This window comes from Ammodytes marinus, assembly GCF_949987685.1.
Source record: "Ammodytes marinus genome assembly, chromosome: 9".
NCBI lineage: Eukaryota > Metazoa > Chordata > Actinopteri > Uranoscopiformes > Ammodytidae > Ammodytes > Ammodytes marinus.
In genome coordinates, this window is record NC_137213.1 from 32,580,623 (window position 1) to 32,640,622 (window position 60,000).

Below are 60,000 nucleotides of genomic sequence, written 5' to 3' on the forward strand. Positions count from 1 at the left end.
GAAAACAGATGGAGTGGAAGTGGGCTGAGGTGTATTTATGGATCACACACACACACACACACACACACACACACACACACACACACACACACACACACACACACACACACACAGACACACACACACACACACACACACACACACACACACACACACACACACAGCTGTGAGTAAGGCTATGTGGTTTCCATTCAGTCTGGTTGCTTAACTCACATTCAAACCAACATGTTTCCATTATTACATCCTCCAGGTCTCACAGCGACCTGCGTTTATGAGTCAAATGTCAGAACGATGAGAAAAGAAATGTACAGTATGACTGTGAAAGATGTGAACCAGCTCATTAACATGCACAGTGGACAGCTTTTTAAATGCAGTTCATCACCCATTGTCTACTTATTTTAAATTGTTTTTAATTATATTTGTGAACCTGCTTTGCTTTTATACATGTATATGTTTTTAAATGTACGGCGTCCTTTAGAGCCTTGAAAGGCGCCTCAGAATAAAATCTATTATTATTATTATTATTATTAGTTTTCTTTTATATGCTGTATATTTATGTATCCATTTATTTATATCCTTCATGGCCAGTGTGCCAGGCAGCTGTGTGGAAGCTGCATGTGTTGAGTGGCCGTGCTTTATTTTTAAGTGAACCAGTGAACCATCCAGTTATTTAATGTTTTGTTTGTTTCTTTAACAACTAACTCTATAGTTTAGTTTTGTGTCAAAGGTGGAGGCAGTGATTCTGGAGAATGCTTGTTGTCAAAATCACTTTTTGTCAAAGTCATCAATCATCTCATCACAATCACACTGTGTGTGCACTGAATATTTCTTAGTGTTAATACACAGCCGAAGCTCTGTAAACGGGCATGTTAATAGCTATGGTACCCTTTTGTTTACATACCAGTTTACAGCGCCTAGGCTGTGTATTAACACTGGAGTTTTTTTTTCAGCAACAAAGTAGGCCTACGGACAGGTAGCAGAGTGTGAGGAGATTTTCACTTATTCTGACAAAAAGTGATTTTGACAACAAGCGTTCTCCAGAATCACTGACTGCACCTTTGATGGAGTGTCTTCAGTTTAGTAGAGATTACTTTCAGTTGTTTTTGGTTTTCTGTTTAATTTGTAAATGTTCAAAATAATCTTTGCACACCGGAATAAAGACATGTGCAAATTATGTTTTTGCAATCAAGCTTTATGAAGGTCTGATGACCAAAACGTTGCTTTTCTTGGAATACTCTACTTTTTATTTGGGATGGGTTTACAACAGGGGTTCTCAAACTTTTGATAGCTGAGGGCCAATTTAGGAACCCAACATTGGACCGAGGGCCGCCGAAGGAAAAAAAATTATAAAACTGAAATAATTTCAATGGCCAGCGTCTTTACAGTTTACATGTATTGGTCAGCATCCAATACTGTGTAATTAACACATTTAAAGTAATAAATGAAGGGCTAGGTCTCATTTCAACATTGGGGAACACACATTAAAAGCGGGGGTCTGGGGGTTGTCCCCCAGAAAAATTTGAGGTTCGAACACTTCATTTTGTGCATTTTGGTTAATTTTTATGCAGTAATTTGTGTCTTTTGTATTTATTTATGGTGGAAATGTTAAGGAAAAGACAACTCGCTCCCATTGACACACATCTAATGGAATATAAATCAAGGCACTGAGGCATTCTGTATTGCATTCAAATATTTATTCTACTTTATTGTTCAAAACTTTCTACACATTGAAAACGTATCACCTTTTGGAGTGTTTTTTTGTAGGACTCACTACTCATGATGCAGCAGCAGTGTTAACTATTATGACACTATACATTGGAAATAAACAGGGTGGGCTATCAGCAGTCAACTAGGCAGATAGTTCCATGGCTATCAGCAGCTAGCTAACGTTAGTTTGTTAGCTAAACTTTAGGCAAAAGAGTTAGAAACCAGATAATGTTAGCATCCATCCTTAGACACTTGACCTAATCTAATTCACCTTGAATGTGAGAAAGTGCATCGTATTGGGCTTGACAAGCTCACTATCTAACAACTTACATTGGGACCACTACACTGCCTGCTGCACTGCGGGAGGCTGACCAGCCGTCTGCAACGAGAGGCAGAGGCCAGCCGAACTTCGCAAGTTTAATAAGTGGGGAATGAATACAAACAATTAGGAGGGATATTTAAGTGTTTCGACCCCTGTACTGTTTTTACTGTTACGGGGGACGCATCCCCTCCGTGCGTTTCAATAAAAAAAAAAAAAAAAAAAAAAAAATTAAAAAAAATGATAATTTTTTTTTTTTTTTTATATAATTCATAATTCAATGCGGGCCGCGGGCCGCCAGATATGCTTCCGCGGGCCAAGGCCGCACTTTGAGAACCACTGGTTTACAACAATCAACAAACTGTACACAGAATGTCTGTTTATCCCGGTTTATCCCTTCCCTCCACCATAAACACATGCATACATAGGCCTACATGCGTGCATTTAAACAACACACTCAGTATATACACAAAAAATTAATTTTAGGCGAGAAAATGCGACTGTGTGCAGGAGTTTTAAGTTAATTTTGTCAATAAAGTACTTAATTAATCTTTAATCCTTCAGCCAGTTCCTTATCTTCTGTTAGTTCTTACCCTCCTAGACATCTCAGGGGCATAATGATATATACTTTACACAACAGATTATTCTAACATGTTCCATAAATTGATTTTAAAATCAAAATACAAGTTAAGTTATTTTGGCCATGTGCAATTCTACATTTCATTTTCTATATGCATGTTTAGGGTAAAATGATGTCACTTTCAAGGTCTAAAAGTTAAATTGGTCCTCACAAAGACAGGAGAATGACAGTGCACGCTCTCACTCTCACACACTCTCACACACACACACACACACACAGCAGCAGAACAACAGGAAACCACGTGGAGAATATACATATAACATATAAAATAACTATTATCTCTGTATATCTGTTATTGAGATGCTGTTACAATCTTTGTTACTTTAATAAAATAAGTGTATTTTTGTGTGACTAATTGTAAAAAATGTAAATTAAGATAAAGGCATGATATGTTTTGGCAGTTTTTCCTTCAGATTTTCTTTAAAGATGGAAGCAAAAAGCAACAATTTGAAGCAGTCATCGAGCTCATTCCAGATCACACAAGCTTGAGCCTTCGTTTTTGTAATGTCATAGCAGTGCTGATGTCAAGCCAATAACAAGATACCAGAGGTAAAGCAGCAAACCAGTCGTTATGTCTGTTTTTTACAGTTTTTTATTGTAACAGAAGAAAACATCACAGATACATTTGAATATAATTTTTCAAGTTTCTTACTGAAAGCAGAAAGATTAAATCAGTCTGTCAGAATGAGATATTTACATCAGCAAATAACAAAGAAAAACGTTAACTTGTCGAACATAATAAGGATTTCATGTCATGTCTGTACCAAGTATGAGGATATTAACTAGGGGCTGGACAGAGTAATCAAAATATTCTACTATCCAGTCATTTGTCTGCCTGTATTTGCTCATTCTTTTTATGTCTCAAATACAATTTCAATATTTTAAATGTTTAATCTTGATGTATTTTATGCCCATGTTAAGCACGTTTATTTCTATTAAACAATTAAGACACAAGTCCATTCAAAGTGACCAAACTCTTTGTGAAAAGTATCTTAAACTACAATACATTTTGTCAGGAAATTACTATTTTTTAGACATAGCAGTTATGAATATAAAGAACATTTGTAAAATAAAAATTCCGTCAGACAGAAATATTTACATCACTAACTAACAAATACAAACTCTATCTTGTCCAACATTATAAGGATTACATGTCATATATGTGGCGATATGTTGATATTAACAGATTAATAGTTAATGATATTTAAACATGTTTTTGTACATGATTCACACGTATGAGACGCAGAAGAGAGAAGAGATGCATAGCGATGAGACAATCTTTAATCCGTCGACTTGCAGTTTCTTTCCCCCATTGAAGGTCTGCCGAGTTCCTACAAGACAAAACATGAAATATATCATAAGTTAAAGTGGTTTGACACTGGTTTTATAGGGAGATTTTAAAGGTGGAGTTAGTCATTTTCATTTAGCAAATGCAAAGTCCTTTAGTCAAGCAGTTGCCTCTTGATCTACTGTATGAAGGGTGACAAGTCCTCCTTTAACTCTTTGTAGAGGGCTTCAATTATGCGTTGCATTGTTTGCTGCTCTCCACAAGCACACGTGAATTTGGGCTGCTGTGGAGTCAGTGATCCTGGAGAACGCTTGTTGAAAAATTTACTCTGTCAAAATCAGTGAATATCTCCTCATGATCCACTACCTGTCTGTACTGTGTATGCACTGACATAGTCACTGATAAAGACAAGTGTGATTTTGACAACAAGCTTCCTCCAGAATCGCTGACTCCACCTTTAAAATGGAGCATCTTCAGTTTTGTTGAGATTGCTTTCAGTTGTTTTTGGTTTTCTGTTTAATTTGTAAATTTTGAAAAATTATAAATTATATATATAGGGGAGAGCGGGGGAATCTGAGGCATCGGGTAATGTGAGCCACCCCCTGTATCTAGGCAACGGAAAACATTTGTGGTCATGTGAGATATATGTTTTCAAGACCCTCTCATTTCCCCATGGCCCTGAAAGAGAGGACCTCATGGTGCTGTGGTAAGCATGTTTTTTTCACCAAAATAGGTATTTTGCATGTAAAAGTAAATTTTCTTGCTGTCAACTTAATCAACTGTTGTGCCAAAGCAAATGTATTCACGTAGAAAAACTTCTATCATACGTGTTGATGAACTACCAACATATAAAAACCATGTGATGATATTAGCTAAAGATTAACCTGAAATGCTAAGAGAGGTAGTTTTTTCTCAAATTGTGGTGGTGGGGGAAAGTGAGCCAAATGTTGTGGGGGAAAGTGAGCCACTGTCTCACTTCCCTCCACCATGAGGCACAAGTTAAGTTTAGTCTTAAATATATTTTAATGTAATATTACATAACAAATGTTTTATTTTAATGTCATATACATTGTAGAAAAGCCATCATGCCAAGGAAATACACCGGGAAGACGACCTGGGGCAACCACACTGAAAGATCACCTTCTCATCTTTCCCTGTAACCTTCAGGGCTGGAATGTAGAGTAGGCCTAGTTATGACAGGCTGATATTATAATCAAATTGGGTCTTCTCCTGTGTTCTGAGTCCCAGGCTGTTCAGATCAGATTGATTCAGATCAGATTCTGGTTCTGATTTTCCTATGCTTTGACCCCCAGACACTAGCTGGCTCTAAGGGTCCTGTGTTCTGACCCCCAGACTGTGTTCTAATCTAACTGGTTCTATCTTTCATTTGAATCTTATTAAAACCTTTTGAATTATACTATGTTGTATTTGATTTTGTTCATAGTTACTTTCAAGTGTTTAGAAAATTTGCTTTGCCTAATTGACCAAACCCCATCATTCTTTTACTAATCTGACATTAGTTCTGGAATGTGTGGCTAGCTTTCAGGATTCTAACTGTTACAATATATGTTGTTATGGTAGTTTCAGAGTGGAAAAAGTAAGTGGTTCACTTTACCCCCTTGATTTTTCTGGTCTGGCTCAGTTTACCCCACAGCTGGGGTAAACTGAGCCAGACCATATATATATATAAAATATTATAAATTATCTTTACACACCTGAAAACAGACATGTGTAATTTGGGCAATTTATGTTTTAAGATGCAATCATGTCTTATGAAGCTCTGTCGACCAAAACGTTACTTTTCTTGGAATACATTTTTATTTATTTATTTTCATCATCTTTTTATTTGAGATGGGTTTACAAGAATGCACAAACTGTACCCAGAATGTCCGTATATCCCTTCCCTTCAATAATAATGATAATGTAAAGTGTGTTTATACTCACAGCGACTGATCCAAAGTCTAAACGTCATCAGCACGTTGAACACGATGGTCTTGAGGAACAGCAGTCGGAGGCCGAGGACGGTCAGGGATATGAGGTTCACTTTAGGATCTGGAAATTACAAAAAACACGAACATTAAAACCAAAGAAATACACAAACAGCTTTTTTATCTGACGGTTGAGTTAGTTTAAATACAAACCTGGTTTCAAAGAATCTGCACAGGTACCAGAGTCTTCACCACCTGAGAGAAAACAGAAAATCATTACTTTTAATTGGAATGATAAATAGCCACCATTGTTGAGAAATTAAAGCTCTTTCTACAGGCAAAATGGTACATTCTATTATTATTATTACTATTCATTTTAATTTTCAATCATTCGTTGTGATACTTTAAATTTCCAATTTTCCCATGTTTCCAATTTTGATTAGGGCGGTCAAAACGATCATGTTTTATTTTAGTCGTGATTAATGGTCATCAGGGGGAAGGAAGCAGCTGCGACACGATCTTTAAATCAATCTAGATTAACACGTTGACAGTGACAGCCCTAGAATAGAATAAACACATTTTTCCAATTCACGTACCTTGCTGGCATTTTGATTCATCCCCTTTTTTAATCCATGCGACCTGGTTGTACAGCGAGTCGCCTTCTATCCGAACGGCCTCTGTCTCGTTGGTGAAGAGATCGTTTGTCTGAACTGCTTTCTGTTGTTTGCTGAAGCCGGTGGCCAGACAGGCTTTGGTGTCTCCATCTCCCACTGTGTAGAAGGACGGCTCGTAGTTTTCATCTGAAACACACACAGAAGAAAAAACTCATCAGAAAAGTCATTCGTACAACGTTTAAAGAGCTTTTCAAGCACTTTTTTAGCAGTTTCAAGTAAAAAGAAAAAACTGGGTCACATTACATGGAAAGTATATATTTTTCATTATAATATATGTTTTAAAAAGGGGGACGCTAGTGGCGTAGTGGTTAAAGAGTCCTCCTTGAGGTTCAGTCCTATTCACAGCAGACCAGGGTTCGAATCCGACCCATGGTCAGTTCTTTGCATTCTTCCCCTCTTTGCCCCATTTCAACTCTGTATATCCAGTCTATTGGTTTTTACCTTAATTAGAGGTTTTTCGTTAACTAGACAGTATTTTATAAATCAAGCATTTTCCAAACTTCCGAGACTCCGTGTGAACCCCTGATAGGAACACAGAAATAATGTTCGAATATCAGAAACGTAATGTCTCTCCTACTCTGAAGGTTTTCTAATAAAGAAAAATAAACAAAAGCAAATCAAAACAAAGATTCAGAGAAAAACCGACGTCACTCACAGACACACCGTGATTCAAAAGCACTCTGAAACATCTCAACGCTTCTCAAGACGGGAAAACAAAATACGTAATTCATTTTTCAAAGGGATTCTCCGGTGTCATTCATTTATTGTTAAAGAAGCATCGGGTGTAAAGAGGACTTGTAAACTTGAGTAAGAGAAGATACAACGTATTAGTTAAAAGTTACAAATCACAATACAATACCAAAAAGTACCTGATTTTAAAAGTGTTTAAGTATCAATAGTGTTTAGCCGTAGGGGATTGCAAATACAGTACTATATACTCATTATGAATTTAAGTGTTTATAAATAAACTCTCGATATGTTTCATGTGCAAAAATCTTAATTGGTAAAGTAACTAGTAACTGAAGTTATCAGATAACTGTAGTGGAGTATAAAGTAGCATGAAAGGATAAGAAAAGTTAAGTTATTTTTTGACATATTTCAGTAAAGAGCACTTTAAATGTAGATGTAAAATGCTGCTTGGTAAAATTGAATCATGTTATTCAGAATAGTGTGTCGATTTGTTTGTCCATAGGTAATAAATCAACATGTCATGACAAAAAGAACACTTTTGATTTGGGCTTGATATCAAACGTTTTACTCACGTGTTTCAATTTTAAACCGAATTCCCGAAGCAAAGACTATTTTCACGTTGTTGCTATTCACACTCTGCATGAAAGCTCAACAATAACCTGAAGACGGGAGGCGTTCTAACAACCACTTAGGAATTATATTTAGATTAAAAATAATGGGTAAATTGGCATCTCTTTAAAAAACTAAAATCTAGATGTTGGATAAAGCCTGAGTTAAAATATTTTTGAAATTTGTGCAACATATTAGTTTCCAAAGTTTTTATAGAACAGATTTTGGTTATTGTTGTTTGTTTTTTAAATTAGCATGTTGATTTGTTCGTCCATAGCTAATAAATGAACATGTTAAGACAAAAAGCCAATTTTATATTTGCGCTTGGAAAACTAATGTTGAGTTGTCTGTTAAAGATGGTCGTATAGGAGAAATACAGACGCAAACAGACAAGGTTTAGTCAAATAAACACCTGAATGTACATTTTGGACCTTTAAATTATACTAGTATGACAAAATGGAAGCAAAATACTTCAAATTGACCGATGCATTTAAAAAAAATATATTATTTTTACGTAAACACACTTTTACTTTATGTTTCTTAATTATACGCAGTGACTTTTTTAAAGTTTAACGCCATTTTAATATGTGTTAGACAAATTGATCTTTTTTTAATGCTTTGCTTTAGATAATACCTACTAACAAAGTTATTCTCAGTCTCAAGCATATTTTGGAGTAATTCTTACGGGATTGTACGAAGAGTTTGGTTCCTTTCCCAAAGATGATCTTGCGTGTAGCGTCATTCACACTCTACATATCATCAGCGCAAAAACTCTGAGCTAAAACCAGGTTTTAAAATTTGTTGGAAATGATCTGCAATGATTTTACTTGCAAAAGGCTTCTTTATCAATGGAAACTTGATTATGCATTTGATAATTATGACAATTTAATATGAGTGTTGATAAACTTTAACAAAAATGAATGTCCATGTAAGACACTTCACTCACTGAAGTCCAGATTTATAATCACATATTAGTTTGAAATGAATGAGTTGAATCGTTGTTAACTTACTGGTGTTAACCGTCAGCTTTGTGCCGGATCCAAAAATCAGTTTGTCGTTTGCATAATTCACACTGTGCCGCAGCCTAGTGCAAATACACCGAGGGTAGTAGTTTTAGCTGCCGACACTTATACCTTTCAACATATAATTAAAATGTGAATGAAAAATGCTGTATTAAGCTTTATTCTACTTTTATTTTATTATATTTATCTCTATCGAGCAAAGTAGTCTTTGTATATACTGTGTGTACAATTGTTTTTTTCTGTTTTGCCTTCAATCCAATGTTTTTTCTAAATTGCTTGTGTTGGCCATCTATACTTTTAAACATATTTTTTTAATGAATGTAACATAAACATCGTCTCACACAAAATAGAACATGTTACAGTATATAAAGTAAAACTGAAATTATTGTATCTATTGCAATAAATATACCTGATTTTGTTTACATCACAATTTGTTAAAACAGGAGTAGTAATTAAGTATTTCTCTCTTTTTTTCCCTTCATTTTATCAACTCTTATTTTACTTTTGCAATACATACTTTGAGCGTAACAGGCGTAATTTCATGTTGTTAAAGGGTTAGAGGTTAGGGTTAAAATTTAAAGCAAAGCAAATCTATTCATGACATATTTTTTTAGTTTTAATAAACTGTTTTTTAACTCACTGTCCTGGATGATGACTTTAATTCCAGATCCAAACCGGAGTTTTTGTAAACCAGTTCCAGTCACACAGTGCAGAAAGGTGGTTCAATAACTCGTCACAACAACAAGTTATTAAGATAAATAAAATAAACAAAATATCAACTATTTTGTGGTCAAAAACCATTGACATTTTTTGTTATAAGAAATAACATGAAATTATACTGAATTGTTTTGTGAGGGTTGCAATCATTTTGGTTCCTGTTTAAACTACAATTCATGTTTTTTACTTGATAAACTTACTTGTTTGTTTCTTGTAGTATTAAGCGTTGTAACCATTCAGCAGAGATCACGACAGACAATCCCAAAAGCCAATGGTCAGTGGACAATTATAAATGATTTCATATAGTAACGTGTGTAGTGCATCTCTTCTTATTCACTCACAGCAGTGAAACTTAAGTAACTTCGTATTTTTCGAGTATCTATTGATCAGTAATTAAATGGCTCAGGTATTTTTTGGATAATGAATAATTTGTCTTACTGATTTGTATTTTCAGCTCAGTTCCTCGACCAAACTTCAGCCTCCCAGTCCCGTCATTCACACACTGAAATACTTCATAACATAAACTCCTAGTGTGGTTTAAAGGTGCAGTATGTAGAATTTAGTGGCATTTTTCAAAACGGATTTGGTAGAAATTAAATATGATATTCATTAGTATGTTTTAATCAGTGTATAATCTCTTGTTTTTATGAGCTTAGAATGAGCCTTTTAAATCTACATAGGAGCAGGGCGCTGAGGCTGCCATGTCGCACCGCCATGTTTCTACAGTAGCACAGAACAGACAAACTTAATGTCGAGGAAGAAATAATAAATGTCCTGGATCAATATGTTTTTGTAGAAAAAAAAGAAATTAAAGCTCATAAACTGTAAATTCAAACCGATTGATATCACTGAATTAATGATACTGTAATGGGAGAGATAAAATTAATTTCTATCATAAATGTGTGTTCAGAAGAGAGTTCAACATGAAAACGATAAGTGATAAGAAAATAATCCATAGGATATATTGTCTAAGCACATTAAAGCATCTGTGCCTTGAAATCGAGGTGCAGATTTGAAAGGAATGTTTGAATTAGTATTAGCATATTACATAAATTAGATTTTACTCACTGGTTTCGACAATTAGTTTAGTTCCTTGTCCAAAGGAGAGTTTTCTGAGTCCAGATTCAGTCACACAGTACTCAACCGCAAACCAAAAACTATAGCTTCAGATTCGGTTTAGAGATCACTAGTTGTCCACCTACAAGTTAGTTAATAATCAAGTATTGACCATTTTACTGATCGAGTCCCATTCAACTTTATACATTTGAAAGGTTGTGTTTATTTCCTCCAATTTTGACCGTGTGGATTTTTGGGTGTTTACATGTTTGCTGATAAAGTTTGCCTCGGTTTTAATTTTCCTAGGATACCTAATGCATTTTTAAGGCCCATACATAAAACATTTAGATTTATAAAATTAAAAAGGGCTGTATCCAAAATCTGTTCTGTAAACTTTTGACACTAATATGTTGTAAAATTGAAAATTCTATCCAGCATTTAGATTTTTTTTTAAATACGAAACTGAACCGAAATTGTTTTAATGTAGGTATGAACTGGCAAAGTTTCATGATGATATCTATAAGTTACACATTTTACCTACTTCACTTGCAGTGCCTTATCTTCAATTAACAACAGAATAAGATAGCAGGTAAACCATCGATCTTTAGGAGATTAAATGATTAAAACAAACTTACTGGATTCTACCGTCAGTTTAGTACCAGGACCGAAGATGATCTTATAAACTCCAGAGCCAGTCACACCGTAACAACAACAACTACAGAAACTCTGGCCTCAGCTCAGCACTCACACTGAAATAAATTAGTTTTTGTAAGTGTAAAATTACTTTTTTTTATGTTTCATCACTATAAAAAGGCGAGATATTGTTTAAGGTTAAAATATTTGATATTTCCTTCAAGGTTATGAGTCTAGTTGTGATGGTTCAGCAGAATAAGATTAATAATTTGTCTATCAGCTTCTATTTTTCCATATTTTTCTCACTGCTATAAAATAAACTTGATAAACTAATTACAGAATTACAAAACTGAACAGACTGATTAACTGGTAACACTTAACCAAATGGGTCAAATAAATAACTGTTAGCTAATGCTTAGTAAATGCTTAATAAACATTAGCTTAATATTAACTAACTGGTATGCTTAGTTAATGCTTAACTTATCATTAGTTTAACAACCATAGTTAATGTCTAACCAAGCCTTCACTTACCATTAACAACTAAGCATTAACAGATTGTTAATGCTTGATTAGTAACTAACCGTTAATAGCATTAAATAAGCATTAATTAACAGTTTATTAATATACACTCATTGCAAAGTGTTACTAATAAACTAAAAACACTTACTGGTCTCAACAGTCAGTCTAATTCCTTCACCAAACGTTAACTTCCAGTTGTTTGTCACACAGTGTTTCTGTCTTAAGCAATAAGTGCTGTGGGATGTTTCTCAATTAACTTAATCACATTGTCTGCAAATAGTTTGATTTTTCCATTTTAACAATTCTTACCCGTAGGTTTGATAGTTTATTAATAAGAAATATTAAGTATCAAGACATATCATTGACTACAAAATTATTAACAGCTATTATTTTGGTGATGGACATAATGTTTTTGAACGTGTAGATCGTTTTGTAACCTATGGCCTAAATGTACATTTTGGACCTTTGCTTTATACTAGTAGTTTATACTAGTGAAAGAAGACATGTTATGGAAGCAAAAACGCCAAAAATATCAAAATTGACCAGCTCTTAAAAAAGTAATGCTTTTGCCTATTGTGTCTTTCCAGAAATTAGATTTTCTTGAGGGGATAGCTGTTATAACTTGATTAGTGTAAACATTAACACAACTAAATTCTATGTATGAAATCAACGCCTTAAGGTACGAATTATACTTTTACTTTAAAGTAAAATAAAACACCAAAACAAACTTATTTACTTCATTAAATATTTGGTTTCTACTCACTGCTCTCTACAATCAGTTTGGTTCCTTTTCCAAAGATTAGTTTCCAGTCTGACGCAGTCACACAGTGGATCTGATCTGAGCAATAACTACAAACTGTCTTCCATCCTCATCAAACTTCTAAAACACGAACAATACAATTTAAAACTTCAGGGTCAAGAGAAATAGTTAATGATCCTTCTTTAAAATGTAGTCCATCAAACAAACACGCTGTATTATACTGTAGATGCTGTTACAGCGTTTCTAATGTTTAAAAACAGTCATGGACTAAATCACATAATCCGCAAGCAACTGTACATGAAGACTTGATTTTATTTTTATTATTAGGAGTATTTTCTATTGAAATAATGTTATAATGGCCCCTGATTGTTCAGCATAAATCTTAAATATCATACACTGTCAATTTGAACAGATAATCACTTAATTGCATGCCAGAAACTGTTCACACATAATTAAATATAGTAAATGAATGAATAGATATTGCAAATCTGTGTTAAGACGCAAGTAAGAGAGTTAAAAAATATATAATTAGTGGTAATACAGTGATTAAGATGATTTTTTTGATCGGTCTGAGCTTTGAAATTGAGGTGCAGGTTTGAAAGAAACAATTTATTTTAAATGTAAATTTAAGTAAATTAGATTTTACTCACTGGTTTCGATAATTAGTTTGGTTCCTCGTCCAAAATAGAGTTTTCCGACTCCAGAGTCAGTCACACTGTACTCAACCACAAACCAAAAACTAAAGCTTCATATTTGTATGTAGTTTTTTACCTACAAATTTGTTAATAAATAGATATTAAAAGTATATTTTCTTATGTGGAATTTTAATCACATTTAGTCATTTACTCTATTGACTATTTAAAAAGTGTATGATAATTAAAGTATAATTATTTGGATTTAATAAAAGTTGTGTATGTGTCTGAAGCAAAGGAAGCAAATTTCAAAGTGTGTGTGTGTTTTATTTGTGCATCTGTATAACCAAGTTAAAGCCTTAGCTCAAACATTAGTAAAAAAAAAATGTCTTGCAAATTATTAAAGTAACTTACTCGATTCAACGTTCAGTTTTATGCCCGCACCAAAGATTAGCTTTGAATTGGAGTAGCCAGTCACACAGTACGAAACACGACTACACAAACCCGGCGATCAAGGACATGGACCATTTCCACATGCCGATTTATATCTAACAAGGATTCTCACGTGGCTGAAAATCAACTGGGTTTTTTCACAAGAATCACGACATATAACATTTTAGACTCCTACCTCAAGAGAAAGGGTAGTATTGAATAAAAACAACTGATTACAGAGTTGGACAGGAGTTTTAAAGCTATATTTTTGGGTTAAACTATTGTTTTGTTTTTTAAATTTGTATGAGAGCTAAAGTATACCAAGTGAAAAATGCCGAATGTAACGATAGATAGAGATGAATTCAGTTACTTACCTAAATCAACAGTCAGTTTTGTGCCAGGACCAAATATGAGTTTGATATTTGAAGAGCTAGTCACACAATGAGTAAGCCAACTACATAAACCATGAGGTCAAACACATGGACTCTATTAAAATCATGATACACGTGATAAATAAAACTATATTCCCAGTCCACAGAGAAAATTGTACTTCAGAAATAAATTATTAAAAAATGTAAGTGTTATTTAATGTGTTTTTTTATTTGCTGACGCTGCTGGTTGACAACTTAAAATTGAGATACGAAAATAACAATTTATAGTCGTATTTTATTGACACATGCATTGATTAGTATTATATTGTTTTAAAGTGATTTTGAAATATCCATGTAATGTTTTTCTTTTGTATTGTTTTATCTGTTACCCAGGGACTACATATGCAAATGACTTGGTTGCTATCTCTGGTACAATTGTTTTTAGATGATGTGCCGTCCCTGTAAAAATAAACAAATAAATGCTGGATTCAGTTGTGTTAGATAAACCAACATTTTCTGTAAATTAAGAACGTATCTTACCTGATCCAACTATGAGTTTGGTGCCAGAACCAAAGATGAGTTTTGAAATCGAGTTGCCAGTCACACAACAATAAATGCAACTACACTAACCCTGAGATCAATGATAGAAATGTTCATTGGCATAATTTTTTTTTAATAATTTTTCTTTAACTGTAGGTAAACCATAACTTAACAGAATTTATACATTTTTTCTATAGATACGTCATATAACAGAAAATTTCCTTTCCTTTTTTTTTTTTTTTTTACTTTCGAAAGACATTTGCCAGAACTTTGTTATTTCTAGAAACAATTTATTCAATCTATCAATCTAACTATCTAAAAAAAAGGAACAACTACCGATGTTAAAAGGTAATTTGAAAGCAGCCCAGTTTCTGTCCAAACTTAAATGTCAATCCACCATTTTTTTAAGTAAACAAGTGGCTGGATTCAGTGAGTATTATATATTAAATCCAACATCATTCCTTACAAATCAATGAAGCAACTTACTCAATTCAACGTTCAGTTTTGTGCCAGAACCAAAGATGATCTTGTCACCATAGCCATTCACACATTCAGAAACCCAATGACATAAACTCTGAGTCAACTCTAAAGGTGCATGACAATTTTCTTTTAACGCTAACAAACTATCAACTTAGGAACACAAATAAATGTTTTCAAAACGTATATGTTCTTTGTTTCGCGATCTAAAAAAATAGCCATGGTAAAAACAAAATTTGATAATAATGCATCGTGTTAACTTTTTTTGAGATCATTTACAATAATGATAAGAACTTACTGTCATCCACGGTCAATTTGATGCCCTCACCAAAAATCATTTTCCAGTTCCCTGTCCCAGTCACACAATGTTTTTCCTCTTAACTAAAACCTGACTAACAATGTAACATCGTCTGCAAACAGCTGTTCTTTCACACATGTACTATTGATGACTTTATGGATATTGGGTTCTGTTAAATATTAATTAATTATGAAACATTTTTTAAATACTTTTGAGTTTGTGTTGAATTCCTTAAACCTAAAGCCGACTGTACAAGCTGCAACTTAAACCTTAATTGTTCTTTAATAAATCTCTCATAAGTGTTTTTGCATATTTGCATTTATATAAAGTAATGGCACAATGGTATGAACAACCTGAAATAAATGTCAGTCATTCTCAAGTATTTAAATTCTTACTACGTACCGCTTTCTACTGTTAGTTTGGTCCCTTTGCCAAAAATCAGTCTTCTGTTTCCTCCAGCAGTCACACAGTAGATCTAATGTTAACAATAACTATGTGGACCGTTAAACTCACAAGCTACACTCATCATAAGTTATTACTTTTTAAGTTATTACAGTTTATAAGAATTTTTTCTGTATTCTGGCAAACTTTTGAATGAATCACTAATGAGTAAATACATTTTTAGGAATCTTAAAAAAATTAAGGATTCATACATAGTCTCAATACTATATTTTTCAAGTCAGGTTAAAATTTATGCATCTCATGAATGCACTTTTGGTGAGCCACGTAAAAACTGCAAGTACCACTCGAGATATAAGTTTTTTTTAACTCCAATGTTATGCTTTTTTGAAGTTTTAGTACAATTGGGAGAATGTTTAATTTTTACTTACTCAAGGCAATTCTCAGTTTAATGCCGGAACCAAAGATGAGTTTGGACGCTCCAGAGTACGTCACACTCTGAGAAATCCAACCACATAAACCCAGAGATGGGTAACTCAAACTAAATTCTGTATACAGGAGGTAAATTTAAAAAAATTCTGTATAAGTTTTAAATCGTAATAACTTAAAAAGGGTTAAATACATCTTAAGTATTACAAAATGTACATGAATCAAGGACTATGCTGACAACTAAAATTATGAATAACTATACTTGACTATTTAAAGTTGGACCTATTTAAGGGACATTTATCATTTTTGATTCAGGGAACTATGAATAATATAGTAAGAACAGACTTTACTTGACATTAATCTGTCATGATATTATTGTTATAGATGGGTTTTCTAAATACGTAATGAAACTTTGGGTTTGTTATGCTGCTGAAGGCAATTACATTTTTGCAGTCTGTTAAAATAATTTCTCCTTTAAAACCTTATCTTTACACTATGCTTATAAAGATATCCATGTAAAAATCTGCAATGCATTTTTTTGTTGAGTTTTTTCATGCAACAATCCAACTTACATCGTATACATATGCGACAAAAGCAACTAAACTACTACTATGCAACACTTTAAATGAACTTTAAAATATTACAATACTCACTGGCCTCGACAGCTAGTTTGACTCCTTTTCCAAATAATATTTTCCAGGCTGCCGCCCCAGAAGCAGTCACACAATGTTTAAGTTCAGAACAAAAACTGGTGTGCAACAAACGAGTTAACGATTTAAGCTCATCACCTGTAAACACTGTTTATAATTTAACATAAATTGTCAATTAATATGTGTTTTTATGTTCCAAATGGGAAAAAAAGACTAATATAAAATTGCCTTTGGGGAGCCTTTTTTTATAATAATATTGTCATCAAAATGCATCATGAAATTTGGCATTCATAATGTTTTCTGTCAAAATAGGCGGTATTTTCACTTGTGTTAATACCATATAATACCTTTGATTTATATAACAGCCAACTAAAAAAGGTTTTACTTTAATCTGACGAGTTTGTGAATAAATGATACTCACTGGTTTCTACAGTCAGTTTGATTCCGTTTCCAAAGACAAGTTTCCAGTTCCCTCCAGTATTCACACAGTGGATCTGATGTGGACAATAACTACATGCACCGCTGTGGTTGATATTTAGATGTAATTATTAGTCGGCAACTGTGGGTCTGTTATTTTTGCACATTTGTCAACATTTTTTACATTACATTTATTGAGGCTGTCAAACAATAAATTTTTTTAAAATTGCGATTAATCAATTTTTTTAACGCATGTTTAAAATTCTATTCCTTTTTTTTGTTTTTCAGTCCATTTTACAAATTGAAAAAAATTAACATGCTACCGCTGACAGCCAAAATATCAGTATATTGTCAAGGTGCGTTATACAATTAGGGTGTCATAACATGAACTTGTGTCGTTTGCATGAACAACAAACATTGGTATTAATTTTATATTTAGAATATAATAATTATTGATACTCACTGGTTTCTACAGTTAGTTTAATTCCTTTTCCAAACATCAGTTTAAAGTTCCCTCCGCCAGCATTCACACAGTGGATCTGATGTGGACAATAACTTCATACACTGCATACACTTTAAGCAATATTATAACGTAAAAGCAATAAAATATTTTGAACTCAAAATAAATAAAAGGCCTAGTGCCAAAATGCATAGGTCAAATAATTAGTCAGCTTGTGTAAGATTGAGGTATTTTTCGCACATTTATTTAAAAAAATTCTGAATCATATATTAGCATTAACCAACAACTTTCTATTAATTTAATGTTTTGAATAGATTCATTATTGATACTCACTGGTTTCTACAGTTAACTTGATTTCTTTTCCAAAAATCAGTTTCAAGTTCCCTGATCCAGAAGTCACACAGTAGATTTCAGCTCAACAATAACCACACGGACTATGACTGCTTAAATAACAACAAATAAATACAATTGCCACTTAAATAAAATTAAAGGTAGAAAGGGTTTTACATTTGTTCTACTAAGAACGAACGCAGTTTATTAGGTTTCCTAATGTAAGGAAAGCTGGATTTAAGTTTAAAACAAAAATAAAAAAATAAATACTTATGTTGATTTTTCCAGTCTTCATCATGTTCATACAGATTAATTCAGTTTTTTTTTCATCTGGCTGGTTTTATATTTCATGGTTGTCTGGTTTATGACAACATGATGTACAAGAAAAGCACAAAAACTGAAGGATGTAAAAATTAGAAATTCAAAATAAGATAACATTTGTTGAGGTCAAATACATAAACTGTAACTCACTTGAGCCAACAGTCAGTTTTGTCACCGAACCAAAGACGAGTTTGGCCAAAGAGTCAGTCACACAATGACAAACACAGCGACATAAACAGATTACAAGCTGCTGCTGCGCTTTCACTAAATCCAGCAAGTTTAAAACACTATCACATAAAACTCTAACGGCTTCAATGCAAAGTGTTTTAATACCGTGAATTCTGTGATTATCTCTTGACTTAAAACAATTTACCGTTTGCTTTTAGATACGCCGTGTATAAATATTGATTATGATCTGAATTTCTACTTACTGGGTTCGACGGTTAATCTTGTTCCACTTCCAAATATTATTTTATTGGCATTCACACAACATGAAGCTCCATAACACAAACTCAGCAGAGACAAACTGAACTAAACTTCATTTAGAAAGACATCATTTCTACATTTGAGACTTCTGCTGAAAGAATTTTACATTTTAAATTCAAAATTCAAAATAAAATGTAAATCATAATATCTCCTGTACAATGGACGCTATTTATGAGTTGATAGCTTTATTAATTTTTATTTGACTTCATGATGTTATATTTTTAATTTCAATTATATTTTCTATATTAGGCCAATTTTTAGCTAAAAGGTTTTATACTCTTGTTTATAATAATGGTTTTGTGTTCATTTAAATAGAAGACAAACATTGCTTTTGAAGATGCCGCGTATAAAGATTTATCATGATCTTTAATTAGTAAATTCATTCATTCTAAAAAAACATTGTCTTCTATTATTTGTTGTAGTTTCTTGTAAAATGTTTTATATAAATATTTTGATCCACATTTCTACTCACTGGGTTCGATGGTTAATCTGGTTCCACTTCCAAAGATTATTTTATATCCAGCAGTCACACAACATGAGGCTCCATAACACAAACTCAGATTTTTTTTTTTTTACATTTGTGACCGTTTCGACTAGTGTCAAGTCATACAGACGCACATTAGTGACACTGAAAACAGTTTCTGTCCTTCATAACGTGATTTAAAACTACTTTTTCCAAATGCTAAAGCAGTAATATAGTGAATCACGTCATCTGCTAATTTTCGAAGTTTAATAGAAAAAAATTGAATAGAATTGTTATAATTCATTCCTTTTTCACTTTATAACCATTTCGGTCATTGCAGTCGTTAAAGTTATATTTACTTTGCAGGGACCCAAAAAAACGGAAAAGAATAATATTTGCAATAAGTGTTTTGGATACTCACTGCTCTCTATTGTAACTTTGATTCCTTTTCCAAAAATAATTTTCCAGTTTCCAGACGATGTCACACAGTGAGTCTGATCTGAACAATAACTAGAACAGCTATTTCCTCATGCAGATAACAAATTATATACATTCCAAAAATAAAATCACTATGGATTGAATTATGGTCACAAAAAATATGTCTGAGGACTTTTACACTTAATATAAAAGATGTTTGAATTTTTCTAAACATTTTGTAAAAATAAATATAATTCATAATTTTTAGATTTGTTGATGAGCATCCTTTTTAGCAGCTATCAAACACATTTTAAAGTGACAAATAAATGATTTGAGCAACTGCCAAGACACAGGTTAGAACATAAACTACTGCCCAGACAACACGCAGTAACAATCCCATAATAAAAAAAACTAAATGGGTAGATTTAAATGGTTCATTAACAGAGCCTAAATACTTGTGAGTTGAATTTTAAGACATTATATACATCTAGACATGAAAATGTACTTTGTGTTCTGGCAGATATAAGATGTTAAATATTGTCGCTCCTAAAACTAGTTAACATATAAATATATCAGATAGTTTAAGAAATTAAATTATACTCACTGGACTCAACAGTCAACTTTATCCCTTTACCAAAAAGTAATTTTCGGTTTCCCGATACAGTCTCACAGTGTTTCTGCTCTCAACAAAAACTACAAAGCTCACACAGAGGTATATGATCACATCATCGGCAAATAAATGTCTGTTTTTTAAGGTTAAATTAGCTTTTTGCTTATTCTCTGGTTGACATTTTTAAATAAAAAGACAAATTAATTCTTTAGTTGGCATCTTTAGAAAATCCAAAATCTTCACTAGAATATACAATGAAGTAATGTGAAATTTAACAATGCTGAAATACACAGCCTGCAATTGCAGAGATGGAGCGACTCATTGGTTAAGGTTTGTTTAAGTTAAGTAAATTACCCTTAAATTTAAACCATTATAATGTTTCTTAACTTGGGAGGTAAAAGTGGCCAATTCAGGGGATTTTTTCCTTTTTGTTAATTTAGTTAAATGATGACTTGCTATCCTTTAGGTTAAGTCCATTTAACAAAAAAAATGTACATTAAATGACTTTGAAATACTAAAGTTATCCAGATAAAATGATTCCCTTTCCCAAGACAACCTTACTTGACTGAGTCACTCCTAAAAGTGTTCAAGTTAGCTGAATTTGTGTGATTTTTACTGGCATTAAAAATTTGAATAACTCCCATTAATACACTTCTTATGGCTCAAATATGAAATAATTGCCAAATTATGCCGTTAAATGCAGCAAGACATGAAATTACATTTTGGGAACTGCAGTTTAATTATACTGTATATTGTTAATACTCACTGCTTTGCACAGTTAGCTTGGTTCCTTCTCCAAAAATTACTTTGTAGTTTCCAGTTAAAGTCACACAGTGAATCTGTGCTGAACAATATCTGCCCAAAGTGTTTCGACATTAACATACACTAATTACTGATAATTAAAGTCAAGACAGTGAGAGTGATGTTCAAGCTTTTTAACATGCCTCGCATTAGTTCTCTATTACTTTATATATGGAGAAAATGCGTTATGAGATTTCAGGGAAAGCAGAAAAATTTAAACAGATATGTCAGCCTTTCCTTGACTATATAACAGTACTGAAGGGACCTACATGACACCTTGTTGACTTTTTATTTTCTGCTTAACATTGCCTATAGTTTAAACAATTGAATTGGAAGTCCTTAGGAACCTTTAAAGTAGGGATCGCCATGTGAGTTGTTTATTTTATCTTTTTTTTAGTTTTTGTGTTCACTTTTTCAGTTGTGTGTGTATTTGTTCTTTTAAAAACAAATTCTAAAATAACGTATTAAAAAAAAGATGCCTTGTATAAATATTGATTATGGACTAAATTTCTACTCACTGGTTTCAATGGTTAATCTGGTCCCACTTCCAAAGATGATTTTTCCATATCCTTCAGTCACACAACATGACGCTCAATAACTCAAACTGCGCAAAGGCGACCTGAACCAAATTCCACTTAGAAAAAACGTAATTTTAAAATTTAAGACTTTTTCTTGAACAATGACATTGAACTCACAACAATCATCTGCTTAGAATTAATTAACATCTACATTTTGTCATTACAGGAACTGTTTCAGAAAATTGTATGTGTTCCCATTTAGAGACAGTTAAAATTGACTTTTAAAGCTGCACATTGTTAATTAGAAATTAACTTGCAACTCTATAACAATTTAGGCTCATTAAAACCTCAATTTTGTTTGTTTTAGCACAATTATTTCTTTGAACTAAAATCTATTCTTTAGCTTTTCATTTGACATCAGCGTTATTCTGAACTATTCTTGACTCTAGGCATCTTTAATACAAATGGTGTAAATTTCTACTTACTGGTTTCAATGGTTAATTTGGTTCCACTTCCAAAGATGATCTTATTATATCCAGCTCCAGTAGTCACACAACATGAAACTCCATAACAAAAACTTGGCCAAAATAACCTGAACCAAACTCCATTTAGAAATATAGATTTTTGTCTGTTTAGACTTCTGTCTTATATAAAAAAAAGTCACTATTTTTATTAAATTAATGTATAATTGTTAATACTGTTTATGTGATAACTCAAATGGGAATAGTGATATTAACAATAGAATTAAGATACTGGACATACACTGTTTTAGTTGTCATGCTGCTAACTTGATTATGATTTCCTTAATCACAAGTTAATTACATAATTTCAATCATGTAATGGAAGAAGTACTTTTATAAAAATGTGGATAACAAAAAAGTGATAATATCACAAATGATCGCAATATCAGTTGAACTAATCGCAATTCGATATTTGTTCTAAATTGTGCAGCCCTCGTTCAGACGCATTAACAAAAGAATGTAGTTAAGGTGCTAACGTAAAAACAGTGTTTTAACTGACCCCGACTTCAAACTGCTTTTTGTTAGACTTCCAAGCCAAAAAGGTATTATGTTTAACAATGTGTTTTATTTTAAAAGCTTGTCATATTTTATGCGTCAAATCTTCATATAACTAAAGCTGTCAGATAAACGTAGTGGAGGAGAATCATAAAATCGCCTAAAATGACATGCAAAAACTCAAGAAAAGTACAAGTATCTCAAAATTATACTTAAGCACAGAATTTAGGGAAACACACTATGAATTGTAATGTCTTGAATTGTACACTCTTTTTAAGCCTTAAAATCGTTTTAAAGATCTGAAATCACACCAACATTTAACATCAAACAGATGATTATTTATGAAGGAAAAACTGTTTAGAATCTGAATTTTAAATTGGACTTACTGACTCCGATGTTTACTCTGATCCCTGACCCAAAGATGAGCTTGTAAGTTCCCGTATTCACACAACACAAAACACCATCACGTAAACCCTGACAACTTCTCACAACATTATATATATTAATACGAGGAATTCTGTGATTATCTCTTGACTTAAAAACAACTAAACATTTGCTTTTAAAGACGTCACTTATAAATAAATAGATAAATATCGATTATGGTTTACATTTCTACTTACTGGCTTCAACAGTTAATCTGGTTCCACTTCCAAAGAAGATCTTAAATCCACCTCCAGCATTCACACAACATGAGGCTCCATAACACAAACTCAGCAGTAGCAAACTGAACCAAACACTATTTAAATAAAATTTATTTTAAAAGTTAAGTTCCCTGAAATGTAATAATTGCTCGACATTTGAGAATCTTAATTGACTTTCCGAAACAATACCAAAATTACTAGCATGAAAAATTATCAATAAAAATTATATACATTTTAAATTGTGATAATTACCGTAGAGTTGAGACTGTTTACATGTTTATTATAATTAATATTCCTTAAATATTCTTCCTAATAAAATTGCAGCTTCAGCCAGATACATTTTTTTATGATTTTTTGAAAAAATCTAAAAATACACTTTTTCTACCTGGCAACAGTGAATAATAATGATCTATATTTCTACTTACTGGGTTCAATGGTTAATCTGGTTCCTCTTCCAAATATAATTTTATATCCACTGGCAGCATTCACACAACATGAAGCGCCATAACACAAACTGAGCACAGACAATCTGAACTAAACTTAATTTAAGAAAACTGACAATATAAAGACTTAATTTTAAAGTGGCTCCTTTTTAAACTTATAATAAGATGTGGCGTGTATGTTCGTCCAAAAATAATTACTGTATATTAACTTTTCATTTTCACGTTTGTGACTTCAACCTTGATTTTACTATGTTCACAACAAACAACTGCTTCTTTCGATTAAATATTACATTTAGTAAAAAATTAAAGCTATGTTTTGACTTTAACGTTAGAGTAAAAACAGTAGATGAACTATTTTCTACAACTGTTTTATGGGGTTTCCGGAAAAACTTAGTGATGTTTACTTTTTGATACTTTTTATAAATATTGGTTAATTGGTTAATAATGTATCACCAAAACTTACTGGGTTCTATGGTTAATCTGGTTCCACTTCCAAAGATGATTTTAAGTCCACCTGCATCCTTCACACAACATGAAACCTCATAACAAAAACTCAGCAAGGGAAATGTACCAAACTCCACCTTAAAAAAAAACATAATTTCTATATTTGCGACTTTTTCTGACATAATTCCGCCAAATATTAATTTGCACATTATAAATGAGAAATAAACTGTCATACATAATAGTTAATGTACAGTGGGTATATGGGAAACATATGGACACTAATTATGATATTGGGTAATGTGAATAAAATTGATTAAAATATGTGTCCTAGTCTTATTCTATATTTTTAATCTCATTTATTTAAACTGTATACTATTCTCTTCGCTTGATTGATGTCTGTTATTGTTAAGTTTTCACTCAGTTTCACCACTTTGTAAAGCACAATGAGATGTCTTTATGTATGAAATGTTTTTTACTAATTAAGTCGCCACGCCGTGTTTATATCATGGTTTTGTAGTTATTAAAACACTGCAACATTTGCTCTTAAAGACACGGTGTATAAATATTGATTATCGACTATATTTCTACTTACAGGGTTCTATGGTTAGTCTTATTCCATTTCCAAACATCATCTTATATGCAGCTCCAGTATTCACACAACATGAAACTCCATAACACAAACTCAGATGAGACCAACTGAACCAAACTACATTTACAGTAGAAAGACATAATTTTAACATTTTAGATTTCTGTGCAGGTAAAAAAGTCACTATTTTCACTAAGTTAATTGATTATCGTTAGTATATGTGAGAGATCAAATGCAAACATTAATATTGAAAGTACAATAAATATACTGGACACACCGTTTTATTTGTAATGCTGCCGATTAATTAATCCCCTTATCCACAAGACAATATTTCAACAATCTTGCCTGAAAACCTTTTTTTATTATAGTTTTTGGTGTTTTTTAAAATCTGCTGTCTGTCCAGAATCTGTCCAGGTAACAAAAAACTTGAACACATATCTTGCTCTGTTTTCCTTTATAGAAATGAGCTTTTGTTGTTTAAAAAAAATCCACGTTCATTAGATGTATGGTTTATGTATGAGTTTAATGTTTACGATGAAGCTATGAAGACATTTAAACTCATTAAAAGTTAATTTAAAACTAGTTGTAAATATTTTAGATCTAGTATTTTAACCAAACAATGTTATAGTGAATTATTTTCAACTCAGTGCAGCTCAATATGAATAAGATCTATTATGTGTATTCTTACTTACTGGATTCAATTGTTAATCTGGTTCCACTTCCAAATATGAACTTTCCATATCCACTTCCATCATTCACACAGCATATCGCTCCATAACAGAAACTTAGCAGAGAAAAAACTGAACAAAACTCCATTTAGAAAACTATAAAAAACTCAATTGTCACTTAAAATGTAATTTAAAAGATGACTTTCAACTATTGAAGCATTGCTTTTACATTTGACACTTTTAAATTTTCCATTTCCAAAAACATGTTGATTTTTTAGGGTAGAAATCTACATTCAAAATATGATACATTTTAAACTGTGATATTTACTGTAGAGTAGAGGATAGATGTTACCTAAATATTTTTGCCAATGAAATTGCAGCTTGCTCAAAATTAAATTAAATATATTTTCTAAGTTTGGGAGAAAATTTACATTTAAAAATAAAAGTTTTCAAACTCACAATACTTTAGTGATTTTAAGGGTTTGAAAAGTCGAAATTAATCATTTTAAACAACTTTTCTTTGTAGTTTCCTGTGAAATACTGTAATGTTTTGCTTTTATATGAATATTGATTATGAACTGCATTTCTACTCACTGGGTTCAATGGTTAATCTGGTTCCACTTCCAAAGAAGATTTTACCATATCCACCGCCAGTATTCACACAACACGAAGCCCCATAACACAAACTCAGCAGAGATACTGAACCAAAATCCATATATATTTTTACACTATATAGAAAATACAAATCCTCATAATAACTGATAGAGATATTTTTGCCCCTAAATCTTGTTTAAATCTTTGTTTTAGGTGCTCCAAGGAACTTTCAGTTTGCGTTAATTCTTTCACCTTCTTTGGACAAAAGCGTTTTTACCACGCCAGCTGTTGTTCCTGGGTGAGCGTATACCCATGACAAAGGCATTAAAAATATATAAAAAAATTGCATTCTTTACACTGATGGTCTGTTTATTGCTGTTATGTCATTTATGATCATAAGAGGAAAAATTAGACTGTTCAGAAATTTTTTAAAGTTCCTCGTAGCACCTGTAATAGCGTTTTTTTTTTCAAAAGACTGTTTATTTAGTTTCTGATATTTTTGAGTGTTATGATGTATAATGAATACTTACTGAGATTAATTGTTAGTTTGATTCCATTCCCAAAGATGATCTTGTTGACATTCACACAGTGTTGAGCCTCAGTGCAGAAACCTCAGACAAACTATAACACCGCTACAGTGAATTAAGTCTAGAAACATCTGTTGAATATGGTGATATATTTGATTATAATTTTTGATATTACAATTTTTCAGAATTGTTTGAATAAATATGCAAATTTGGCAATATCTTACTAATTATTTGTACATTTGTAACTCTTTAAAAAACAATTGAGATGTTGGATAAAGCCAGAGTTAAAATCTTTGAAACATAAGAGTCCAACATTTTTACGGAACAGATTTTGGATACAGCCTTTTAAAATATATATAACAATAGTATGTACAGGTATTTAAAATGTAATCTTTTTCCATAAAATTGCAGCGTCATCAAGATGAAATTAAGTCTGTGGAAAAATTAACATTTAAAAATCTCCGGTTTTCTACCAGACAACAGTAAATGATTGTCTATTCTAGGCTAATTTATTGAGTCTGAAAAGTTGAATGAATAATTTAAAATACCTATCTTTTATTTGCTGTAGTTTCCTGTTATTTACTGTAACGTTTGCCCCAATATAAATATCTACTCACTGGGTTCGATGGTTAATCTGGTTCCACTTCCAAAGACCATCTTAACTCCATCATTCACACAATATTAAGTTCCATAACACAAACTCGGCGGAGACCAACAGAACCAAACTCCATTTAAGAAAATATGATTTCTTTTTTCCTACAACAATACGCGTTATAATTGAATATATACTTTACATAAAATGTCATTGTAACGTTATCTGTACAGTAAAGATACTAAATTAAATGTTTTGCAAATGATGCAATAAGTAAATACACCGATGCTGTGACTACAATATAGTATTAATATATTTATTGATTATGATAAATATGACTTAGACAATCTTTCAAACATTTATAAAACATTTATAAAACTATCTCTAAACTTTTAGATTACACCTCAACTGCAAAGCCTTTTTATTTTACCAAACACAGGTAAAGTTAGATTTTAAACAGTGCTCTTCATTTACAATTTTTACTTTACAATTTTTATCGCATTTTAAACTGATATAACTGTAGAGACTGTTTACACGTTTATTATAAAGAGTATTTCATCCAGATAAAATAACATCAGTTTTTGTTTTCTGAGTTTTTGAAAAAGTAACTTTTAAAAATACACGTTTTCTACCTGACAGCAGTGAATAATAATGATCTACGTTTCTACTCACTGGGTTCAATGGTTAATATGGTTCCACTTCCAAAGCTCATCTTTCCACCTCCAGTATTCACACAATATGAAGCTCCATTACATAAACTCAACTGAACCGAACTCCATTTAGGAATACATAATATTTTTCTGTCAAGTAAACAAAAGTCCCTATTTGTATTTAAATCAATTGATTATAACAGTTGTATTATAGATTAATTGTACAGTTTGATATTTGACTACAAAATAAAGATACTGGGCACACTGTTTGAGTTCCTGTTTAAGATTAATACACTGAAAATTATTTTGATGAAAACATTATTTCAACTATGTATGCCACTCAAATCAGATTACATTTTTTTTGTGTGTGTTTTACAAGAACAGTTCTCTGTGCAGATTCTGCCCAGATAACAAAAAATTCTTAGAAATATTATTATTTCCCTGTTCATAGCAGATTTAGTTTGTTATTAACAATGCCCTATATCAAATAATATATATAGGATCCATATTTCTACTTACTGGTTTCAATTGTTAATCTGGTTCCACTTCCAAAGATCACCTTCTGATTTCCACCATACACACAACATGAAGCTCCATAACACAAACTCAGCCGATGACATTAACCCAACACCACTATTATTCTATTATTTTAATTTAGATTTTGAATAAAATATAAGTTCTCATAAAATGTGAACAGTGGGTTGTTGTAGTCTCGACACTCTGAATTATTATTCAGATTAATTCTCTCTCATTGCTCTGAAGTACATACATCAACTAAACTTTCCATAATCATTCTTAGCACTATTCTGAAGGTTATTACAGTAGGATGTGTTTATATGTTGTGCATTGTCTGATTTATGAGACATTTACTTCTTAAAAATATTCCAAAAATGCATTTTTTTAAAGATTTTACCCTATTCACCTCAAATTTCTTGCCTTATTATTCGTCCCATATTAACACTTACTGTTCAACTCAAACAATAAGTTTAATACAATACAATATTTCAACCATTTCTGGTACGAAAAACTTGTTTAAATGTTTGTTTTTGGATGAATCATATTTTTTTTAAAGACTTTTTAAAATTTCTAATAGAAAGGGGAATTTTAAGATCAATATTTCTACTCACTGGGTTCAATGGTTAATCTGGTTCCACTTCCAAAGATCATTTTAGTATTTCCACCAGCATTCACACAACATGAAGCGCCATAACACAAACTCAGCCTAGAAGAACTGCACCAAACCTACTAAAAAAACATAGTCTAGTCCTTAAGATAGTGTGCCATGTTTAATTAAAATAAATTATTCATTAATGATCCTTCGATCAGCTTCTAATATTTATTTATCCTTTATTTAACCAGGTTAGTCTCATTGAGATTAAACTATTTTACAAGAGAGACCTATAATGTAAACTCTACAATAGAGATACTGAACAAAATTGATTGAGTATGTCTCATAATCTAAATCTTCCATTCGGATAAAACATTTTATATTAAATTTTTTATTTAATTTTTATTCAAATTCAATGTGACAATGACAACAGTGAATTATTTTCTGAAGTCGTAAAGAGTCGAATAAATAGCTTATTTATATATATATATATTGAGGATAAAATGTCAATTTGATATTAACCGAATAAGGAAGTACAATATTTCAACAATTTCTGCTCAGAAAAACGTGTTTATATCTTTGTTTTATCTGCCATTTTGGAGACAGGAGTTTATATATATATATTTATATATATATATATATATTAATAAATATTGCTTTTAAAGAGGCTTCGCTTAAATACTCACTGGGTTCGATAGTTAATCTGGTTCCTCTTCCAAATATCATTTTAGCAGTTCCAAGATTCACACAACATGAAACTCCATAACACAAACTCAAAATATTTGGAATGTTTAAAACTGAAGTTTAAGTTTCTGACCTGTTTTCTCTGTATTATAAGTCCCATAGTAACACTGATTATGAACCATTTTAGAACTAAACATAAAGTTCAATACGATACAGCCATTTCTGGAACAAAAAATTGTGTAAAAAAGAAAAAAAAAAATCTTAATTTCTAATACTATCGAGAATTTTATAATGCGTATTTCTACTCACTGGGTTCAATGGTTAATCTGGTTCCAACTCCAAAGATGATCTTATTCACTCCTCCAGTATTCACACAACATGAAACTCCATAACAAAAACTCTGAACCAAACTCTACTTAGAATTAAACTAAATTTTAACATTCAACTTTTTTTTTTAGCTTTTACAATCATCTTCATGTTAAATTGAAGTTTACGTTTGGTCATTAGCTGAACTGTTTCAGAAAATTGTATGTGTTCCCATTAAAGACATTAAAAATTTACTTTTAAAGATGCTATTTGTAAATTAGAAGTTGAGACTCTTTACTGACTGTTTTAGCTGAATTATTGGTTTTATCCCAAAATTACTCTTCAGTTTTCCATTTGTCAGAAGCATTATTCTGAAATATTCTTGACTCTAAGCATCTTTAAATTTAGAATTGAAATCACTGTCTGCAGCTTTTTACTCATGAATTCACATTTTTGTTCAATCGAGTAAAAAAAAAGATCCAGATCAGTCCAGATAACTACAAAAAATCTTTGAAATATTATTGTTTTTTCTTGATTTAACTTCTTATAAAATTATATTCATTTTAAAATCAATACTTACTGGGTTCAATGGTTAATCTGGTTCCACTTCCAAAGATTAGTTTAAATCCAGTATTCACACAACATGGCGCTGCATAACAAAAACTCATCATGGACGAACCAACCCAAAATTCATTTAGAAAAACATAATTTTTTACATTTTTCCACAACTATAACTTAAACCTTTTTAGAGCATTTCACAGCCTAGGTTTTCAAGCCTAAAGTCGGATTAACAGTCCATTGTGTTAAATAATGTAACTTACTGTTTGTAACATGTAGTTTGGTTCCAGTTCCAAAGATTATCTTGTTTGAACCAGAGCCGTATGTCACACAGTCTAAATTTTCACTACACAAACCTCACAGACAATACGCCAACAAGCTAAAGGATTGTAGCTAAATTATTTCTACTTTAAGAGCATAATAACCGGTTTTGATCACTGACGACTTGAAGGCGAGACACAGCAGACAAAAATATACATTTTTCAAGCACTGGTCAATTCGATTTGTCTATTTTGCTTCAATTACCTGTCTTCTTTCATTGGAGTATAAATCAAAAGGTCCAAAATGTACATTTAGGTGTTTATTTGTCTAAACCTTTTCTGTTTTTATCTGTATATTTCACCTACAGAATACAACCATCTTTAATGGCCATTATCTCAACATTAATCAATACTCTGCACCAAAAATCTTAACTTCTAAAAGCGCTTACATCAACTAAACTTTACATAATCATTCTTAGCACTATTCTGAAGGTTATTACAGAAGGATTTTTTCATATATTGTCAATTATTATATTGTTAACATCTCAATATAAAAAAATATATTGTTTTAATGTTAGTAATCCACTGGCAAAGTTTCATGATGATATCCACAAGCAAATATATGAATAAACCTTGTTTAATAATTAAGATCTGAGGGATCAAATGTTTCCTAAACTTTCACGATTAAAGCAAAATCCTTCTGAAAACATGGTCAGTTCACATAGACACTTATTTCACATGCTGCATGATAACAATATTTTATCTAAAATCAAAACTTACTGAGTTCTATGGTTAATCTGGTCCCTCTTCCAAAGATCAGCTTAGTAGCAGAACCAGTATTCACACAACATGAAGCTCCATAGCAAAAACTTAGCAGAGAAACTGCACCAAACTTAATTTAGAAAAACGTAGATTTTTCTTTTTTACATTCATGACTTTTTTTACTTGTAAGACTCGTCCGGTCCGGTTTAGCTTTAGCTTTTATTAATTAATATAAAATACCTTTTAATTGATAATTCTAGTATTTTTCGTAGAAATGCTGAAAAAAAATTATTAATTTGGTCTTGTAATTTAAATCTTCCATCCGGATAAAATAATTTTTTTTTTGTTTGGTGAAGAGTTAACATTTTGAAAATCCAAGTTTTCTACCTGACAACAGTGAATAATGTTCTACTTCTCTGCTGAGTCTAAATAGTCAAATGAATAAATCTTAATTAAGTATTCTTCTCTCATTTGTTTTAGTTGAAAAGCCTGAAAAACATTGTTACTTCTGCCACAATATAAATATCAACTTACTGGCTTCAATTGTTAATTTGGTTCCGCTTCCAAAGGTGATCTTTTGAGTTCCAGTATTCACACAACATGAAACTCCATGACACAAACTCAGCCAACCTAGAGAACCAGACTCTCTCTAGAAAATCCAATTTATTTACATTTAGACGATAAATGAAATATAAAATCATCCTATTAACTGAACAGTTGAGTTGTCTTCTGTTTGTAAAACTCATTTAAATCTTTGCTTGCGTTGGATGAATCTTGAATTTTGGTGATTTCTAAAGACTGCTTAGTTTATGACATTTTAAATAAAAATTTTCCATATTTTTTGTTTCCTGCAATATACTATAATGTTTGTTTTTAATATAAATATCTACTTACTCGGTTCAATTGTTAATTTGGTTCCGCTTCCAAAGATGATCTTTTGCGTTCCATCATTCACACAATACGAAACTCCATTACAAAAACTCGGCTGACCTAGTGAACCAAACTCCATTCAGAAAAAACGATATTTAAATGTATACTATGAATATAAATATACCATTTTAAAAAAGGTATATCTAATTTGTATTTAGGAAAACTTTAAAACACAATTATTTTTATCATTATCTTATAGGGTTATATTTTGACATTTAAAATGTCTACATTAAAGTTAGTTTTTAGCCTGATAATTAACTACTGATGCACTAATGATTAAATTATTAATATTGAAAACACTAGGGTAAGTAAAAGCATGTAAGTTGAATGTATCACATGTGGCAAAAACCTCTTAAAACAAGGTTTAGTCGCATGTTTTTTTAAACCTTTATTTATACAGGTAAATCCCATTGAGACCGGAGACTCTTTTTCATGGGAGACCTGTTCCCATTTCCACATTACATTCATACATTGAAGTGTTAATTAAAAGGTATTTCACATGCATTTGTTTTCAAAGATTATCCCTTTAAAATATCGATTGATATTATGAACTGTTTTTCTACTCACTGGGTTCTATGGTTACTTTGGTTCCACTTCCAAAGATCATTTTATATCCACTTCCATCCTTCACACAACATGACGCTCCATAACAAAAACTCATCATATACAAACAGAACCAAACCCTATTTAGAAAAACATTTAAACAATTTACATTCTGGAAATTTTTGACTTGTTTCCGGTCATGAAGACAGTTTGCAATTTTGAATTAATATAAGATACATGCAATTAATAACGCAGCGTCTTATATTTTCTGTACAGTAGAGATGCCAAACAAAAATTATTGATCTGGTCTCATAATTTAAAATCTTCCATCCGAACAAAACAACTTACTTTTTTAAGTTTTGTGAAAAAAGTACATTTAGAAATAAAAGATTTGAGAACTTTTTTCTACTCTGCTGATTTTATGAGTCTAAAAAAGTCGAGAACATAATTTTAAATAATTTGTTACTCTTATATTTGTTGTAGGGAAAGTCCTGTAAAATACTGTAAAGTTTGCTATTATATAAATATGTACTCACTGGGTTCTATAGTTAATCTGGTTCCACTTCCAAAGAAGATCTTATTTCCAAGATTCACACAACATGAGGCTCCATAACAAAAACTCAGCAGAGGAAATGAACCAAACTCTATCTAAAAAAAAAACTTAAAAAAAATAAATTTACACTTAAAATTTAGTTAAAAAGATGATTTTCTATTTTATTTAATCATTGCTTTTACATGTGAGACTTTTAATTGACTTATTGTTTCCCATTAAGAGTTTTTAACAAAAGAAACTAACATCATACAATAGATATTTATACATTTTAAGTCAAGACACTGCAGGTAAATAAGTCAACATTTTAACTTATAGATATAATCATGAAACCTTGCAAGTGCTTAACTGACATTAACACTTTTTTTTTGTATTACGTATTTTCATCACACGTGTTTTTTTTAATCGATTTTTTTCCTCTTATTTGTTATCATTTCCGTTAAAACACTAGCATTTGCTTTTAAATAAATATCTACTCACTTGGTTCAATGGTTAATCTGGTTCCACTTCCAAAGATAATTTTATCAGTTGCAGTATTCACACAACATGAGGCTCCATAACACAAACTCAGCAGAGGCAAAGTGAACCAAACTATCTAAAATAAAACTATAAAAAACTAAATTTACACTTAAAACCTAATTTAAAAAGTTGATTATTTATTTAATCATTGCTTTAACATGTGAGACTTTTAATATACTTATTGTTTCCCATTAACAGTTTTTAACAAAAGAAATTAACATCATAAAATAGATTTTTATACATTTTAAGACGAGACCCTCCATGTGAATAATTCAACATTTTAACGTATAGATATAGTCATGAAACCTTGCAAGTGCTTAACTGACAATAAAATACAATTGTATTAAAACACATTTTTTAAATAATTTTTAAATCAATTTTTCCTCTTATGTGTTATCATTTCCGTTAAAAAACTGTAACATTTGCTTTTATATAAATATCTACTCACTGGGTTCAATGGTTAATCTGGTTCCACTTCCAAAGACCAGCTTTCGATTTCCATCGTTCACACAACATGAAACTCCATAACAAAAACTCAGACGACGAAATGAACTGAACTCTATTTTACATTTGAGACTTCTGTTGAAGCAATGGTCTTCTTACTGTTAAAATGAATCTACATGTTGTCATTCACTGATTTATTTTGTTAATTGTATGTTTTTGTGTAAAACGCAGGCTAATAAAGCTAAAAACAAATGCAGAAATAGAGTTTTAGAATCTAAGATTACATGATCATTTGAGGTTTCTTAGGTCTTTAAAGTTTTATTTTTCATCAACATGTAATAGCACTTCTAGAATTATCTGGCAATATCTTAACTTATGAGTAAATTTGCATCTCTTACCGAACAGATTTATACTAGTAGAAAAGAACATGTTATGGAAGATAAATAGACACAAATCTTTTGAAAACTTCTAGTTTCCAGTAAAATACTGTAAAGTTTGTTATTAAATAAATATCTACTCACTGGTTTCTACGGTTAATCTTGTTCCACTTCCAAAGACCAGCTTTTCATATCCAGTCTTCACACAACATGAAACTCCATGACAAAAACTCAGCACAGGCAAACTGAACCAAACTTAATTTAACAAAACATGATTTTAGCTATTTAGATTTTGAGTTTTAAGTTTAAAACCTTCTTCATTATTAGAAATAATTGAATGCAAACGTTGTACAAGCATTGAAGTCTGATCTGGACTGAACCAAAATTCTCTTTAGAAAAACAAATGTGAAACATAAATTTGAAATATTGAACTTAAAATAATATGTAAATAAATATATATAAAAATATATCTGGTAAAACTAAATTAAAATAATCAATTTTGTTCCGTTTTACTTATTTTATTAGTTTTGTTTTTATGACTAAATCTTACGGTTATGATTTCAAAAAGCATTTTAAAGTGTTAAAAACATGAAAAATATTAATCTTACCAGTTTCAATAGTCAGTTTGATTCCATTGCCGAAGTAAAGTTTGTTCCCTGCCTGATTATTCACACTGTAACTCGCACTGTGACAAAAACTGCTGAAGTCGCATGGATGCAAAGAATCCTGATTATTGATCATATATTCTGTTTTTAAACTACTTTAGCTTTTCAAAAAATGTCTCTCATGTAGTCTCTTAATTGATGTTTTTTATAATTTGTTTAGGTTGCATTTATTGACTATTAGGATTTTATAATCCAGTTTGATGCAATTGTATGGAAGCTGGTTCGGTTTCTTAACTTTATATTTAATATTAATTATAAGTTTTTAAATGTATTTAATTTTCTGAAGGACAGTCTGCAGTGTGCATATGTCCAGGTCAGTTTGCATCAACCAAACACGACACAATAAATTCATCTAAAATGGCAAATTAACAAGTTAAATTGACAAATTTCAAAGTGTGAGACATGTTTAAGTCATTCTGTACTGGGTTGTTTTAACACTCTTGATAACATTATACTGAATTTTCTCTTAGATTTTAAATGTTGCTGGAGACCTCAGTATGTTTGTGAAGTCTACACTGAATCGCTGCTTTATTTTATGGTTTGAAGTTTAGATTTTTTTGAGCATATTTTAGAAAAAATAAACAAATTTAAAAAGGTGTAAAAAACTAAATCAAACTCACTGGACTCGACGGTCACTCTGGTCCCGGAGCCAAAAACCATTTTGTTGAGCCCTCCAGATTGCACACTGTGTCGAACCTCTGTACGAAAACCTCTGAGTCTAAAAAATATCTTCAATTCAGTTTTTCCTGCAAAACTTTATACACAGTATTCGATCACTAGAAACAGCTCAATTCGTCTAAAAATATGATAAATAAATAACTAAAGCAACTAAATAATTCAGGTTGATATCAAAACTTTTACTTTTTTTAGTGACTTTGGACATGAACACGGCAGCTACAGAAACCTTGAATTATTTTAACATTTGAATTGTTGACGGGAAGACATAAAAACTAAACTGAACCCTGAGCGTTAGTTCTTATTTCTTTTCGTCGTTTATAGAAGTTTACTAGTGTATTTATAGTTAAAGCTCCAACTGACAGTTTAGAAAAGACGTAAAAATTTGTTTTTCTTATGATATTTAAGTCTAAATTTTAATTTGTGAATTTGAAATGCTCATGTTCTGTTTTCCCCATCTGCTTTTTTTACATTATTAACATTTGTCTTAAGCACTTTGTAACACACATTTTGTTTCTTCTACTCACTTAAATATTTCTTATATTATTAAATTATATTCTAAAGGTTAAAAGCATTAAAAACTCACGGCTTTGGACGTTCAGTTTGCTGCCAGATCCAAACAGCAGTTTACCGTAACCTCCAGTATTCACACAGTCACACACAACATGACGAAAACTCACCTCAGCTGCAAACAGTCACATTTCTATCATTTTGAATCTATAATGTTTTGGTTATTTCCATTTTTAGATCATTTTCGTCAACAAATATTTGTTTCTCAATGGATGTCACAAGAAACTTCAGGTTTTTTGACAGATTCTCACAACATATCCTTCTGTAATAATAACCTTCTGAATAGTGCTAAGAATGATTATGGTAAATTTAGTTGATGTAATGTGTTAAAGATGGTTCTATAGTAGAAATATACAAATGCAAGCAAACAAGGTTTAGTCAAATAAACACCTAAATGTACATATTTGAACTTAGTATGAAATAAATTGTGTTATAGAAGCAAAATAAATTAAAATCTAGAAATCGACCCATGCTTGGAAAAAAATATTTTTGCATGCAGTGCCTCATTTTAAGAACCTAATCCTGGATTTGATTGTCACAAAACTGAAATGTATTTTTAACCCCTGTCGATAAATAGTTACATTAATCCAACAAGACTTCACTTTGATTAAAAACGTTACTTACTGCTTTGAACAGTTAATTTAGTTCCACTTCCGAATAGTGTTTTGTATCCTCCCTGTGCAGTCACACCGAGATACACAGCTTTACAAAAACCAGACTAGGACTGGGGCCAGTTTAAAGGATTAAAATCTGTCCAATAAAACCCTTAAATTGCTATTTTAAATCGACTCATTCTCTCACTGGGAGTAAGCAGCTGACTGAAAGATCGATTCAACAATTTAATAAAACTGTATTCATATAGATTTTATCCTGTTTGTGTTCATTTTTAAATTTAAAATTAAAAAAGTTTTATTTTACCAACCTGTTGATACAGTGAGCTTTGTTCCTCCACCAAATATCAGTTTGTTTCCAGACCCAGACACACTGCCTCACACGCTCATACACAAACCTCACACACACTTATATAGGGCTATTTAACTTATACAGCAATCACAAGTTATTCATTTGAATTATTCTATATTGGTTAATGTTTAAAAAAAATGCACAAAGTTACTATTTCTGTCAGTCGAAGAAATATTAAATAGTTTTAAGAGCATTTTTTTCCATCTCTCCACTGCATGTGACTTAACTTTAATTTTCATAAAAATCGAATTAATTTAAGTTTCTGTGTCAAGTTTATTTAAAGCAGACGGATTGATAAGAATAAACGTTTCACAATCATTCTCAGCACTATTCTGAAGGTTATTACAGAAGGATTTGTTTTATGTGTTGTTCAGCGTCTGATTTATGAGACATTTTCATCTTAACAACATGCTGAAAATGCATTTTTAAAGAGCTGTACATAGTATTTTGGATTTATAAGATGAAAAAAGGCTGTTTAAAAAAATTCAATAAACTCCTTACCAGTTTCAACGATCAGTTTGGTTCCACTTCCAAAATACATTTTCCCTGCCTGATTATTCACACTGTAACTCGCACTGTGACAAAAACTGCTGCAGCCACACTGATGCAAAGAATCCTGATTATTATATGATATATTTAGTTTTTAACTTTTATTTTTTTTACCCTCATTTCATCTGTTAATTTATGTTTTTATCCACTTTTAAGTTGCATTTATTAACTGATCTGCATTTCAGTATCTTTGCAATGCTGTCTATAAAAGTGTTATGCATTCATCCGTTAGTTATTTTAACTTTTATATTCCTTATAACAGATACATTCTTTAATTAAAAACATTTGGTTTTTCATTTTCTCAAGCCCAATCTGCAGTGTGCATGTGTCCAACTCAGTTTGCATCAACTAAACTCTACAATGACACAATAAACTCATCTAAAATGACAAATTAACAAGATCTATTGACTCATTTTAAAGTCTTAGATCATATAAAATATTATTCTTACCAGTTTCAACAGTCAGTTTGGTTCCACTGCCGAAATACATTTGTCCCACTCCCTTATTATTCACACTGTAATTCTCACTGTGATAAATACTGCTGCAGCCACACTGATGCAAAGAATCCTGATTATTGATCATATATTCTAGATTTCATTCTCTTTGGCTTTTAATTTTAGTTTTTTACTCTTATTTCGTCTCTTAATTTAAGTTTTCATCCACTTTTAAGATGCATTTATTCACTGCATTGCATTTCATAAATCGTTTTTTTTAGACTATGTTAATTTGTTAGTGTTTTTTTAGTTTTTTAGCTTTTCTAGTCATTATTACCGATACGTTTTTGATTTATTTCATTTTCTGAAGCACAGTCTACAGTGTGTGTGTCCAGGTTAATTTGCCTCAACCAAACTCTATAAAACCACAGTTAATTCAAATTAACAAGTTCTATGACTAATTTTAAAGTCTTAAATCATGAAACATATTATTCTTACCAGTTTCAATAGTCAGTTTGGTTCCACTTCCAAAATATAGTTTGTTTCCTCCCTGAGCATTCACACTGTGACTCTAGCTGTGACAAATACTGCAGTGTGTCATGTTACACTTTTTTTGAATCTGATATATTTCAGAAGTGTCTAAGTGTCTCACTGCTTTCTCTACCGCTTGTTTTTACAGTTTAAACGTCTGTATTAATGGGTTTCATTCAGATTTTTTAAATTGTTATTTCATTTTTCTGAAGCACTGCCTTTGGGTTGCATGAATCCAATTTAGTTTATCAACCAAACTATAAAAAACACAAGAAATTCATCTAAAATGACAAATACACAAGATCTATTGATGCATTTCAAAGTCTTCGATCATGAAATGTATTATTCTTACCAGTTTCAACAGTAAGTTTGGTTCCACTTCCAAAATATAGTTTGTTTGCTCCCTGATTCACACTGTAACTCACACTGTAACAAATACTGCTGCAGTCACACTGATGCAAAGAATCCTGATTATTTATAATATATTTTGTTTTTAATGAAACGTGTTCTTTACCGTTTGAAATCTCTTGGTAGAACTTGTTAATTTGTCATTTTTAGATTAATTTATTTGTGTTTTTATAGAGTTTCGTTGAGGCAATTTACCTGGACACATGCAGTTAGAGAGTCTTTCAATAAAGTAAAAATTACAATAAGAACATTTTGAATTAAAACAATTGAAATAGACATTTAAACTAAGTGTTAAATCATTGAAAATATTATTCTTACCAGTTTCAACAGTCAGTTTGGTTCCACTTCCAAAATACATTTGTCCCACTCCCTGAGCATTCACACTGTAACTCACACTATGACAAATACTGCTGTAGCCACACAGACGCAAAAAAGAAAATGTATATATAATATTTTAATCTATTTTGAATTTTCTTTGGCTTTTAAAGTTTGTTTTTACTCTTATTTTGTCTCTTAATTTATGTTTTTATCCACTTTTTAGTTGCATTTATTCACTGATTTGCATTTTATAATCCAGTTTTAAGCGATTGTTTGTTAGTAAATTTTGTTTTTTAACTTTTAAATTCATCATAACTGATTAGGATTGAATTTTTTTCTTTTTCTGAAGCAAAGTCTGCAGTGTGCGTGTGGCCAGGTAAATTTGCATCAACCAAACTCTATAAAAACACAATAAAATCATCTAAAATTACAAATTAACAAGTTCTATCGACTAATTTTAAAGTCTTGAATCGTGAAACATATTATTCTTACCAGTTTCAACAGTCAGTTTGGTTCCACTTCCAAAGTAAAGTTTTCTCGCTCCCTGATCATTCACACTGTAACACACACTGTGACAAATACTGCAGTGTGTCATTACGCCTCTCAATGTATATTTGTAACCTCTTCAACATTTAATCATTGATTTTTATTTGATATAAACTTGTTAATTGTAATACTCCACACTTTCTTTTAATCAGATATATTTCATAATTGTCTTAAGTGTCTCGCTGCCTTCTCTACCGCTTGTTTTTACAGTTTAAACTCAACTCACAAGAAGACAATAAAAAAGCATCTCAATCATCTTAAACTCACAAATGAACATGTTCTATTGACTATCTTTAAATTGTTAAATTGTAAAAATATTATTCTTACCAGTTTCAATAGTCAGTTTGGTTCCACTGCCAAAATAGATTTGTTCTCCTTGTCTATTCACACTGTGACACAGACTGTGACAAATACTACAGTGTGTAATATCGCCTCTAAATATAGATTTCTAACACTATTACATTTTTGTATTCATTTTTATTTTATATAGATGCGTTATGTAGCCTCTGATTTTAGGTTTTTATCAAATTTTAAGTTGCATTTATTCACTGAACTGCATTTTACTTTTCTCTACTTGTGCTATTCATAATACAATTTGATGCAATTGTGTGATAGCTGGTTTATTTTATACATTTTATATTCCTTATTACTGATAGGTTCTTAATTTTTTTCATTTTCTGAAGCACAGTCTTCATGGTGCATAAGTCAGTTTGCGTCAACCAAACACTATAAAAACACAATAAATTCATCTAAAATTACAAATTTACAACTTCTATTGATGCATTTTTAATTCTTGTTATAAGAAAATATTATTCTTACCATTTTCAACAGTCAGTTTGGTTCCACTTCCAAAGTAAAGTGTTCTCGCTCCCTGACCAGTCACACTGTAACTCGCACTGTGACAAATACTGCAGTGTGTCAGGTCGCCTCTCGATTTATAGTTTATCAACTAAAGTGATTTTTTTAATGTTTATATAAACTTGTTTATTGTTATATTCTTCACTTCATTTTATTTGTGCGGCTGATAATTCAGATGTTTTTTTTTAGGTTGACTTAGAATGAGCCTTTTATATCTACATAGGAGCGGGGCGCTGAGGCCGCTATGTTGCACCGCCATGTTTCTACAGTAGCACAGAACGGACAAACTTACCAAAAAGACTCGCCCACCCGATGCCCCACACTTGGCCTGCCTGGGGGGATAGATGGGGGGGTTAAGCCACAGTGCATTCCTCACCCGACACCAATGTTTGCAGCTCCCGGGATGGTGGCGACATTGACAGCCGTGGGGCAAACTGGTGCTGTGGATTCCATCTCTGTCTCACAAAACATAAAAATGCACAAAAAATTATTGTGAAAAAAAAATGTGGTCATCTGAAGCAGGTTGAGGCCTTAGCTGATTCGAGCAGCAGTGGAGTTTTACCTGTTGATGTGTATAAATCCCCAGGGATCCTTGCTAGTGCTGATCAGGTCTGTGACTCCTCTTCACTCGTGTCCTCCGAGCTAAAAACTAAATTTAAACTTTATGTAACAGGCAGGAAAGCTACGTAGCTGCGTGACCTGTTTCTGAACCAATCTTCACCTGCGGCCTAAATACCAACAACCATTCTGAGAGCAAACTCCAGATCTAAGTTTGTATATCTATATCCCAGTAAAGCCGGTCTGAGCTTGGAAATACTTTTAAGGCTTTTAGCTTCAGTGCCCCCGACTCCTGGGTTTATTCTACAGATCTATTATTGAGTCCATATTTCAACCTTTTATTGTATCTCTTTGTATGGTGACCTTTGACCTTGCAGTGTTTGATGTAGTGATAATGTGTATGAAGTAAGACTATACTTTCCAAAGAAAATATATTTTTTTTTAAATCCTGATATTTCCAGGTAACTCATTACATATCGGTTCATTGACGTATATTCAAAACATCACAAACACAGTATCACACAGATTTAAACTGACACTTCTCTCCATTGTCCACTAGATGGCAGCGTATCTCTGAGGTTGATGTTTTCTGACATGATGTTTGAGCTCAGATCAGGTTCCATCTTTGGGTTTAAGTCACAAATTTCAATCAATTTACTAGATATCATTCCTCTTGCCTTATGTTATCAGATAGTAATGTTGAAATCTCCTGTATTTCATCACTTGGCAGCTTTTAATTTAACTACTAAATGACAAAACATTACTGATTTACTTGCATAACAAAAAGGTCATAATGGTAAAATAGATAACTTTTAACTCACATAAAAGGTGCTACGAGGAACTTTTAAATATTTCTGAAACAGTCTAATTTTCCCTCTGATGATGATAAACGACATGTAACAGCAGTTACAATGCTTTTGTCCAAACCTTAAAGTTCCTCGGAGCACCTTTAAAGGCCACAACAACTTACATCCATGTGCTTCCCTTGTCCTGGCTGGAGACAAACCAGGAAGTCACATGGGTGAAGGGCCGACCAATAAAGCATTTGGGGGCGTGGCCAACTATTTGAGTGGCAGGTAATGCTGCAGGTAGATTGACCCAGTATAGGTGACTGACTTCTGACTATCTTTACCTCTTGGCTATCACCATACCAGTTTACAGAGCCTAAGCTGTGTATTAAAAAAAATTAAAAAAAATCTGCTCACACACACTACAGACAGGTGGCGGATCTATGATTTTGACAACAAGCTTCCATAACATGTCTTCTTTCATACTAGTATAAATCAAAGGTCCATATGTGCTGCTGTAGAATCATGGCAGTGTAAAATCATGCCAAGCCCCTCTCTTATGTAAATATAAAAGGCTAAAACTAATACATTTATTTTTAAGCGATAAGACACTCATTTAAACATACTTATGAATATTATATTATATTTCAACCAAGTCTGTTCTGAGAATGCCAATGAATTCTACACACTGCTCAACACATTATTTTATCCATATTCTCAGTTCAGTGTTGAGGCCTGTGTCTGTCAGGGTGTTGCTGCCGTCTGCTTCCTGTGCGATCGCTATCTGCAGGTTTCAGCTTCTGGTGAAAAGTGGTTTCAACTGATGAAAACCAACCGACACACACACACACACACACACACACACACACACACACACACACACACACACACACACACACACACACACACACACACACACACACACACACACACACACACACACACACACACACACACACACACACACACACACACACACAGGGCTGAATGATCAATACATTGCAGCCAAGATTAAAAATAAAATGTATAAATGTGCTGAAAAAAAATCCAGTGATAATAGACAGCCTAGGCTCTGTAAACTGGTATGTTGCTATAGGGACGGTGGGACAGTTTGTTTACAAACCCACAGAGACACTGAATAAACGCCACTGAACTTTTATTAGAAATATTTCTTTAAAGCAGGACAAATGGTTAAAGTTACAAAGGACAAACTGCACAGACTGTACAGGCGTCATGTCAGTTAAAACACTTAAAAAATATGATAAAAATAATGAAATAAGCAAAAACAGAACAATTATTTTAAAAAAAATCAGATGAGCTGCAACAGAAAACATTCAGTATATTTGAACTGTTAATAAACATGTAGTTACATAAAAAGGAAAAACTAAGCTTGATCAATGAATAACTGCATATTTATTATATCGCAGCTCCACAGATGATTCTCATTTAAAAGGTGGAGCCAGTGATTCTGAAGACCGATTGTTAACAAAATACATTTTTGTGAATGTCTCCTCATGATCCACTACCTGTCCTGTACTTTGAACAAAGGGTATTCAAACAAACAGGGCCCACTGTAGCTACAACCATGGCCGTTTACAGAGCCTAGGCTGTGTATTCACACCAGATTCTTTTTTCAGTGCACACACAGATTACAAACAGGTAACAGATGGTCAGGAGATATTCACTGATTTTGGCAAAAAAAAAAGTGATTTTGACAACAAGCGTTCTCCAGAATCACTGACTGCACCTTTAGTTAATCCCCTGTGTAGTTCCTGGCTGACCGGGCGCTACAACAGAATGGCCCTGATGGTGAACACAGTGCTGAAGGCCACAGCTTTGGTCAAAATAACTCTCACTCCGTTCATCAACAGCAGGACAGTGTTCAGCTTGGATTTATCTGTAGAAGAGAGACATACTATCAAGTTCAGTTTGTTCAACACATTTTAATGTTTAATGTTTAATGGCAGATGTGTGTTTGTTGACTCACCTGGATGAAGCTCTGCACACATCTCCACTGGGGAAAAACAGAAACACACATCAGTCAGGATGGATGGATGGATGGAGGGAGGGAGGAATAGATAGATAGATAGATAGATAGATAGATAGATAGATAGATAGATAGATAGATAGATAGATAGATAGATAGATAGATAGATAGATAGATAGATAGATAGATAGATAGATAGATAGATAGATAGATAGATAGATAGATAGATAGATAGATAGATAGATAGATAGATAGATAGATAGATAGATAGATAGATAGATAGATAGATAGATAGATAGATAGATAGATAGATAGACAGACAGACAGACAGACAGACAGACAGACAGACAGACAGACAGACAGACAGACACTTTAGGCCTCAGTTCTGGACTCACGCTGGTGGTTGTTTGCGGAGGCTCCGTGCAGCTCACAGGAGTAGAGCGTCTCGTTGGTGAATCCGGCGTAGAACCAGGTTTTGTCTCGTGGCGACACCGCGGCGCTGGACGTGTTCTTATGGACGCGTCCGTCCCTCGTGTTCAGAGTCACTTCCCCGTCGCTGGGGCGGAAGTCTGTGGCGAGACAGACGGATTCGCCCAGCTCTTCCATGGAGACACCAGCGGGCTTCAGAGGGTCCAGGACAAACAGGGTCGGCGGCTTAGGGGACACGTCTGATATGGGAATAAAACAGGACACAGGATGAGCAGGGGGTCCACAAACCAGGCTCCATGAAAACCTCTCAAAAAAGACTCAAAATATCTTCAGTTCACTTCTTTCTGCAAAACTTTTTACAGTATTTGACGGCTAGAAAACGCTCAATATATGAATACCACAATAAAAATTAAAAAATAAATACAATTAAAAAAAAGCAAGACAATCAAAGGTTGAATCTTTATACTATCTATGGTTGAATCCCAATGTTCCCTTATTGTAAAGTGTTACTGGAACATTTGTATTGGGTTCCAAACCACTGCATGACAAGAACGCACTTCCCACAATGGACCTTCACCCATTAGTTTATTCGTTTACGTTACATCGTTGAATAATTTATATTTATCAAGCTTAGATCCAAGATTCAAGATTCATTTTATTGTCATTCCAACAGACTGTACTTCCATACAGAAAATGAAACGAAATGCCGTTTCTCACTAGTTCATGATACAGTGTTTTAAAAAAATAAATAAATAAAAAATATAGAGAATAGGTCCGTAATAGCATCTACTGTAGCGCTCCATGAAAACCTCTCAAAATATCTTCAATTCACTTCTCTCTGCAAAACTTTTTACAGCATTTGACGGATAGAAAGGATAAACAGGGTCGGCTTCTTAGGGGTCACGTCTGATACGGAGCAATGAATGAATGAATGAATGAATGGATAAATGTTCTCCACTTATAAAGCTCTTTTCCCTGGTTTTTCTCAGACCCAAAACGCTTTACATTGTTTTGTACACATTCACCCATTCACACACACATTCACCCATTCACACGCACCGATAGCAGCAGCAGCTACCAAATAGGGTGCAAGCTATTTCAATCATGTTAATCATTTTGTTTTCATTTCACATACAAACAACACAAAAACAAGTAGTGACAAGAACATATACAGTCCCCTCCAAAAGTATTGGAACAGTGAGGACAATTCCTTTATTTTTGCTGTAGACTGGAAACATTTGGGTTTGATACTGAATTATGAATATGAGACAATAGCTCAACATTTCAGCTTTCATTTCCAGGTATTAACATCTGGATCTGATACACAACTGAGGAGATAGCCTTATTTGTAAAGGAACACCACATTTTTAGGTGAGCAAAAGTATTGGAACAGATAGAGTTCAAATAAATTAAAGTGAATAAGAGTAAGTGCATGAGTGTGTGCGGAAGAAACTTGTACAGGCTTAGATGGAAAAATAATGCAAAACAATCAAAGGTCGAATCCCAATTTACCCCTCTGAGCCCTACTACTCAAGATAAGATAAAATTAGATTATTGTCTCGTAAAGGGAAATTTTTCTTGGGCTCCAATCCACTGCATCACAAAAACACACTTGCCACAACGGACCTTCACCCATTAGTTTAGTCGTTTACGTTACGTCGTTAAATTATTTCTATTTATCAAGCATATAGAAAAGAGGTCGCTACTAGAATCTACTACAGCGTACAAGGTTAGATTCTCTGCCCGTCTGCATGGGCACCAAGAAATATACAGACGCAAACAGACAAGGTTTAGTCAAATAAACACCTGAATGTACATTTTGGACCTTTTGATTTATACTAGTATGAAATAAGACATGTTACGGAAGATAAATAGATAAGAAATCTCAAAATGGACCAGTGCTTGAAAACATTTTTTTTTTTTTTGTAAGTTGAGTAAATCACTGCGTTTAAAACATTTTTACATATTTTAATGGTTTTAAGTTGTTTTTTTCTTGTACAACAAACAAACTTTGTCAATATTCAATATACTGAATATCTGTAACTACTATCAGTCTGAGTTTCTATTTGTCACTAACTTACTAAACCTAACCGTAAATTTAAGACTTAACAGATTTCAAATTCAAATGCTCATCTTAAGTAACTTTCTCAGCACTTGACAGACAGACGTATCTCCAGCGGCAGCTTCAACAGAACACAGTGTATTTCAGTATTTAAACATTTTAGCTTTTTACTTTAAAGTATGGATCATTTTCAGTTGTTTTTTCATTTTCAGTAAAAGCACTTGGCACTTACATTTCTAGTGGGAAAATGAACGGCTTTACACAGTTAATTACAACAAGAATAAGTCTACGGCTCAAGTGAAATATATATATTCTAAAATCAATAAAAACTTAAGTCAGACGGGATTTTATTTGACTGTATTTAAACCACTTTAAGTCTAAATCTAAATAACATTTCAGGACTTTTCATGGATTTAAAACACTTGCGAGGACAAATGTTGCTTCTGTTGTCGTTTTAAGGCGAGACACTGCAGGATAAAACAGAGCTTTCTGTCTATTTATCTTCCATAACATGTCTTCTTTCATACTAGTATAAATCAAAGGACCTCAATGTACATTCAGGTGTTTATTTGACTAAACCTTGTCTGTTTGCGTCTGTATATTTCTCCTATACAACCATCTTTAACGGACATTATCTCAACGTTATTTTTCTCTTCAATACTCTGAACCAAAAATCTCAACTTTCTAAAGCACTTACATCAACTAAACTTTCCATAATCAACTTAAATCGCTGTTTTAATCTATTTTAGGTCTGAAACATTTTGAGCTGCCTGTCTCCCATGACAAATGCACCATTATGATTTCTTATTGTTAACATTACAGCACAACAAACAACAAACGAAAAGCTAAAAGCTAAAATGTTGCAATTTAACCACATTTTCAGCTTTAAATCGACCAAAAAACCTTTCCCGGAACTCATGTTGCAAAACTACAATTTGAAAATAAACCTTTTATAACTAAAATCAGCATCTCAATACTCTGAAAACAGCAGCTCACAACTGAAACATTGAACACAAAAACAAACACTAAAATAAATAAAATAAACAACTAACATGGCGTACTCTACTTTACAGGTTTCTAAGGACATTGTTTAAACTAAAAGGTAAATGTTAAGCAGAAAATAAAAAGTCAACGAGGTGTCATGTAGGTCCCTTCAGTACTGTTATATAGTCCAGGAAAGGCTGACATATCTGTTTAAACTTCTCTGCTTTCCCTGAAATCTCATAACGTATTATTCTCCATAATATAAAGTACTGGTAGTGATATTTTAGCATTTTAAGAAGAGATATATGTTGAAGTTATAGCTAGACATTGTCAAATTGAGCATTTTTTACTTAGCAAAACGATGAGCTTTTGTGTCATAGTAAGCCAGCCTTTTTCAAATCAAGCCTATCTAGTATTTAGAATGTATTTACTGTAAATATTGTTTAACTTTATCTTATTCTACTTTATTTTATTGTTCCTATTGCACCGTGGGTCGGAGATAAAGATAATTTAGATTCTTATGTTTGTCTCGCATGTATCAGAGTTGACACTATAGTTTGTCTTGACTTGAACTTACAGCCCCCTGTATCTCACTGAAAAGCTGCTTATTCAGTGATATATCTGTTTTACATTTTACATTTATTTAGTTTTGTTATTTAAGTCTCAGCTGCCATACTTGTGTTCCTCCTTATACTTTTCCTTGTTCTTTATATTCCACATTGTAGAAGGAGCCCAAGACTATAGGATTTCATAGCCAGCGACTGCTCTGTGTTTGTTAATGTGAATATGACAATAAAACCATCTTGAATCTTGAATTTTTCCTGAGATATTTAGACTGGAAACTAGACGAATAAACTTGGTTAATATTCTGTATTTAAAGTGTATTTTCTTACCTTTGGGCTCCACGGTGAGACGGATGGGTTTGGCGAACACCAATGCAGCACAGTGTTACATCCTCGTACAAAAACCTCACACATGTCAATCATCTGAAAAAAAGCACAAAAATTTAACAAATCCACTTCCTCTCCCCACAGACACTATATAAGGCACTGGCAAACAAACACAGAGAGTTTGATGTGTGTGTTTATGTTGTAAATGCAAGAATTTTGGACATTTTTTACAACACATTCACCAACACATTCAACACTTGAAGCTCAGTAAAGTGGATAAATGTGTGTAGATAAGATAGAAAAATAGTCAAATTAAGACTCACCTTGGACACACAGGGCTTTTAGATGGGGATGGGTTGAATCTGGACTTTCACAGACCCTTTACAGACACTTTGGAGGAGATTTTAGGTTTGTGTGCAGCCCTGAGCGGAGTTTCAGTCACTGTGCTCCAACCCCCACGGTGAAAACACGTCGTACAAAAACCCTCTCACACACACGGACCTGCCTCCACACAGGAAATGGCCCTTTCACATTATAATCTAATATTTTAATGTTGTTAGTTTTTAGACTGCATATTGCACATATTGTAAATATTGTTCATCAACAACATTGCACATTTCAATTTAATTGATTTACTTTTTACTTTCTATTCTATTTTACATATAGGGGAGAACGGGGTAATCTGAGCCACTTTTTACATTTGCTCCCCTCTAAGGGAGCTAAAATGATTTATCACTAAAATTTACACATTTCCCATTAATTCAGGATGTTTCCTAGAAATGGGCAGTAGCAGAATTTTTTCAAGACAAACGGCAGTGAAAATATGATTGTTTTAAAAAAAGTTGTCATGTGGCTCACTTTACCGCAGCTCTGGGGTAAACTGATCCACTTACTTTTTCCACTCTGAAACTACCATAACAACACATATTGTAACAGTAAGAATCCTGAGAGCTAGCCACACATTCCAGAAATAATGTCGGACTAGTAAAAGAATGATGGGGTTTGGTCAATTAAGCAAAGCAAATTTTCTAAACACTTGAAAGTAACTCTGAACAAAATCAAATACAACATATTATAATTCAAAAGGTTTTAATAAGATTCAAATGAAAGATAGAACCAGTTAGATTAGAACACAGTCTGGGGGTCAGAACACAGGACCCTTAGAGCCAGCTAGTGTCTGGGGGTCAAAGCATAGGAAAATCAGAACCAGCGAGAACAGCCTGGGACTCAGAACACGGGAGAAGACCCAACTGGATTATAACATCAGCCTGTCATAGGCCCAATCCCAAATGACTCCCTAGGCACTCGCTGTGGAGTCACCCTCGCGGCTGTGAAGTGCCACTCGATCATTAAGGGCGATGGTATAACAACGGTGCGCCTTTGACAAGCCCTCGCCTCTGTCAGACGGAAACAGGAAGAAACCTAGAGACACTAGTTTGTTAAGTCTTTATTTCTCACCCTAAAATAAAATTCCACCACATTTATATTTGACCTGAAACACTCTTTACATTCATATAGGCTACGCATGAGAGAGTAAAATGTAGTATTGAATAAAAACAAACTCACTCCCATGCTTTTTTGGCTGCATAATGTATTTGTTGTTAAACATTTTCTAACTGCATATTCTTAATTTTACCAGCTCAGTCTGTAGTGGAGAAAACGGGTGTTTGATCCGCTGTTTAATTATCCTTTTAGTTTACATACACAGCAGCATACACAACCAGGGAAAAGAACAATAGTCTGCTATGCTAAAGCATGTATTCCACTTGTCATGGAATACATGCCGGCGACCGGCGAATCGCGGCAGTTAATTAGCGTGCATAAATTATAATGCACTGCAAGGGTGGTCATAAATAAGAAAAGTCACGCGCTCCAGCTGACTGACGTCACCGCCGCTATTACTACCCCTCACCGGCTTTAAATAGGCCTAACAGTAACACAAATCTTACTAACAATTTAAGGAAATAATAATCACTGTCCCTTATTAACTTGTGGGCATTTTCTTCATCTGCTTCGTTTTATCTTTTATCCATGGTCCTGAAAATACACTAACGGTAGACAAGTGGCATAATCAAATCAACAAGTGTAAAACAACATGTTCGTTCCGATATTGTAGGCTACCCTCCGGTTCCGTCATTTAGGGCTATGCATAAAAATAATCAATCAACTGTCTGTTTGAGGTAAGAGTACGTTTCATTTATAATTCGGGAAACAAACTCCCTGGAACTCTCATTTGTAAGTTGGCTCTTCCATTCCGGACATAATTGATTGGCGGACACCTGTGTCAAACGTAGGACTGAGCCAACGTCGATGCAGACTCGGTGATCGAGGGCTTTATAACCCACTCACACTCTAGGCTCGGTGGTTTGGGACGACACTCAATATGGCGGGCCCTCCCCGCGAATGCGCAAACGGAGGGATAGTGGGTAGGGATAGGGTGTAGGGGGTGGATCTAGATTGGGCCATACTCTACAACTAGGCCTAATCTACATTCCAGCCCTGAAGGTTACAGGGAAAGATGAGAAGGTGCTCTTTCCGTGTGGTTGCCCCAGGTCGTCTTCCTGGTGTATTTCCTTGGCATGATGGCTTTTCTACAATGTGTATGACATTAAAATAAAACAAATGTTATGTAATATTACATTAAAATATGTTAAAGACTAAACTTAACTTGTGCCTCATGGTGGGGGAAAGTGAGACAGTGGCTCACTTTCCCCCACAGCATTTGGCTCACTTTTCCCCACCACCATAATTTGAGAAAAAACTACCTCTCTTAGCATTTCAGGCTAATCTTCAGTTATCAGCATCACATGGTTTCATATGTTGGTAGTTCATCAACACGTATGATAGAAGTTTTTCTACGTGAATACATTTGCTTTGGCACAACAGTTGATTAAGTTGACAGCAAGAAAATTTACTTTTACATGCAAAATACCTATTTTGGTGAAAAAAACATGCTTACCACAGCACCATGAGGTCCTCTCTTTCAGGGTCATGGGGAAATGAGAGGGGCTTGAAAACATATATCTCACATGACCACAAATGTTTTCCGTTGCCTAGATACAGGGGGTGGCTCACATTACCCGATGCCTCAGATTCCCCCGTTCTCCCCTACCATTTTATTTTGTACCTTTGGATTACTAATATCGAGAATGTATTTACTGTAAATATCGTTTATCTTTATCTTATTCTACTTTATTGTATTGTTCCTATTGCACTTGGTGTATGTTAGTGTGTGTGTGTGTGTGTGTGTGTGTGTTCCTATTGCACCGTGGGTCGGAGATAAAATTTATTTCGATTCTTGTGTATGTCTTGCATGTATCAGATTTGACGATAAAGTTTTTTTTTTATTTTGCAATATCTGGCAAATTATGTATTAAATTACATTTGCATCTCTTAAAAAAAAAAAAAAACTAGATGTTGGATGATGCCAGAGTTAAAATCATTATTTTATATTTTAAAGTCCAAAGTTTAGAAAGGAACAACAGCTGGCGTGGTAAAAACACCACTGATTTTTTTCCAAAGGGGGCGCTAGAATTTACACACACTGAAAGTTCCTCGGAGCAGCTTTAACATGTGTTTCTGCTGTGTTAAGACATGGAGAGGTTTTTGTCAGGGCGTCTCACTGGCTTCAGTCACTGTGGTACGTAGACACAGTGAAATACTCTCGTACAAAAACTGTTGAACTGTTTCTCTATGGGAGAGGCTGGCGCTGGTCTGTGGTGTGATCCTATCAACAGGCTGCGGTCTGTTTGAAGTGAGGAGGCGTCTTATCTGATGACACACAGGAGTCGAGTCAGGGAAGTTTTTTTTCTCGCATTTTTCTTTATTGACAGTTTGGATAGACAGTCAGTGACGTTTTTTTCTTATTTTTTTATTGCTTTATTGACAGTTTGTAGAGACAGAGATGAAATGTGTCAGAGAGGGGAATGACATGCAGAGAACGACCCGGGCTGGATTCTAACCCAGGTCTGCTGTGAAGAGGACAGACAGACAGACAGACAGACAGACAGACAGACAGACAGACAGACAGACAGACAGACAGACAGACAGACAGGGGAATGACATGCAGAGAACGACCCGGGCTGGATTCTAACCCGGGTCTGCTGTGAAGAGGACTGAGACTCTATGGAGAAGGGGGGGATCTAACACAATGTGCATTTACCTGACTACTTTATCACTGTAACCGTTCAACAAATAAAGCATTTATACAACTTGATCCAATTCTGTATTATAAGAAACATTTGAAAGTTTGATTCCATGTTGTTCTTCCTGCTTCAGCAGGGATCAGGATTAAACATTTCAAGGGGGCGCTTGTGGTGCAGTGGTTAGAGACATGTGTTGATGTAAACCATATACATAAGTACTCTGTAGTAATTTGGCAAAATCTTTGATGTCTGGTTCTTTCTTTATGTAAATGTAAGTAAATATTGAAAAATAAAGTGAAATTTTATCCCTACAGATATAAGAAACTTGGGAAGTTTTGTTATATTTAAAAATAAGCCTCAAGGCTTCCTAAATTAACTTTTAAATATTTCTGAAACAGTCTCATGTTTCCTCTGATGATCATAAATTACATGTAACAGCAAACGAGACCATCAGTGCAGAGAATGCTATTTTTATTTTATATAGTTTTTCTTAATGCCTTTGTCATGGGTATACGCTCACCCAGGAACAACAGCTGGCGTGGTAAAAACACTACCACTTTAGTCCAAAGGGGGCGCTAGAATAAACACACAATGAAAGTTCCTCGGAGCACCTTTAAGTTGTTAAACAGACATAATAAATGCGCAGAGACACAGAGTGAAGGGAGAACAGAGTAAACGTTTATTTAAAGGCCGATTCCACCAGTTCTCAGTCGACACACAGACAGTCACAGTAAAAAGCTTCAGATCTGGAATGTCCAGTCACTAAACAGCCCGGCGGATTAATACCATGTTCACCTAGAATCCTGCACTTAAAAAGCATGAAACGTTACATGTAGCTGGAATATGGCAATGCCTAGAAGTTTAGCTATACAGGTGCATTTAAAATATTTTGAATATCAATGAAAAGTTCATTTTTCCTCTAATTTAATTCAAAAAGCAGAAACTTTCATATATTCTAGATTCATTACATGAAGTGAAATAAATCAAGAATGAACATACTTTTCAGCTGGATGACATTTCTGTATATTAAATCGTTTTTTGTGATGGTTTTATGGAATATTCTAATCTTTTGAGATACTGGATTTTTTTTATTCCATGAGATGCAATACGCCGCTATCAACAAAAGAAAGGCCTGACATATTTCACTTTGTGTAATGAATCTAGAATATATGAAAGTATCACTGTTTTAATGAACCTTTCCATTATATTCTATCCTCTACAAAAGTCAACTTCATAAAACGATGTAAATATCACTCAAGTCTCTGAAAACTACTTTTAAACTAAGGTTTTGAAAACCTACAACTAGACACTTAAAAAAGCGGCAGTCGCACACCCCATACTAGTTGAATCCAGCTTGGCCTTATAGCTAGAAAAAACTATAGAAGTATTGCCATATTCTAGCCACATGTAAAGTTTAATATTTTTATCGCAAAATGCACGATTTGTCACTTTCAGCTGGACTTAAAATGAAATATCCAGATCCACACACATGAAAACAAACTCTCTCTCTCTCTCTCTCTCTCTCTCTCTATTCATCCTCACATTCACTGAATATTTTATTTTTATTATTATTATTATTTTTCAAATACATTTTTGTAAATGCAACATGAAAAGCACGATCACACGGAAAATAGACACAAGTCTCTCTGAAATTCTGTTTTAATAAAAACGGGAAAAATACAGAAGAGTTTCAGGGCCACGAGAGAGACATGGACGTCCCGGAATCAATAACTCTTCAGCAAAACGTTATTAAAACACAAATGATGGATCTTTGCTATTATCATAAGGCAGACAATGGGCTACAACCACATTTTCTTTTACCTTATTGTAGTTGAAATGTTGAAAAAAAGATGAGAAAAATTTCAAAATGCCGAAAATAACCTCCACAGTTCTGGACTACAGTAAAGCTCTAAAGATACTGACAGATTCATACTTCCAGAACCAATAACTCTTCAGTAAAACGTTATTAAAACACAAACGATGCCTCTTTGCTGTGGTCATAAGGCAGACAGACAGACAGACAGACAGACAGACAGACAGACAGACAGACAGACAGACACACAGGCAGACAGACAGACAGACAATGGGCTACAACCTCATTTTGACTGAAAGCAGACGTCCTCTAAGCTCCACTAATAACTAATGTCTCTCTATGTGCAGCGGGCTGTGAGACGAGAGCACAGGGGCCGTCTACAAAGGGAAACACCCAAGAGAAACATATTCAATAATACCTTCACTCTGATACAGTGCAGTGCAGTTATTAGTGGACCTTAGAGGACGTCTGCTTTCAGTCAAAATGAGGTTGGAGCCCATTGTCTGTCTGTCTGTCTGTCTGTCTGTCTGTCTGTCTGCTGACCAGAGCAAAGATGCATCGTTTGGGTTTAAAGTTTTACTGATCCCGGAAGTTTGAATCCGTCAATATCTTTAAAACTTTACAGCAATCTGGATCTGTTGACTTTTTTCTTAAAAGTAAAAAATAAAAAAACACCCTCATTTTTTAATCTCTTTTTTGGCCCTTATACTCTTCCGTAGAAAATTTAAAAAAAAAACAGGCTTTTATTTTGTGTGTTGTTTTCCTTTTAAACTTGACAATGAGTGTGTTTTACTTAGAAGGTAGAAAAACTGGATTAAACTGGACAGGGAGTTAGTTACAGTGACAGTGCTGCAGTCTGTTCTGAGCCTCTCTCCTGATTGGTCAGCTGATTCCAAAGCCGCTCTCTGATTGGCTCTTAAAAAACAACTTGAACTGACGGCGAATTAAAGGCGGAGTCAGTGATTCTGGAGAATGTTTGTTGTTAAAATCACTTTGTCAAAATCAGTGAATATCTCCTCGCGATCCGCTACCTGTCTGTACTGCGTGTGCACTGGGGGGGAAAAATCCAGTGTTAATACACAGCCTAGGCCCTTTGTTTACATTCCAGTTTACAGAGCCTATGCTGTGTATTAACGCTGGAATTTTTTTAAACGGAAACAGATCATGAGGAGATATTCACTGATTTTAACAACAAGCGTTCTCCAGAATCACTGACTGCACCTTTAATGCTTCTACACAAACAGTAAATCCCTCAAAACTCAACAGAACTCTTTTCCACTTCAACAGGAACGTTTTTACAGTTAGGTTCATCTGACCAAACTGACTGATATTAGATCAATCCTTCAAAATAAAATACTGAACAGTTTCCTGCATGTGACACAACGCAGCTTTTATTTTTTCATATTTCCAACTAGTTTTCAAATTATTTTGTGTCTTTTTTTCCTGTTGTCAATTTAAAGGTGCAGTCAGTGATTCTGGAGAACGCTTGATGTCAAAATCAGTGAATATCTCCTTATGTCCACTACCTGTCTGTACTGTGTGTGCTGAGAGAAAATCCAGAGCTAATACACAGTCTAGGCTCTGAATACTAAAGGGGCCAAATCGTAGCTATACACATGCCAGTTTACAGAGCCTAGGCTGTGTGTTAACACTGGATTTTTCCATGGACAGATAGCGGATCGTGAGGAGATATTCACTGATTTTGACAAAGTGATTTTGACAACAAGCAATTGACAATTTACTCATCTTTCGGACTCAAACAAATCAGACAATTTTCAGAAAAAATCCCATTCCTTGATTTAAAGATGAAACCGTTTGTTCTAAGTTACAGGTGGAATCAAAGTCTGTACAGAGGGGGGGCTGCAGTAGTGGTTATTAGGGGTGTAACGATCACTTAACGATGCGGCCACATACGTCAACAATATATCGATTCACTGGCCAGAGACGAGCCAACCGAATCAATGCATATCACCAGCTTTAATACACACTTTTACTTTGGCGATCTCTCTGCACGTCTGGTTATGTGTGACACTATTCCCACTAGAAGAATGGATAGTTGTTCATTCAAGTATCTGGAAAAACTCAGAAATAAAATGCTCTTTGCTCTCTGTGAGTGTGTATGTCTCTCCCTCTCTCTCTCTGTGTATCTCTCTGTGTGTGTGTGTGTGTGTGTGTGTGTGTGTGTGTGTGTGTGTGTGTGTGTGTGTGTGTGTGTGTGTTTGTGCGTGTCTCAGTGTGTGTTGTATCTTTGTCCAATGAATCGATTTAGTATTGTATCGTGATGAAACCAGCGATTGACTCACTCACACCCCCTAGTGGTTATTGGCAGAAAGGACAGTGGGGCACATTGCAGCTCTGTGTATCTACAGGTACATCTAAAAAAAAATTGAATATCAAAGAATTATTTATTTTTTTCCTGTAATTTATTTCAAAAATGTTAACTTTGATGTATTCTAGATTCATCACATAAAATGAAATGAATCTAAAATAAACATGCTTTTTCAGAAGGTCGACATTTTTGTTTATACATTTAAAAAAATGTGATTGGTTTTATGGAATATTCTAATATTTTGAGATACTGGATTTTTTTTTTATTCCATTAGTTGTAATCAACTCAATAAAACCAAAAGAAAGAACTGACATATTTCACTTTGTGTAATGAATCTAGAATATATGAAAGATTCACTTTTTTAAAAGGAGCTACGAGGAACTTTTAAATATTTCTGAAACAGTCTCAAATTTTCCTCTGATGATCATAAATTACCTGTAACAGCAAAACGAGACCATCAGTGCAAAGAATGCTATTTTTATATAGTTTTTCTTAATGCCTTTGTCATGGGTAATACGCTCACCCAGGAACAACAGCTGGCGTGGTAAAAACACTACCGCTTTTGTCCAAAGGGGGCGCTAGAATTAACACAGACTGAAAGTTCCTCGGAGCAACTTTAAACTTGACTTTTCCATGATATATTCTATATGTTTTCAGATGCACCTGTATATGTATCAACAGCAAACTTCTAAACACAGAGCAGCTGATTCAAAACTAGTAAAAGATGCCTGAAAGGACATGAACAAAGCGATCGGTAAATGCAGGTTAAGTAAGCGAGCACGGATTACATCTCTTTTCTTATGTTTTCTCTTCGTAAGGTAAAGTAATAACAAGGAAAAAGATACAGAGAGGATAAAAAAACCTCCCAAAATACCCAAGCAGGAGGTTTAGTAGACATTCACCTCGTAAGGCGAGAAGCTAAAACCGCTACGAACAAATCACTAAATACACTTGCTGTTGGATTATTTTTTTCTTCGTTAAATTCTGCCATCTGTTGAAGGTAAAACTTTCCCTCAGTATGACGGGTCTGTCTGTCTGTCTGTCTGTCTGTCTGTCTGTCTGTCTGTCTGTCTGTCTGTCTGTCCCACTGCTGTCACACACACACACACTTCAAGCTATAGTGCGTAACTTTTTCATATTATTGAACGTTTGTTACATTGAAGAAGCCCAAACGAGTTGACACAAAGTCTATTAAGCCTATTATCAGCTCCACAAAACTCTCTCTGTATTTCCCAGTATGGCAGCGTTTACAAACTGGTGTCCTCCCCACCGACACTGGTGCAGGAGCTCAGAAAAATCCCAAGAAGAGCCCAAGAAATGTTTCAGTTGTTGATTCTACCCCTAAGAAAAAAAACCTGGACGTACAGCAGAAGGTATAAAATCCATGCACCATCACTGAAGGCTTTACCTCATGTAGATTCACCGACAGTGTCGTTGTAATTACTCAGAATTCCTCAAGGGGGAGACAGAAGTTACACACTATAGCTTTGAACCAAGCAGCGCCCGGAGACAACAAGGCCCGTCTTTTAAAGTCCAACTATGGCAATATATAGTTATTTATATATTTAAATAGTTGTTCAAACTCCCAAACCGAAGAGTCCAACGTCGTTCCATCCTTCAATCCTTTTTCAGTAACGAAAATGAACGTAGAGAATCGTGGCTATATATTTATATCATAGTATAGCCGCTCCAACCCAAAGTCATCCAATCACATGTCCTTAAATGAACTGATAGATCAGAAAGTCCAGTCTGTTTTGACCCGCCTGCCCCCCCCCCTATTGAACGACCACCTCACCATTCTCTCTCTCTCTCTCCATCCCTCTCTCTCTCACTAACCCCGGTTCCAGTCTGTGGCCGTGGAGACACTAAAAACAGGCGCTCCCTTTCGACCGGGCCAAGCAGACGTCCACGGAAGTTTTTTTTTCACTTTACTTTATTATTTTTTAAAGAGTCTTGATGCGGCGTCTGTCCCAAACCAATCAGCCAATCGGCGACGGGTATTTTACTGGTGTTTTTAAAAGGAGGGGCGGGGGGCGCTTCATTCGCTCATTCGTTCGTTCATTGGTTCATGGGGGCATTTATTTATGTTCCACAACAAACAATGAAACCCTTTTGTTTGGGTGGGCGTGATTCGCGCGCCCTCCGATGCAGGACGGGGCTGTTTCACCGCTCCGTGTGGGTGGGGTGGGCGGAGTTAGTTATCACCTCACTAACCCCTCCTCCTCCTCCTTTTCCGCCATCTTTAAAACCGGTTATTTTTCTTCCTCACGGTTTTTTAATTTTTCCCATTTTGTAAAACCAGTTGGAGCTTGTCTGTCTTCTTCAAACAACTTCTTCTGTGGTGTTTAAATCTGCGGCCTTCGTGGTGACGTCGTCATGATGTCATGACACAAGATGGCGGCGGTTCAGTGGGGCGGGTTCATGTTGCCGTGGCCGCGCTGCTGCTTCTGCTTCTGCTGCAGGAGGAGCTGCTCCAACGCAGAGGGGCCGGGCTGCAGCATGGAACTGGACCAGATAGACTGAGAGAGAGAGACAATGTTACTATTATTACTATTACTATGAGAGAGAGACAGAGCGAGACAGAGAGGGAGAGGGAGAGGGAGAGGGAGAGGGAGAGGGAGAGGGAGAGGGAGAGGGAGAGGGAGAGGGAGAGGGAGAGAGGGAGGGAGAGGGAGAGGGAGAG

At 33.7% G+C, this 60,000-nt stretch overlaps 3 protein-coding genes across 3 annotated transcripts in view; all 3 read right to left on the reverse strand.

Annotated features, from left to right (window-relative positions):
• Positions 1-3,242: 3,242 nt before the first annotated feature.
• LOC307254987 (M1-specific T cell receptor alpha chain-like) lies at positions 3,243-38,726 on the reverse strand (the record flags this gene model as incomplete). Its single annotated transcript, XM_080033578.1, has 5 exons — positions 3,243-3,997; positions 5,899-6,006; positions 6,096-6,137; positions 6,479-6,682; positions 38,687-38,726. Coding segments are annotated over 5 exons (396 nt in total). The 3' UTR covers positions 3,243-3,995.
• Positions 38,727-43,908: 5,182 nt separating this feature from the next.
• Positions 43,909-49,488, reverse strand: trdc (T-cell receptor delta constant). Its single transcript, XM_080033579.1, has 5 exons — positions 49,354-49,488; positions 49,034-49,126; positions 45,061-45,333; positions 44,666-44,692; positions 43,909-44,575 (listed from the first exon to the last, which is right to left on the reverse strand). Exons 3-5 carry the CDS (start codon positions 45,269-45,271, stop codon positions 44,466-44,468), a joined length of 348 nt encoding a protein of 115 aa, XP_079889705.1. The 5' UTR covers positions 45,272-45,333; positions 49,034-49,126; positions 49,354-49,488; the 3' UTR covers positions 43,909-44,465.
• A 4,353-nt stretch (positions 49,489-53,841) lies between these two features.
• Positions 53,842-60,000, reverse strand: part of smg7 (SMG7 nonsense mediated mRNA decay factor) — a 21,871-nt gene continuing 15,712 nt past the window's right edge. The window contains exon 17 of the mRNA XM_080034195.1: positions 53,842-59,836. Within this exon, the coding sequence (XP_079890321.1) occupies positions 59,723-59,836 (114 nt within the window). The 3' untranslated portion in view covers positions 53,842-59,722. The remainder of the gene's footprint in view (positions 59,837-60,000) is intronic.

Coding starts and splice junctions, on each gene's coding strand:
- trdc (XM_080033579.1), bottom strand. CDS start 45,271: ATGGAAGAGCTGGGCGAATCCGTCTGTCTCGCCACAGACTTCCGCCCC. Junction 44,693..45,060: donor CTCCGCAAACAACCACCAGC/GTGAGTCCAGAA, acceptor GTTTTTCCCCAG/TGGAGATGTGTGCAGAGCTT. Junction 44,576..44,665: donor GTGTGCAGAGCTTCATCCAG/GTGAGTCAACAA, acceptor TCTCTTCTACAG/ATAAATCCAAGCTGAACACT.